The sequence below is a fragment of the Callionymus lyra genome, chromosome 1, assembly GCF_982586985.1.
Source record: "Callionymus lyra chromosome 1, fCalLyr1.hap1.1, whole genome shotgun sequence".
Lineage (NCBI taxonomy): Eukaryota > Metazoa > Chordata > Actinopteri > Syngnathiformes > Callionymidae > Callionymus > Callionymus lyra.
Genome location: NC_141818.1, coordinates 28,075,523 through 28,139,199, shown reverse-complemented (window position 1 = coordinate 28,139,199; position 63,677 = coordinate 28,075,523). Strand labels below are relative to the sequence as shown.

Sequence of the window (63,677 nt, the reverse complement as noted above, 5' to 3'; positions counted from 1 at the left end):
ACATGGTGATGGAGAAGCTCATAATGCACTCCACAAAGGTAGAGTAGAACTGCACTAGTATCGTCCATGGTAGTTGGAATATTCTCTCTTCAAAAAGAGCCCGACGTTCCTAAATGCTTTATTCAGTGGATAGGATCACCTGATGGAGTATCCCATCATGTCTCTGATGATGGTGATGTCCCATCATATCCTAGCCTGGGAGTTTGTTCACCTTGACCCAGAGACAATACAAGGGATACCACAAACACTTTTGTTTCCAGACTTCCAGGTCACCTTGAACCCGAGGTAAAACAAAGGTTAATTTCTCATTTTTGCTCACATGGCTAAACGAAAAAAAAAAATCCACATCGTTGATTTTCTTGGTTTGTTTTAACGTATTCTTTCTTGACGGCTGACATGAGCTTAAGTTGGTTCAGAATTTAATTTTAATAAAATCTACCTAACCTGCTGTCATGTTGATATTTTGATTGGCTATAGGTCCCGAAATATAGGTGCCCCTCTGCTGTGTACTGTGTACGGGTGAGAGCAATTACGGACATGCACATTCTAGCTGCCCTGTATTTTAACAGTCGCTGAAGGGCCGGGCTCTTTTCATGTCCGTTGAGAGCAAAGCCTTTGGAGAATTATCATAAATGATTATAACTAAATGTTCTTAGAAACATAATTTGAGCTTACAGTATTTTAAAAATCTAACTAAAATATGTATAGAATATTGGCAGGGATTCCAAGTCTCACGCGTGTGACAGTCGTATACTTTAAACATCTGCCACAAACAAGCGTAAAATAAAACCTTTTTTTCCTGGAACAATTCTTCTCATCTTCAATACGAGATGGACTGGCGTCTTTTGGAGGAAGATGAACCTGAACATCGAAATGGATATACATTTTTGCCTATAACTGAAAATAATCAAATCGCATACTTGTGTACTCAAGTTAGTATTTTAGTGCGTAAATGCGTCTCAATTCTTAGTATGCGAAATTTACTGCGCCATGCACACTAAATTGGCGTACTTAAAGGCCCACAAACTGACTTTGGTTCGATTGACACTATCTACCCTAAACGGCTGCCATCTTAGTGACGTTGTAAACGGAAGTTACCTCATATATATATTTATTCATTTACTTACAGGTGCATTTTCAGCCAACCGTAGGAGGATGACACATCTTCGGTGCTGATACCAGCGTAAATATCTCTTCTATTTCTTCTTCCAAACTAGCAAAACGTGCTGCCAGCATGTGTCAGAGATAGCGTTCCAACAGCTGGTTGCAACCATCGCTAAATAGTAGTAGAAGAAGAAGCTGGTGCGACATTTCCTGTTAGTGCATAGCGGCAGTGTTTGATTTGAGACATACTATCTGTTGAGAATTGTGTCCGTGTGTTTATTTCACTTTCCCCCTTTTGCACAATGTTGTGTGTGTGTGTTTTTCAATACTGCAGTAGAGATTTAAGCATGGTGACGTCGCAAATTGACTGATTACGTCACTAGGGTTCTCTCACAGAGATGAAACTCATTCAGCCTACGGTATCTTGGCTGCGCATGCGCGCGATTTGCTAGAAAGCGTTTTGAAACTCTTTACCGTGGAGAGTCAAAGTAATCCAACAATGATTTAAAACGAGTACGTGCTGTAATGAAGTAAACACGCGACGAAGATCCGACCTTTGTTTACTTATTAATAGTATATAATTCACATAACTGTTAATAAACGGATCATAGATAAATGTTTGAGCGGAGAATATTTGAATCTAAATATAAACTTTGACTAACTGTGCGATAAAAAGTAATTTGTTTGAAAATAATTGATCCAATAATTAGCTTCATTAGTATTCAGTTATTTCTAAAGTAGCATTTGATGATGTCCAAAATATTACGTTTTATCAACGCTCGTAGTTAATTCATTTTCATTTCATTTTTTTTATACAAATTACTACCATCTAGTGTCCTTTTAGTATACCTACATCGATTAGTCTAAATAAATTAAATTGTTGTAGATTGAATCATTTAGAATATTCCAACTTTAGTACAAAAGTAAAAACAGACATATTCAGTGTGTACAAGAACAAAATCACATTTATTTATATTAACACATCATAATAATAATAATAAAAAAAACTTCTGTAAATAAACAACTGTCTTGGTTCTAATGTTTTGCAACATTGGATACTCCAAGTTTTAATGGAAAGGAAGACGAGGGGTAGGTGTGGCGATGCTTAACAGAAGAGTGGATAATATGCATTTAATCAGTGACGTCGTCACCGCTCATGCGCAGCCGGGACACTTATAAAACCAACAATACATCGTATTTGAAAATACAAATTAAGTTAACAACGTTTTGATAATCATCAAGTGTTTACTTCATTGTCGAAATTGTACCCACATTGCATCAACTGCTGCCGCTGTAGGTACATTTTCTTTCCCCCACTTCCTACGTGATGACGTCACACGCTGCATATGCGAACGTCTTTTTAAAATATTCAAAGAAACGTCAATAGAACTTTGCATGATACTTTTTACCACGCATAAAACATTTATATTGACGAAAAAACGATCTTCTTCAGCCTAATCACTTTCCGTTCTTTCATTTTCTGTTTTACTAATAATGACGCACAACTGTACAATGTAATAATAATAATATTCCCCTTTCTATAACCCACTCTAGCTGTCTGTAGTTCGGATCATAAACACCTCAGTAATTATTTAGTTTTATTTTTTTTTTGTGATTTAAATTCATTATTTAATGTCTATGTGCCTACTTTATTCAACGACTCATTTTATTTTCATTTAATGAAAACTAAATAATTAATGAGGTGTTTATGATCCGAACCACAGGCAGGTAGAATGAGTTATGAAAAGAGGGATATTCTTAAAAAATATATATTTGAAAAGCCAATTATTTCGATTATAAACATTACGAAGAACATAAACTTGATTTATTTGCCGATGATATCCTTTTAATTCTTACTTCTCTTTCTAGACCAATATACGTAGCTCAGTTTCAGGATATAAGACTAATATGACAAAATCTGAAGTCATGACGATCAAGGGAGAATGGCCATCCCAACTTGATAGAATGGTTTCATTTAAATAGCCCGGAAATGGCTTCAAATATGTTGGAGTTAATCTTACGCAGAGATTTTCGCAACTATTCTCCTTTAATTTTGACACTTAAAAAAGGACATTAACAGATGGAACATCCTACCGTTTTTATTGTTCAAATAGAGACAATAAGAATTAATGTTCTCCCTCGATTCCTGTTTTTATTTCAATCCATCCCAATCATTGTACCAAGCACGTTTGATTTCATTAACAAACTCGTATCAGAGTTTATCTGGCAAAACAAAAGAAGACCAAGAATCAGAATAAAAATATTCAAATATTCATGTCACCAAAAGATAAAGGAGGACTTGGCCTACCGGATCTAAAAATCTACTATTGGGCAGCTCAGCTTAGAGACTTGGTGGCCTGGGTAATTAGAGACCCAGAAATAAACTGGGTGTTGATCGAGCAAAACTAAATACCTGAGGTATTTTATCAACTCTCCCATTTTTAAACCAACAGACCCAAAAGGAACTTAAAATAAACAATGTGTGGGTCAAATTAGGGCTAAACGATTAAACGCATTTCTGATTATATCACTATTATTAAAAATGCGATTATATATCGCGAGGTGTGATTTGTAATCGCGAAGGTGTGATTTGTAATTGGACTCGGAATTACAAATTGGAGCGGAGAGTGGGCGTGCATAAGTGAGAACAACAGACGGACGAAGGGTTAGGGTTAGGGTTAGGGTCAAAGGCTGCTGTTGGTAGCCCCCTTCTGGCCAGGGGGAACATGGTTTCTACTGCTGCGCAGGCTCTGCCGCAGCTTAGTATGTTGCCTCCCAGACAGGGTGGTTCTCCTGTCTAGCTAGAGGGCCAGATTTGGCATCCCAACACTCTTCGTCTGCAGCTATGGGTCTGGCCGAGTGTTCAGATGCTGTCTGCGATACCATACTAAATGCCAGGGCCTCTTCTACCCGGCTGCAGTATGCAAATAGGTGGCAACTGTTTACTGCATGGTGTTTGGACAGGGGTGAGGACCCTGTGCACTGTTCATCCCAAATATTCAGGAGCTTCTTCAGTCACTATTGGACAGGTGCCGGTCCCCTGCTACTCTGAGGGTATACGTGGCAGCCATTTCCTCTTGACATGCTCGGGTGGATAATGACACAGTGGGGTCCCACAGAGGGACACCAGTCTGACATCATTGACAGTGTGGCCCAGCATGGGATTTGCACTTGGTGCTCAACGCTTTCAGTATTTTTTAGGTGACCGATATGCATGTTCCCTCATCCCAACCTGGCAGGTTATTGAAGTGTTGGAGTCGGTCCAAAAGGCCTCCTCTCAGAGACTTCACAGATGCTATATCTGGAGAAGACCATTTGAGCAATTCTTACTTAAAACCAGTTGCTGGCTGAAGATCAAGAGGACACTGACTTGACAAGGTCAATTAAAACTAAAGTTCTCACCTATCTCAATGATAAGTACAATGACCCCAGCACCCAGGAGCTTTTTAATGTTGTGTCATTAATGGACCCAAGGTTCAAAAAACAGTTTATTACTGCAGATTCCTGTCATGCAGACAAGACTGAAGATGGAAATGCTGCAGTCTGCCAGGCGTGCATACAGCCGGGTTAGTAAAAATGATGCCTTTATTGTGATGATTGTTTACTTGTATACTAATTGCTCTGTTTATCATCTTTAAGGAGAAAAGGTCTCGTACTGAATGGTGCACAATGTACCGAGTCCTCAATGTACACAACCTTTGGCCAAAAATGTGAAGAAGACTCTTGGCAGCTACTTAAAGAGTCTGCCTGCTGCAGTCTCTGTCTACGTCTTCAACACAACTTGAAGATGTTGCTGAGGCCGAATTTAACAGTTACCCCACGACCCCTGCCACTAATGGAGGGTATGACCCCTTGAAGTTGTGGAAAGTGCACAGAATCAACTTTCCACTACTCTGCATCATGGCACGCAAAGTGCTCCCTCTGAGCATATTTTTAGTACAGAACGGAATATATTGACTCGAAAACCAGAAAAAGTTAACATGCTGCTTTTTCTTGCAAAAAACCTAATGTCTGCTGAACTGTACAGAAGAACGATTCTGCTTTGCAGTCCCATCCTCATTTTAACTGATGTGTGTGTCATGCTTATGTTCTTTTGTTTTATTTTGAAGGTGGTTTTCCGTTTTTATGTGTCCTGTGTTTTGAGTTGACATACGCTGGCAGGTGCGCGGCTGGGGATGATTGAGTGGCGGGTTCTTCCCATTGATAAGGAGCGTCTCTACCCGGAAGAACTCGCCAGAGTATTGCGTTTCCAGACCAGGTTGGCTATCCCTTCGATCTCGCTCCTCGCCTTTGAATCAGAGCTTTGATAATTCCTTGGATACTCCTGACGTTGTCAGCACTTTGATTTACTCACGTCCTTTTGTCTTTTTGTTTTAGTTGCTGTTGAGACCCCGATCTCCAGCCGTGCCCTGCCTTCGTCCCGAGTGCCTGTTTTGTTTTTGTTCCTGTTCATTCCTATTACGGGCCGCTCTGGATTTATTAAAGACTTTTCTTCTGAACTTTTCCTCCGTGGATTTTTGACTCTTCCGCATCTGGGTCTCCTGCCCTGATCGGATCGTGACAGAATACTCTGGCCTCCAAAATGTAGTAAAGGAGCTCCACCGAGCTCCCGGCTCTCAAGGAACCAAGACTATGTACCGTCGAGGAAGTGACACGGGACAGTCACTCAGCGCTCGTTAAACTGTCAGCTGCTGTGGATGAACTTACTCTTCTTACTTCGTTTGGCCCCTCCCGCACCTGTTGCAGCCGCCGCAGCCTCTGTGCGCGCGCCGACTGCCTCCGCTCATTCTCACACTTAAGGACAGCCTGCTCTACGTGAACCAGTTATACCTTCTACGGAGCATTATAATGGAGATGTGGGTGGATGTGCACGTTTCTTGCTCCAGTGCCAATTAGTTTTTAGCCAGCAGCCATCGTCGTTTTCCACTGGTTGCGCTAAGATCGCTTATTTAATGCTGACTGGGCAACTTCTCTGTGGGAGTCTAACTCTCCGGTTCTATCTAATTATGATTGTTTTACTGACGAAATGCGCTGTGTTTTCGACCTGCCACATCGCTCTCCCGCTGTGTCCGCTTGAAAATTACTTTGTTTAAGACATTTTCAATAAGCCACCGAGAGTGGATGGAATGAGCCTGCGCTAATAACTGCTTTTACCCAGGGGTTAAGTAACTCCGTCAAGGATCAGCTCGCCACTCGGGATGAACCGGAGGGTTTAGAGGAACTTATTAGCTTAGCTATTAAGATTGATAATAGGCTGAGGGAACGCGGCAGGGAACGTGGCAAGGATGTTTTCTCTCCTCTTCTTTCCTTCGTTAACCGACCAGCTCCTCAGATTACTCCTACGACTCCTACGCCGCCACGTGACAAGCCTATGCAACTTGGTTGAACGCGTTTGACTCCTGAACAGCGCTCACACAGGCTAACGAGGGGATTGTGTCTGTACTGGGGTGAGCCTGGTCACCAACTACGTTTCTGTCCAAGTCGTCCGAAGGTCAGTACTCAGGTGGGACACAACCTCTCTTCTCCTGACCCTACTCACCGGATCACTCTACCTGGACTTTTGACGTTTGACATGACTTTCACTGCTGAGGTTGTTCTGATCGATTCGTGCGCCGACGACAACTTCATTGACAGGGACTTCGCCCTTTCCCATAACATCCCCCTGGTTAGACTTGACATTCCCCGCCCAGTATGCGCCATAGATGGCAGACCTCTCATTGACGTGACTCACCAGACCACTCCCCTTTCCCTCACTATTTCGGGTAACCACTCTGAGGTCATTTGTTTTCTTATCATTTCATCTCCCTCTTCTCCTATAGTTCTTGGTCTCCCGTGGCTTCGTCTCCATAATCCTTACTTTGACTGGGTGAATTCTACTGTATTTGGTTGGAGTCCTCGTTGTCTTTCACAGTGTCTTCGTTCTGCGCCTGCTACCTCTCGTCCTCCGATTCCCATTTCTCCCCCTCGTGATCTTTCCTCCGTTCCTCCGGAGTATCACAATTGGGGTGAGGTTTTTAGAAAGGACAGGGCTCTATCTCTACCACCACACCGTTCTTATGACTGCGCCATCGACTTGCTTCCTGGTTCCCCACTTCCCTGTAGTCGACTATACAAGGTTTCTCGTCCGGAGCAACAGGCCCTCGACACCTATATCGGGGAGTCACTGGCGGCCGGTTTGATTCGCCCCTCTTCTTCGCCTCTTGGTGCAGGGTTCTTCTTCATTAGCAAGAATGACAAATCCCTAAGACCCTGCATAGACTATAGGGGGTTAAACAATATCACTATCAAGAATCGTTATCCTCTCCCACTCATAGACCCTTCTTTTGATCCACTGAACAAGGCCATGGTCTTCACCAAGCTTGACCTTCGAAGTGCTTATCACTTGGTGCGTATTAGAGAGGGTGATGAGTGGAAGATGGAATTTAAGACTCCCTTAGGACACTTCGAGTATCTGGTCATGCCATTCGGCCTGACCAGTGCTCCAGCGGTTTTTCAGAGACTCATTAATGAGGTTTTAAGGGATTTCCTGAATGACTTTGTTTATATCTATCTTGATGACATTTTGATTTTTTCCAGTTCCCGTGAAGACAGCCATGTCCGCCGTGTTCTCCAACGGCTTTTAGAGAACAGACTGTTTGTCAAGGCAGAGAAGTGTGAGTTTGGAGTTTCCACCGTGAGTTTTCTTGGTTTTATTTTAGGGCAGGGTCAGCTGAGGCCAGATCCTATGAAGGTGGAGGCAGTTTCTCAGTGGCCGGTGCCTGTTAGCCGCAAGCAGTTGCAACAGTTCTTGGGATTTGCTAATTTCTATCGTAGGTTTATCCGGGGTTATAGCCAGGTTGCCGCTCCACTAACTCAGCTTACCTCCACTAAGAGTCCTTTCCTCTGGTCCGCCAAGGCGGAAGACTCCTTCAACCAGCTGCGCTCGCTGTTCTCCTACGACACCCTGACCCAGCCCGTCAGTTTATCGTGGAGGTGGACGCCTCATACACTGGCATAGGAGCGGTGCTTTTTATTCCCGGAAACTGTCTCAAGCGGACTGAACTACGATATTGGCAACCGGGAGCTCCTGGCGGTGGTGGCTGCACTTCAGGAGTGGAGGCATTGGCTGGAGGGCTCAGAGATACTTGCTTTATTTACAGGAGGCCCGGCGCCTGAACTCCCGCCAGGCCCGTTTGGCCCTGTTTCTGGGGCGGTTTCACTTTTCACTGACTTATCGCCCAGGAGGTAAGAACATTAAGCCTGACGCCTTGTCCCGACAGTTTCCTCCTCCCCAGGAGGGTCTTGCGGATGAGACCATCCTCCCTCAAAGGTGCTTTGTTAGTGCGACCAAGTGCTTCAGTGGGGGCACAACCACAGGATAGCATGCCACCCCGGCGTTTCAAGGCCTCTTTATATTGTTTCATTTTTTTTATTTTTGGTTGTACATTTTTTTTTGCACTACTCTGGTTTGCACTATTTTTGTTATTGTGTGATTTTTTAAACTTTTGTACACCCTTTTGGAAGGAGTTTTTTATATATACTTTGCGGTGAATGTTAAAATGATCTATAATTAGAGTTACTCAATTTCATGCAAGCAAGCAAAATGTAGTTAATGTCTTATTTCTTGTGCTAAAGAACAAATGCATGAAAAAAAAGAAAATGGAAAAAAGAATCGCAAATGTTATCGCAATTGCAATATTGAGAAAAATAATCGCATTTTTTTTTTTTAGCTGTTCAGCTAAAAAACAGACATAATCTACCAAATTGTGACTTTTTCCGATACTTGCAGATAAAAGAGATTACAGTACAAAAAAATAAAGATCTGCAGAATATCATGAGGGAAACCACCAGTAATGAGAATTGTATTTTCTCTGCTATTTAAACATGTTTTACCACCAAAGAAACTTGTGTCTCAGATCTATAAAAAACTAATGATCGATACAACAGATAACACTCTTAAAATTTTAAAAGCAATGGGAACTCAAATGAAATTACATTTTAGAAAGATGATAAACGGTTTCAGGCTGCCATAAAGGAATCGGAAGCTAACTATGGAAAGAGTTTGACTGGATGATAAAAATGATGTTCTTTCGTCTTGTATACCAAAGAGCAACTTTATTTGCTTTGTATACTGTTGTTAACTGCAAGAAAAATGATCACAATACAATGGATGAATTTAAAAACCCCAACGTTGGATCAATGGAAACTGAAACAAAAACATGTTTACCAGAAGGATAAATGACTGCCCAAGTCCCTTTATTTAAAAAAAGATGTCATTCACAATTATGGCCAGGAACTGGTGGGCTGGTGAGTGATTGCTGTGTGCATTTAAATACAATTGTGATTTGCTTTTGTGGATTTGTTTTCCTTCTATTCTTTTCCTCCCATCCCTTTCTTTTGTTTTTTTTGTCAGTTCTAAATAGTTGAAATTAATCTGAGATGCATAATCTAAATGCAGATACTGAAAAACGGTTTGTTTATCTCTAGCTTAATTGGTCTCAAGGTATTGGTTATTTTTTAGTTTTGTCTCGCTTTGCCTTTGTTTGATTGTGATTTTTGTAAATTACCTGATGGGTGACTTGAATATGAATAAGTGTTGTATGTATATTAAAAATGATGGATATGCACGTATATCTCTATGTATGAGGTGTAATGACAATAAAAATAAGTTGAAAAACCCAAAACACAGTTAAAATAAATGCTTTAAAAGGCCAAGACAAGATCGAGACAAACACAGCAGCCCCAGGAAAATAAAAAAAAACTCTGACAAATAAAAAGGTCTTAAAATGCTTTTTAAAGGAGTCAAAGAGGCAGTGGAAGAACCATCAATGGATTAGTGTGGTGTACGAGGACCGGTGGACCCAAGTGCGGAAATAAAGATTGTGTTTAAAATTCAAGTTCTTTAATGAAGTCGATCAAAAAACACAAATACTTGACTTGACTGTCCAAAAGGGAAACAAAAGCAAGAACAAGAACAGAGGAAGAGTCCAGACTGCAGGCGATCTAAAAGAACAAAAAAAAGCAGGAAACAAAAAGCTCTGGCAATGCCAGGAAAATCCAATAAGTCCAAAGAGAGTATCCAAACTACAAAAGAGAACAAACGTACCAAGTTGTCGAGGAAGGACCTACTGGCGGTGCTTTCAAGGACCTTGGTACTTTTCAACACCACCTGTTGATAGCTCAATCTCTATTTTATTTACATTTCCTTTCGAAGGGAATCACTTACAGCAAAACTAATGAAGCAAAACATAGCCTTGAGGGACTATACACAACAGATCCGCTGATTCAGACCTTATTTGATTGGCTGAAACATTGAAACTGTGCCCAGGAAGGTATGACGAGAACCACTGTAACACTGACCCTGACAGTCCCACCTTATCCCTCAGTCTTCTCAGCAGAATCTGGTGATCAAGAGTGTCAAAGGCTAAGGAAAGATATAAGCCTGGAGTGCTCACACTTTTTCGGTTTGCGAGCTACTTTTATGTCCTGTCCTGTTAAATCTGATCCTCCACTGCAGACAAGTTCAGACTCATATGTACTAAGAATTGCATTGATTTCCCACTAAAATGGTCATTCATTCGAACCCAAATGGTGCACCAAAAATATTCATTTGTAAGAATCTGTGCTTGACACGAATTCAAGCCCTTTTCCTTTGTTCATCAAAATCAACAAAGAATTCAGAAGGGTTCATCCCTTTCCATGCCTCCATTTCAATATGTCGATCATATTTAAATGAAGCAAGAGACTTAAATTTCTCCTTTATGTGATCATGAAAAAACAAAAACAAATGAAAACATGAATTCAAACTAACAGTTTATTTTTGTTAATTGTTATTATTTTAAACATGTCTGATTTGAATCTCACTATTGTAAATGAGTTCAGATGTGCTCCAGTGTAAATGTTTATATTTTACACACACGGTTATTAACAAGAATACTGAATTTACAGAGGTGACCAGTGGATTATTTAAATTTTAAAACATCTTCAGATGAAGTTTAGCGAGAATAAAACTGTAAATCAGTAACTTCACATCATCATTGCTTTGTCTGATCGTCTCTGAGCCTCCTTTTTGTGGCTCACCTGCACAACTGCTTAATGTGTTTGGGTTTCAGCGTATTCTTATTATATCTGTGAGATAAAGGTAATTTACGAATAGTCATCATGTGACTGTGTATTAATACAAGTGTGTTTTAATGATGTATCCTCGATCACATGATCACATGAGGAAAACCAGCATTTGTTGCGCTTTCATTGGAACCTGCAGCTTAACTTTGATGGAAATGACGTCATGTATCTGTGACTCTCGTAGAGAAGACCCGAAGTGATCAAACGCGCATTATTTTTTTCGATATATTATTTAAAAAAAAACAAGCATATAATTCTATATCGTTTTTCTAAATTGCGTAAAATGAATGTCAGGAAGTCCGCACGTTTTGCTCTTTTTATTCGCGATTCATATGAACTATGCCGTGCGTACACTGGAAGCTTCGACATATTGCGCACCCCTGATCTAAGCAAACCAGAACAGTGTATTTGCCCGAATAAGCATCATGATGTCATCAGACACTTTCAGGAAGGCAGTCTCTGGAGAGGGATGTTTGCGGAAGCCAAACTGAAATCATGCGTACTCCCTTTTGAATTTATACGCAACTCCAGAGCGGAGTTGAAGGAGTTTGACGCTGTTGTGCAGCTCGCGCAACTTCAGCCTCACGTACAAGTCTCACAGCAGGGAGGATCGCCGACACCTTCCGAAGCTGGTTAGCTGGATAAGCTTATTAAAATTGAGTTAAAGCTAGTCTTACATGCCGTTTTTAGACAAAAAGTGATCTTCTCTTTACATGATGATCTAGGACACCAAGGCATTGAAAGAACAACAGGACTGTCGAGCATTATGTAAAAAAAATTGTGGACTGTGTGTGACTCGAAAGAATCCTTACAGGATATAAGCTCATCTAAATCAGATAGTAAGTAATGGACTAATGAAATTGTTTGCATAGATTTCCTTTCCCTAGAACCAGATTCACAGGGTCTTTGCAATGTTTGGGTAGTCAGAGACCATTTTACAAGGTATGCACAAGCGTTTCCCACTCGGAATCAAAAGGCGTACACTGTTGGGGTCTTGAGAAATATTTTGTTCATTACGGGTTACCTGCTAGAATCCATTCTGACCAAGGCAGAGATTTTAAGAGCTGTCTGATTAAAGAACTTTTGAAAATGGACGACACCCTATCATCCACAATGGGACCCTCAGCCTGAACATTTTAATCAAACCTTGCTGTCCATGTTGGACACTTTACCTCAGGGGAGAAAGAGGCAGTGGAATTGCCATGTCTGGCCAATGGTACACGCATACAATTGCTAGAATTGTGATGAAACTTTCTGAAAGGCCCAGAGAAAGGAGACTCGTAAGCAAGCAGAAGTAAAAGAAGACTCTGATCTGTCCTCAGAGTACAAGGAACCACAGAGAACTTATAAAGCTGTCCGTTATGATAAGATACCAACTAACAGACTTCATTCCGGTAGAAGATCAGAGGGTGAACTCTCTGACCAGGTAGATTCAAGTTCTGCTGAAGAGCCTATATCTGGTGATGCATGTCCTTTACATAGTGTCTCTGGTCATCAGACAGAAGATCAGGAGGCACTGAGTGACTTCTCAAGCTCTGGGGTTAAAGAGTCAAACCAACAACCGATTGTTTCGGGTTCTTCTAGTGGTCAGGAACCTGTTGTGCGATCACCTCCTTGTAGAGAGGTGAAGCTAGTTAGAAGATTAGGTTATGAGGTACTAGGTGAACTGTCAAGCCTTTGACTATTGTACACCAGGGTATAGTCATTCAGACAGGTCAGTAACTGTATATATTTATAGTTTCTTTGTTCATTTGGGTGATCTTTTGTAGACAACAAAATGTTTGGTTTATTTTACTATGTTGTGTTTATTTGTGATTGTCTGTTGAGGACAACAGTGTTTAAGAAGGGGGAGGATGTAACCCTCTGTTTACACCTTATAGTGTTATAATTGTGTTATGCATGATTTAAATGTATTATTATCAAATGACGAACACTTATTATCGAATATTTATTTTGTTGATGGAATGATTGACAGCTGTGCTCATCATGTTCCCACGATCGAGTGGCAGGGAATAGAAGGAGACGTGATAGCAGGGAGTTCGGATCGAGGACAACGCGATCAGAGTTTGTAAGCAACCGAAACAAGGAAACTGGTGATTGTGCTGTCAGCCCGACATACAAAGACCCAGCGTTTGATGCGCAACTCCAGAGCGGAGTTGAAAAAGTTTGACGGAGTTGTGCAGCTCAACACAACTTCAGCCTCATGTCCAAGTCTCAGAGCGGAGAGGATCGCCGACACCATCTGAAGCCGGTTAGCTGGATAAGCTTACCAACCACCTCCAAGTCCCCTCGACACAGAACCCGTTCATCGTTTTTGGTCTCAACGCACCCGAGCTACGATTCAGGCCTGCAACATTTATTTTCAATAATAATGGACAAACTCGTCACTATTTTGAGTTGGACTGCCTTATCGAGTGACATTTTTAGTTTAAATTGATTGTGGGGTATTGGTTGCCTTTTGTGGAACTTGTGTTATTTAATTATTTAACTGCAACTAAATTGGCGAATTCTGTGTCCTACATTCCATTAGGTAGAGCAGGATCGCTACACATGGATGTTGCTCTGATCCTGGAACAAAGACAGCTGCTCAGACACTACCTTCTCTAAGATCTTGGACAAGAGTGGGAGCTTAGAAATAGGCCTGAAATTACTGAGGTCAGTCGGGTCTAAGTCTGGCTTTTTGAGTAAATGCTCAAAGTCTACTGACTCCTTCAAGAAACATCTTAAGACATTCTTATTTGTGCAGGCTTTTCCCTGATTCTTTGGACTCCTGTGTTTGTCTTATGTGTCTTGATCTTTTATAGTATGTATTTCAACTGTATATTGTTAGGCTAGAGACAGGCTCAATGACAGCAGAGGTTCCACACAAAAGGGAAGAGATTTTCTCTTTGAGAACTTAATTTTGTCGGGAAAAAAATCTCAACAATGCATTGCTGTCAGCTTCACAGAACACAGAGGTGATTGGAGAAGCAGGACACATGAGAGAAAGGCAAGGGAAGACATGGAGAGTGTCTTAGATAATATTTTTCCTTCACTTATTTCCAAAAGCAGAAGAATATATTCAATCAGAGAACATTAACCCCAGATGTCTCATTATCATGGAATTGAAATTGTTACGTGTGGCAGTTTTATTTCACAAAATATGGAAGATGGGGAAACAAGAAACGGGGATACCTTAATTCAAAATAATAATGTGTGAAATAATTCATGGGCTAAGAGCAAAAAAATACAAGGTCAGTTCTTAAATATTATAGCACAGTGTAATTCATTTAAGTGTATTAAGCTATATTAAGTCTCTACTACTTTTCTATTAGTTGTATGCCATTTTGACTTTGGGCTACATCTTCCTGCAGAGCAAATGCTTTTTGCGCTTGGTTCGCTCCTCTAAAAAACTCTAACCATTAACATGAGGGATGGAAAAGATGAAATCTTGGCTTCTGTTGTTTCTTTTTATCCCTGTTATCTGTCTTTTCATTAAATCTTTAAGGCAGAAGGGGTTTTAAGGGTTGGTATTTGGCTGTAATTCACACTGATAATACAAGAAATTAATGCATCTTTTGAATTGACCTACTTCTAAATCCCTAAGAAACAAAAGTCTTTATATAAAGTGCTGTGGTGCAGAACCTGCTCATATCACATGGCCTAGTCAGAGATAATGTAGCAATCTCACTTTTGAATGTACAGCAGCCTTTCATTTCCTATAGCAAGTATGTGTTGCTTTTGAGGCACTAAACCTTTAAAAAAAATGTCGTGCATTATGTGGGATTTCGCATGTTTATAGAGAGCACCATAAAACTTTCTCATTGTGTTGAATAGTCTTGTGGACCAGAATCGAAAAGGATTAAGTAATGACAGAGATTGCTAACTCTTTAACTAATCTGCAGACTGACTTAAAAACTGGCGGATGAACTGTGGAGAAAAAGCAGCTCCAAATACCTTTAACCTAACAAACACAGCACATTTTCCCTATGTTGTGTTTACCAAGTAGAAAATAACATAAAAAGGGCTAGAGTTTAAAAATGATGACAACAAGAACATCACAGAGTTGTGTTTAACTTGGACATCTGAACTGGTCCTTTAACGTCCATATTTTTATGAAGCCTTCGAGGAATTGTCCCGAAATACCTTAAACTCTTCTTTTAGCTCCTGTCTGAAGTATTTCCTAATTTAAACGCATTGCACTAAAAAAAGCCTGAATCTCTAAATGTAGATTTGGAGCCAGGGCCTTCAGTTTTCAAGCCCCTCTGCTGTGAAACCCACACTTTTTATTTCTCTCCCGGAGTCCCAGGGCTCCACCTCCCGCTGCGAATCGAGGATCTCCACCGTGTCATAGGATCCAAAGTTCTCTCCAGCACCCAGCTTCCAAGATTCCTTTTAAACAGCAATAGCAATAGCTTTTCCAACCTCTGGGGTCCACTCGAGCGTTGCCTAGTCAGTACCTAGGATCCCACAGCTTTAATCATATATCTGAGAGTGTCTGTTCTCTCAGAAAAATGTTCAATATAGTTCCTGCGATAATTAATTTATTCATAGATACTTATTTTACTTTTATTTCTTAAAAATGTGCTGTTTTTGCCATTTTTAAAAGCATAAAAAGTCTGTCTTTATTATATTTTTAAATACAAATGTTGGTATTTGTTCTTCACTGAACATCTAACTTGTCTTCCTCTTTAGAATGATCTTTTCCACAATTTCTCTGAGTTTGTCTTTTTCAGGTATCGGCAAACCCCGATATTGGGCCCAGTATTGGACTCATTCGTGTAGCTTAGAACAACTTTTATGCAGCTGACACCTAGATCTATTAAATCCACCACAAATCTGGGTCAAGGCACAACTTTAGTTAGGCCTGGGCGTTTCAACTCAGACCCTGCTCACTTCCCAGTTCTTACACTTCAAACTGTGGTGGAATTATAATGCAGGGACTATCTTCAGATTATTTATTATACAATTCTAAGACAAAAAACAGAACCAGTGATGATTGAACAGGCTTTTTCCACCAATACGGAAAATTGGTAGTTCAGGTTGAAGAGCACAGATTTTAAAGTTGCACAACCTTTAACACTCTTGGTAACTCTTCCAAGTGTCCACCGGTTTCGGATCTCTAAGTCTGTCTCCTTTCTTGTTCCTAGACAGATAAGCATGTGTCTCTTAAAGTCGCATTGTTGAAATTGACTCTGAACTGATCTGAACTGAAGTGAGCTTGTCTTAACCCTGATATCTGTGTAGTGTGTGCCAAATTGAACATAAAAGCTAGCATTACATTTTAACCCAACAGCTGATTGTTCACCTGAATAGCAATTACTTATCAAATATATGAATAATTTAAATATATTGTGAAGAATTAGCATAAAATGTTTGTTTGACAGTAGTGAGGATACAGCACTGGCGTGGCGTACAGGATACAGTAAGAGGTTAGTATTAAGTAGGGCAGCAGAGTCCAGGGAGGGTCATGGAGATAAATCTGGGTCCTTTACATGCTTGTAGAAGAGATCCTGGATCGAGCAGCTCCGGGAGATAATAGCATCTCGTCTTTACACAATAGGAAGGTTTGTATTTAGTTCAATGCAAATGTTATTTTCCTACTATAATTAATAATTTATACTGCAATTAACTTTGAATCTTATTCATAATTTAACATGGAAAGAAAAACTGTTTCCCTGTTGAAAGGAAAAATAGAGCTGTTCGAGCTTCGTTCTATGTTGGCCATACATTACCACTCTAGTCAAATTTAGTTCTTGCTAACTGTTTATATAGTCTACTTCTGTTCATCTTTTTATCCTTTTAAGATCTTCTCGTTTTCTCTTTGATCTATTACGCTTTCTTTTCTCTTTGCACATTTTTTTGACAGCGTTTCAGCTCTGATTCCCAGTGAAAATAACAGCACCAATTATTGCTTGTTAGTTGTACTGCTTTTTATTCATGTATTAACATACAATGAATTACGCTTACTTAGAGGACAAGTCATTGGCAGAGTTTGTGCATTTGTTGGATGTATGGGACCTGTGATCTATGGTATAAGTTAGTAAGTAAGTCAATTATATGTGTAGAAAGGTGGGAGCTGAGAGATTGTCACATTCTTCTTGGTGCCGATTAATTAACCTACCAGGTGGTTATTGCTTTTTGTCTCTTCTCACTTGTCAGGTCATTCAACATTACATTCGCATCCATCAACATTTCCTCTTCATTTCTGTCTTTTATTTTAGTGCTTTGACTAATCCTATTCAGCCACCATGTACCATCTTTGAAATATCTGTCTGTCACCCTCTCCCTTTGCATCTTCTTCTTGCATGTATTTGATGGCTCTTTCAGCCTCTACTCCCACTGTCTCTTATTCCCTCCTCCAGTCCTTGTTTTGTATTCCTCCTCTTCACTGTCTCTCCTTCTCAGATGCTCAGAAATGTTCTCGCTCCATCCCCCCCTTCACCCTCCTTCCTCTCGCTCCTCAAATGCATCATCTACTGCTCCGATGGACTTCTCTCAGTGAGCCAGTATTGAACCACTTGTCTAATTAGCCTTCAAGAGCTTTTGAGGACCTTGAAATACGAATCTGTGTCTCAGTAAGCGAGCGTCTGGCTGGAGAAAGGTAGTCTGGCAGCGACAAACATTTTTTTTCCGCGCTCAGTTCTGAGGACATTCAGTAGCGAGCAGCGGAAGTGAGAGGTGGGTTTGCTTTGAGGAAAATAAGAACAGAAACCAACGCTCATAAGACAAAGAATGAGGAGCAAATATTGCTAAAACGGAATTCATCAACAAAAGACAAGGTAAGCCTATATCTCACTCTGTATGTGTGCTTGAAAACAATGTTAAATTGTGCGTTATGGATTCAGTTTGCATATTTATTGAATGATGCATGCTGTGACCCAAATGATTGAACCTGAGGTTCAGCACAGAGGGGGGACTGCTCCCGCCCAACCCCCCTCTCCATCTCTATCACCATTTCACTCACTGACTCTTTCAATCTGCCGTGAACTCTTTTTTTGCATGTTCTGTTATATGTATTAGATCATCCTTTGGGAGTCCCCACACCATTAGCTGTTCATTTTCTTTTATTATGATCACTGCCACTGGCTAACCAATAGCCATGAAATTGCCTAAAAAACATGTTGTGTTGCTCTTTCACGAGTAACTACAACCTAGCAGGCACAATGCAAGGACTATTCAGTAAAAAGGAAAACCGAATAACACTGTACCTGCGATCAGTAACACAATCTTTAACAAATTGAAAAAAAAAAGGCTTTCAACAAGCTAAATAGTGTAGGAAGTCGGATAAAGTAGGCATGATTTCTCACAACATTGCAAAAATGAAATAATTTCAAGCAAGACAGAATACTATCAAATTAAAATGCAGTTTTCATTCCAATAAAGTGTTATAAGTTACTAACAATGACCAGATTAATGGTTAATGTTGTGAGCATAAACAAAAACATTTTCAAAGAGAATACAAACAAGTGTTTACCTTTCTTATCATTTAGACACTACAAGCCAAACGTTTTCACAAACCTTCTGATGCTTATTAACAATAATTTACATAATAGATTCTCACAAATGCATCCAAACAATGAATGAAAACATGCAGAATTAAGTAATTAACAAAAAAGTGTGAAATAAATAAAAACTTGTCTGGTTCTAGTTTCTTTAAAGTAGCCACATTGTTTCTAATGACTGCTATGCACCTTTTGCCATTCTTTTGATGACCTCCAAAAGATGGTTACCTGAAATGTTTTTGAAGACAAGGTGTGTCTTTTCAGGGTAACTTTTCATTCTTTGCCCAGAGCCTTGAAAACTCAAGGGAGACAAGTGATGTGTCTCAAATCGCATACTTCTCTTGGTATACTAGAAGTTAGTATGGATCAGGATAGTGTACGTACTAACTTGTACGCAAGTTCTCAACAGATAACTGCCGCTACGTTCTAACAGGAAATGACGCAACAGCATCCTCTTCTAAGACTATTTAACAATGATTGCAACCAGCTGTTGAAATCACTGACACCTGCTGGCAGCACGTTTTGAAAGTTTGGATAGAAATAGAAATGACATATGACCAAACTTTTGTTTACAACGTCAACGTCACTAAGATGGTGCCGTTTAGGGTAGATTGTGTCCATCGAACTATACTCAGTTTTGTGGGTGTTTAAGTACACCAATTTAGTGTGCGTGGCGCTCTACATTTAGCATACTAAGAATTGAGACGCACTTACGCACTAAAAATACTTACTTTGAGCACGTACACTAGAATGACTATTTAAACACATGAGGGTAGAGGGGAACAGGTTGAAACAATATGTAATCTGGAAGGAGACTGGTGAGGGAGGGGCAAGTGATCTCACCACATTGTAACACAACTTTGTCTGCGAAAACAGGGGGCTCTTAGCCGTTTGAATGGTGAGAACCCCTGAGTTATCTTCATAATCTCAGGTTCTTCAAATTGGTGTGAAGCCCTCTAACCGCTTCGCTATTGGTTTATCCTCGAGGCCCCACCTTGTCTCTCAGAAAGCTTAATGAACTCGCCACCCAGCTGGGTGCAGTCCACTTTCTATAAAGGCGGGTAACACCCGCCGCACTTCCTCCAACTGAGAACTCAGCGAGAAAGGCGGCTGCTGGGCGACGAGGTTAGAGGGCGTCGCACCAATTCTTAGAACCTGAGATTATGAAGATAACTCAGGGGTTCTACTTCATATTGGTGCTCCGCCCTCTAACCGCTTCGCTATTGGTTTAAACTCAAGGCGAATCCCGACGGGATCAATGTACCCCCAACTAGACGCCGCTCCTGACAGCATCATCACTAGTGCCCGCTGGCCCAGGATCCAAATCCATTGGGGCCACGGGCCTCGGGGGAATGGAATCTCTCAAAAACAGTATGAGCTACTGATCCTGTCGCCATGTCGAGGAGATAGGCTCTAGCGAAGGCTGAGGTGGACGCCCAAGAGGCTCCCAAGACAACACCCCGCGAAAGAGCCACTGAAGCTGCCACACCATGGGTGAAATGTGCCCCTAATTTGCTAGGAGCAGATCCACCCGCTGCCTGGTAGGCCTAGATAATGGCCGATCTCACCCAATGAGAGACCTGTGGGAAGACCGGCTCACCAGGCTTACATCTACTGTGGCAAAAGAATAAGGCATCAGAGCAGTCGAATGAGGCCAGGTGCCGCAAAACAAAACCTGCACAGGACAACAGGTGAAGACGATCTTGACCCGGGTCCAACTTGGGAGGCGGTTCGAAGGCGCGCAGAGTGAGAGTTGTTGCCCGGAAGGACCTGAACCTTCGGACTACGGAACACTGGGATCGGACGCAATGACACTGATGACTCCTCGACTCAAGGAAGACAGTCAGGGCTAATGGGGAGAGCACAAGCTCACTCGTTCTCTTGGATGTCAGGTCCAGAAAAGACAAAATGTCACTCATTTGCCGCCTAGGCTGGAAGGCCTCACAGGAGGTCAGAGAAACGAAACCAGGAGGTCGGAGAAACCAGAGGGTTCGGTACGCACCGAAGCACCCGACGTGCCTTGTTGCTATGGCTGGTGCGAACACTCAGTGTCGCCACAGTCCGTCTGTTATCCAGCAATGCTCCAGGGAAAAAACAGGACAGCAGAGACCAATCAGGAGCTGTGGTCCAGGGACCTGTCTGCACACCAGTGAGAGAACATCCCTCATTTGGAGGCATAAGCCTACGTGTAGATGGGGGGCCCGGGCATTCTCCAGCGTGTGGAGAACGTCCGGGTCCAGAGTCCCGCTCAGCTCGTCCCATGCAAGAGCCACACTTTGAGAGGCAGACCCAGCACCAGGGGTGCCGTCAGAGTCCCCCCTGCGCAGGGAGTACGGCCTCACGAAACAAGGGGAGGAGTCGCCAGAGGAGGGAAGGCAAACAGTAGCCGGCCAGCCAACTTAAGTGGGCCAGAGCGTCCACGCCTAGTGGGGGGCAATCAGAGGCCCTGAGGGAGAACCAAAGAAGACATTTGAAGTTCTCCTTTTGGTGTCCGCCACTGTGTGACCGAACCAAGACCACATCTTGGCAGCCACGACTTGGACAGACCCCATTCGTCCAGGACAGCCCCCCTTGACATTCTGTCTGCTGCAACATTCATCGCACCCGGCACATGCTGAGCTCTAAGAGAGAGCAGGTGACGGTCTGCCCACACCAAAATCTTCTTTGCCACACTCAGAAGGGCTGGGGATATGACTCGACCCTGGCGATTCACTTAAGCCACCGGTGGAGCTGTCTGATAGCACTAGGACGTTGGACTGTGACAGTTGGGGAGAGAGAGGTGAAGCAGGACGTTGTGAATTTCAACACTAGCCAGTTGATGTACACCTGTCTGTTCCAGGCTTAGGTCTGACCCGAGGTGCCTCCCCAACCTATCAGGGGTGCGTCTGTGAACACGTGTGTAGTGTAATGAAGGATGCAACCTAATGGAACTCTCCTTCTGAGGTTGGTTAGAGAGTTCCAAAACACTTGATGTCCTGGAAAACCAAAGCGGGAGACTCACTTTTCAACATTGGTCCCGCTTAGGGTCTAGCTTGAGATGAAAAAAACAGTCAGTCGGAGAATGGGCTGGATACTCGTGTCCGGGAGGCACGCATATCCTTCCTCCCGGTTCAGCAGTACCCCCAGGTAAACTAACTGCTGGACTGGAGTCAGAGCGCTTTTGCTGAGGTTCACCATGAACCCCAGGTTGGCAATATGGCTCAACATCTTCTGTGTTTGAGCATGTCTTTTTGCCTCTGACCTGGCAAGGATCAACCAGTCGCCAAATAGGTCGGATCCTCACCCCATTTGCTCTAGTTGGTTTCAGTGCTGCCTCCACACACCAGGTGAATGTCCTGGGTGCCGGAGAGTAGCCGAACGGGAGTTGAGTGTATTGTCACACTCGATCCTTGAGGGCGAGACGCAAGTACTTCTGATGTCTCTCGACTATCAGAACGTGAAAGTACGAGTCGGTCAGGTCGATAGATGTTGTTCAATCTCCTGGAATTACATCTGTCAGCAGTCGTTTTACCGTCAACATACGAAACAGGCGGGTGGCTATAAACCTGTTCAAATAGCTGACCCACTCCCTGTTCAGCCACTCATGTCCAGAGAAAAACGCAGGGTTGACGGTCAACTGGAGCGCATAGCCCCGCCTGATTACTTCCCTCTGCAATCTGGAATGAAGTAAAACCAGGCGACTCCAAGCCGAATAATGTTCCTGTGGACATTTGCTTATACGTGAACCAGCTCGCTGGAGATCCTGATCTCGAACTGGTTCTTCAAACATGTCACCACATGTCCCGTCATTAGGGGTGGCAGCGCGCCCCCGCAGGTTCCCAGAATGGGGTCAAACCCTTGGTGCGTAATGGCTCCGGGACATACCGTTCCATGGCACTCCCGCCCAGAAACACCGGGACACCAAACCGGGAACCGGCTGCTCTCGACACTCTTGTAAGTGAGGGAAAACCCTCCGGGCAACGTCAGCATAATGATTTTCCGTATTCTTACCTCATCGGATGACGAAACCCGCCGGGCCGACATCTCAAAAGTCACGCGGAAGTGAAAGTAAACACAGCTGATCGAGCCGGTCTCGCGGACATCTGTATCTTAAAGGGCAATACAAGACAGTGATTGGGTCTGTCCCTCATCTGTGTGGACAGACCCGACTATGAAAGAATGGACTAAGGTGTTAGACAACACATTAAGTTATGTGGTGAGAGTAAAAACCTCGCCGGCTCTGAGCGGCGGAACATGATAGCTTAGCATTAGCAGCGAAGACGTCAAAACATGCGAGTAACTTCCTGTCACAGGCTTGAAGCTGCGCGCTCTACCAGTAACACTCTCATAATAAACCACATGTCCTTTATTGACATAAAGTGTATTTTATAGAAGGAGGAGATCGTCTCACCCACAGCTACTGCATGATCGGTGACTGTCCGGGCGTCTAAACACTGAGCTGAACTGATACCTGCTGAGTGACATCACTTCCGACGTCTGTGTCCAGGAGGTCCAGATCGATCATGGGAAAACTCCCACAACAGACCTCTGGGGATATTCCTGAAATCCTAGGAAAAATATGGACAAACTCAACACAGATGTCGAGATGTTTCAGCCGAGCAGATCCCAGAAACCTCCTCCAGGAGAGCATATGCATGCGTCATCCTGAGGAGGGCAGCTTCTGTGGTTCTCCTCTATCTCATCTGCAGTACACTGTAGATCTAAACGTTGCGCGTAAAAGCGCCATGTTGCGTCAGTTGCATGACGTTTTTCTGCTGCCATACGTGACGTCCTCCACGGTGCCATTGATTCGGCGCTTGTCGGGCACGTGCGCTTGTCGATGCGGAAGTAAACACAGCTGACTCAGCCAGTCTGGTGGACATCTGCTCGTCTGGAAACAAAACACACGTGGTTGGAGTCTGCCCCTCATTCGTGTGGACAGACTCCGTTATTACAGTCAGGCGAAAAGTTTCTAATGACACCTGTAAATACGTCACACTCACAGGAAAAACACATGCACACTACCAACATCTCTCTCAGGTGAACCCGTTGAGTGCACTGCAGGAGGGCCCTGTTGTCTGCAAGAGATACTTACCTGGATCACTCTCGCATACCTCATGGCCGACTCCATGCAGCGAGCCAGTCGTCCTCCTCATCGCGGTCAGTTCACGATAGAGGGACGACTCAGCTCGACTCATCAGGGCCCAACCACATTTTTCTTCTCATCACCTTGGAATGTGAGCTTGTCGAGTATACCGCACAGGACTGCCATGTTGTTTGTTTTTCTTAAACAACATTGCATTAACTTGTCTTGATCATAATCATGAACGCTGAGGCGGCGTGGGTCGACAAGCCTTGAATGCTTCCCGTCACTGTCAAAAGCCGTGGGAAGTGCTCGGCAGGCCACACAATCAGTCATCATGTGATTTGGGCCTAGACAAACGAAGCAAACGTGTGTATCTCCCCTCTTCAGGGAGGCTTAGCAATTCATGCACACACATTTGTTCACTTCATATTTCATTCGCCATCATTACATTCCTCTGTCAGGAGCTTTCTGCTGAGTTGTAAAGGAGGAAGTGTGGCAGGGGTTTCCCGCCTTTACAGGAAGTGGACTGCACCCAGCTGGGTGACGAGTTCATTAAGCTTTCTCAGAGACGAGGCAGGGCCTCGAGGATAATCCAATAGCAAAGCCGTTAAAGGGCGGAGCACCAATATGAAGTAGAACCCTGTGGCTAAGGTGGGCAAAGAATTATTAGGATACTCTACCCAGACCAGGCGTCTGCTCCATGTTGAGGGATTCTGTGAGACCAGGCACCGGAGGCCGGTTTCCAATTGTTGGTTGAGGCGTTCGGTCTGGCCGTAAGCCTACCGGTGATATCCAGAGGTCAGACTGGCCTTCGCTCCAATGAGTCTGCAGAACTCCCTCCAGAAGCGAGACACAAATTGGGGCTCCAGGTCTGAGACAATGTCTTTTGGAAAACCATGAACTCTGAAAACGTGGTTAGTCATGATTTCGGCCGTTTCTTTGGCTAACGGCAGCTTGGGCAGGGCTGTGAACCTGGCCATCTTGGAGAACCTGTCGACAACAGTGAGGACCGTGGTGTTTCCTTGCGAGACCGGGAGTCCAGTGACAAATTCCATTGAGATATCTGCCCACGGTCAGTAGGGGATAAGGAGCGGCTGAAGCGGGCCCAATGCGTGCCCTTGAGGATGTCTTGTTCTGGGTGCAGACCAAACAAGCCTTGACGTACTCCTGGACCTTCCGGCTCCATGGGCGGTCACCAGAACCTCAAGGAGATGGTGAACATGGTCCGCTGAACCCCGGATAACAGGAAAGCAACTGGGACAAACAATCGATTATCGGGGCACCCACTAGGTGGTGGGCCCTCACCATTTGCCTGCTTAACCTCATAATCTGCCAAGTTACTGCTTCAACCACACAGGTCCGTGGAAGGATAGGTTCTGGTTCCTTGGCAACAGGCTTGGGCTTACTACGAAATCACTCTTCATGAGGGAAAAAAAATCTTACTTGATTGGAAAAACCTGTGGCTGTGACAAGGTTGGGGTGAACGAACAAGACAAAACACTCTGGCACATGACAAGGGAGACAAAGACTATTGAAACACATGAGGGTAAAGGGAAACGTGTGAAAACAATAGGTAATCAGGGAGGAGACAGGTGAGGGAAGTGACCTCACCACGGTATGGCAATTTCACGGATCCCTCTTGATTAATACTTTTAAAATAAACTTAAATAAAATAAACTAATACCAAAAAGAGGAGCCAGGTCCGTTGTTTTGCAAATGCTGTCGCGCAAAGGTTGTAGCAATTTGCTTTGACGCTAAAACCACGCTTTAGAGTACCCTCCACATTCACAGCTCAATCTGCTAGAAGGAGACGTTCATTCATTTTGCTAAAGGGACTGCATATGAAATAAATTTAAAAAAACAAGCAGTGAGTCGAGATGACAAACGCGATCACATTCCACATCGCCAAGGATATGGTTCCCTTTAAATAGATGATAATGATGGTTAACTGCACTGATTATGTAAACTATGTTCAATGACTGCAACCGTTATCCCATCTCTAACTTAATTACTGCAACCATATTTGCAACCATACTTTGAAGGGGTCATGCTTTTACTTGTGTCTGGACATTGAAAATAAAACGTGATGCAGTCCTTATGACGGTAAAATGGGCTATTTAAAGCCAATCAACTGCAGAAATTATTTTATTATTAGAAGAAAATGTGTACGAGAACACTCTTGCATGAAAATATATATACAGTATATCGTCAAATACTTTGAAACCCATATGATTTAAAAAAACAACAACTGTGATTTAGAAAATTTTGTCATAAAGCCCAGCCCTACCATGAGCTAAACATAACAAACTATTATTTAAAAACTTTTCGTTGAAAATTAGGTTATTGTAGGGATTTCCTCTTAAATAAAATGAAAATGATTAGGCCAAATTCACTGTTGATAACTAAATCAAGTATTCAAAACTGAATGAATTGAATGACAAATCAAGTATTTAAAAGCTGTTGTAGTCTTTGGAGATGCACTTATATCACTGCATTAGACAAAGTAGCAGAAGGACAAGACAAATTGGGTCAAATTATTTTTGATTAAACATCCCAGAAAGAGAAACCAAACAACATTTACCAGTTTGAGACGGATTGTTGCACCAACTTGAGACATGTGGATTCACAAAGAGACAACTGAGACTTTCCAACTTAGTGATGTAATGACCATTAAGAGGTTATCGTTGTTTTTGTAAACCCAATTTATGTTAATTGCTTGTTATAGCCGCTGAAAGCATTTTCTTGCGTAAGGAAACACTTCATTCACTTCCAAGGGACTCGTTGTATAAACAAAGTGGGGCATGATTACGGCTGCCTGGAGGAGGAGTGAAGCCATTATTACATTATTATGGACTCCACTCTCATAACCACTCGTTCCCCAAAATGTCAGATTGGGGAGACCCTTTTAGCACCAACTTTAAAACAACGTCATGATGAGAGACTTACTGCATGTTGGAAAGGAATACAACATTACATGAACATGTAAGTATGTCAGGGGAGTTGGGTTTTCACATCAGGTCATTGGTAAAACTTATTTCAATTACAATTTCTACGATTTTATGAAAATGTAATGTGACGGTAAGATGGTTTAAAAAATATGATTTAATGAATGAATGAATACTTCTATATTGACTTGTTGTGTTAATTTTGTGGGATATTAGTCTGCATCCTCTAGATCTATGGATTTTGGATACTTGAAAAAAAAAAGTAATCTTTGTCAATGACATGAGTCATAGCTGAAATAATAAATCAAATTAAATAAATTATTAAAAATTCGTGGAAAATCAAAATCTTAACATGTTTTAGACAATCAATAAAGAAAATATGAATCAACTACTAAATAAGTAACTAAGTAATTAAACAAAAAGTATTTTAAACAGTATATGCACTTAATCTGAAAGCTGAACTTTTTTGTCCTTCTGAATGGCATTTGGGATTTAGCGAGAATTCTCCAGATTTAAGCGTTGCTCGTGAGTGGAGAAACCGGAGTGACTGTTGTATTAAAAGTTTAAATACAAAAGTTAAGATGACTCGCTCACATTTTGTTGTCTCTAACAATGTAAGTAGTGATGCTGTAATGAAAGATATACCCATAGACATATATAAATAGACACCGCATCGACTGTAGACGGATGTGTATAAAGCGCCACCATCTTGGTCCATTGTCATCAGAGGCAGCGGCGCATTAAGAACTGCAGGGTAAGAGGTATGTCTCAATATTAAAATAGAATTATTCGATGAATTCTGGACGGTTCAAACGGTTTGGTCTGTTCAAATCGTCATACATATAGCTATGATACAGGGTGTATTTAAAAAATGCTGGTTTTACTACTAATTTTGTCAGCAGGCGAGCACCTGTCAGAAGATGCCGGACTTCTGTGCCGCTTATGGATGATCTAATGAGCGGAATATACAAACTAGATCTCGTAGGATCACTTTGCACAGGTAAAAAGTAATTAAGAGATAACATAGTATGGGCAAGTTGTTATTAAATTATTGATTATTATTAATGTTTAGCTCTTTTGTTATAAACTGTTTTTGTAAATCTATTGTCCCAAGTCCAGTTGAATCAGAAGTAACTTCAGTCAAACTAGTTTAATTTCTAAGAGTGTTTTATTTAAAAAATCTATGACTGAGGTAGTATCAACAATCAACTGTCATTTGCACGCTTCAGTTCTTATAACATTGCAGTGATCCTAATCATAATTGTATACCACGTTTTCTCAATAGAATATTTCATTTAAAAAAAATGGTTGTATTGTGACATTATCCTAAGCATACCTTTCATATTTGTTTCATCTATCACTTATGGTCTAAGGTTTGAAAAACAAACTTGACAAAAAAGATTGACAAATGAGAGATTAATGACCAGTTTTATAGTGTAACCACATCATTCCTCTATAGACGTAATGCACTGTAGGAGCGAGTGGCACTGTACCAAGATGGCCGCCCTGTATACACATTCTATTGTATATTTCTTAGTTTTTTATACAATTGAAATGAAAACTGCTTGTGGTCTTGACATTTTTTTGTAGCCAAAGTCCATGCGTCTGTCCTTATCCACAAAAACCTGTGAGAAGACCATCTTATTTTCGGGTTGTTTTAACTCGCAATGGAGATGAGGTGTAGTTTGAAGCAAACCTTTTAGCTCCGGTTGGTATACTGTTGTTAATCATGTCCACTTTTGACTGAAAGTCTAGTTTTAAATCATTTTTTAAGCTTAGACATAAAATCATCTTCCATTTTGGCAGTCTGAGTTGCAAAATAAAATTAAAAAACGTTTCGCAGCAGTGCATTTGACTCACCTGGCGCCTCTACATAGAAGAACAGCAGCAACACAAGCCCTTTTTGGCTCTCGTACGCCGTTTTTCAGTGCTGCACGGTAATGTGTGTCGCAAACTTTGCCCTTTCACTTCTGTTTTAATTCTGATCAGCCAAAATAAATAGGACCCATACAAAGATGAAACTTTAATGGTTAAAGACATCAGCCAGACTGTGGAAAATTAAGGCAAATAAATGTATCTGCTAGTATTATATTGGCAACATTCAGAGGATACAGCAACCAGCACACGCCAATTGCATGTATCAGCCCAGTTTGTGATGGATTGCGCATTTAAAAGGTAAGGCTGTTCCCTGCCTGCCTCCCCTGACCACACGTCCCTGCTTTAAACTCATATAAAAGACTAGCTGCGATTGAAATACATTCATTTTGCTCTTTTTTATTATTTTTATTTATTTAAACAGTAGGTCAGAAAACAATTATTCACACAGTAAAGACTCACAACTTATCTTAATGAAGATTTTGATTACATTTAAAAAGGACATTTTAGTCTACATTGTATTGTTATTTTAGTCAACTGATCATCAAAGAGACCGTGTCTGGACCTGGATAAGAAAGAATTCCCACAGTTGAAGATGGATACATATTCTTTTAATATTTATCCCTCTGCTGGACTCAACATGAGCTTGTTATAGAAAGGGGGGCCTTTTATTAACCCTTGTGTTGTCTATTTTCAGGAGAACAGCTTTTTTCAAGATTAGTAGAATCATTGCCTTTGACATTCCTGCAGCCAACTATGCTAAAAACTCAAGTTGCTGAATCTGCTGGAACACATCAAACCCTCATTATCTCAGAACAGTCATAAAGTCTGCATCATGACTCTGTCTCACTCCGTTACCTCTTTCTGGAACACCTTTGTTTTGATCATCTCTCCTCTGCCTCAGCTCTTCCTCTCTTTTCAACTCCATCCTTCCACTGCTCATGCAACCTGAACCAATTATTTATTTTAGTATTTTAAAATAAGTCCCCTGGCCTAGAAACATGTAATATGAAAAATGTTTGATGATCTTTAGTTTGAAAACTAAAGTAAAACTCATAGTCATTGCCATCCACAACTGCATTACATTAAACGTTGTTAGATATAAATAAAATAATAAATATATTGACACGTAAAAACAGACTGATAATAAAACAAACCATTATATTTTTCTAAAATAACTAAACAGATGTGCATGGTGTAGCGGAGATGTCGGCAACTTTTACACTGAGGGAGCAATTCAGATCCGTTTCCGACAAGAAATAAAACACTGGGAGCCACAAAACCATTCTGACTTTTAAAAGTAAAAGTGTGTCTGGAAGGTTATATATAATTAGGACTGATATATCATAATAATTTTATCTTATGAAATTCACGTCTTGGGTTATTTTTACACAGTAGTTCACAATTCTCTAGGATGCTTAATATGACCAGCAATATTATCCAGTAGTGATGGTGAAGAAGTAACTTCGTCGGCACCAAAATAAACAAGTCTTTTTTCGAATCAAGTAGTAAATGTTCAAAACCCCAGGTTACATAACTGTGGTTCTACGAATTTGTGCTACGCCTTCTACAGGCTGTCGCTATGGGTTACTCTTTACACTCTTTCCACGCTATGGGTTACTCGTTCCAAAAGCGCTATATACATTTAAATTACTTACTTACTTACTTACTTATATAAGGCCTCACCTCACCTGGGCCACTCGTGTAGAGGCATCGCACACATTTTTGAACCATGGTTGTATAGATAACCTTGGGTTTCTACTTAATTTGTGCTCTGCCCTCTACATGCTGTCACTACGGGTTACACCATGCACAGCACTGTGGATAAATGTACGCCTTGAAGACGGACCATTTGACAAAACACAGCCGTTGGCGGCCTGTGTTTCGCAGGTTGACTAACGTGTGAAAAGGCAAAACGATAAGGTTGTCTTTGCATCTAGAGCTGCGAGGCAGGGACCTTGCTTTCACGTCTAGAAAGGTTTTGTAAAATCATTGTGGAGGACCAGGAGGCAGTACAAGATCTCCTCTGTTGAGACTCAACAAACTACAGAAGCCGTACCACCATGAGTTGCGAGACCCCGATCTGCTGGCCCTCAAGCAGACACCCCCCTGACTTGAGCCGCCATGAGAGTCGATGTGCAAGCAACAAAATCATCACGTGACCCGAATCGTGTACAGACCAGCAAACTGACTGCGAATCTTACATCCTTCCTCCTCGGGTCTACCTAAAGTCTATCCTCAGACATCAGGCGCCCGCATTGTAAAAGATACTGGCAACAGCGCCTTTACTGAAAGCATGAGGGGGTGCTGTAAAACCCCGGAAGGAGACAACTCAACTCGCATTGTTGGTCAAAAACACTGGACAGAAAGCAAAATCTTTACAGAGCATGAAGCTTTCACAACAACAACACAAGCAGAAGAATCAAATTGAAAATACTGTCTGCTCTAAAGATCAAAGACAGGATTGCGCGTCACAAAACAGTCTGGTGCCCCAGAGGACAAGATCTCACCGGCGGTCGGAGTTTCAACGCTTCAAGCAAAAAAAACTCTTAGCGGGAGGTTATGACATGAAAAGTGGCAAAACCACAAGCGGACGCTGATGCAGCTGCAGTAGACACCTGAAGAGGGGACGCCGAATATATTGCGTCCAGCAGAGTCTCAAGAAAAACTAGCTAACGTCAGATAAGGAGCCAGAATATTAAATTGACCAGGCGGACCAGTGTAAAGACATGCTCAATTCAAAGCAAACCAGCTGTTAGACAGTGCTTGTGTGCCTCCACGTTGGCGAACACAGAACTGTCAAATTGTGTGATCAGCCTGGATCTCGAATCGCGCTCGCTTGTTAATGTATAAATACATAACTAAATATATAAATAAATATACATACATTTATTTATATATACATGTATTTATATATAAATAAATGTTGAATGTTGTTTATTTTTATATTTAGTTTACATATTTAGACATTTCTCTGGTGTACGGTGATCCCTCGCTATATCGCGGTTCACCTATCGCGGTCTCGCTGTTTTGCATATTTTTTTCAAGTGTAAATTTCGCATGCTTTTTTTTTTTCACAGCGTACAGTATGAACGTGCATTGTGTTCTGCGTCCTGATTAGCTAAGTGTTACCAGCCTCCTTAACAAGGTAGTATTATAATAATAAACAATTATAAGGTAGGAGAAAATCTCTCCCCCTTTGTTGGGAACCCCTACTGTCTCTGAGCCCATCTCCTCCTCTTGGTCATCCTTCACTGCTGTATCTTTGGGTGATATTTCAGCACTAGTGAACAAGATGAAACCCTCCTCTTGCTCAGATGACGTCCTTCCTTGTAGGCTTTTTATCAAAGTATTTGATGTAATTGGCCCCTGGGTTACCAATATGGTGAACCTCTCCCTTTCCACAGGGGTTTTTCCCAATGCATTTAAACATGCCATTGTGGAGCCTCTGCTCAAAAAACCAGGCTTAGACCCAACTGACCTCAGTAATTTCAGGCCTATTTCTAAGCTCCCTTTCTTGTCCAAGATCTTGGAGAAGGTGGTGTCTGAGCAGCTGTCTTTGTTCTTGGATCAGAGCGACATCCATGAGAAGTTTCAGTCTGGCTTCCGTAAACATCACTCTACGGAGACAGCTTTATTGAAAGTGTCCAGTGACATCATGATGTCGGCTGACTCTGGTAAATTCACTGTTCTGGTTCTCTTGGATCTGTCGTCAGCCTTTGACACAGTTGATCACCAGATCCTGCTGAGAAGACTAAGGGATGAAGTGGGACTGTCTGGGTCTGTGTTAGAATGGTTCTCATCTTACCTTTCTGGGCGCAGTTTTAGTGTATCTGCCAATCAAATGAGGTCTGAATCGGCAGATCTGTTGTGTGGAGTCCCTCAAGGTTCTGTTCTGGGTCCTTTATTGTTTTTGCTGTACTTGATTCCCCTTGGTAAAATCATTCAGAGATTTCCAGATGTTTCTTATCACATTTTTGCTGATGACATCCAGCTCTACTGCTCTTTTGACCCAACTGAGCCCCAAAGGCTGAACAGCTTAGTCAATTGTTTGCTAGAAATCAAACAATGGCTGAGTGAAAACACTTTACAGCTTAATGTGGACAAAACTGAAACTCTGGTGATTGCTCCTGATGATACGATTCCAGGGTTGAGTCAGTACTTGGGTGACTTAGGTCAGTCTGTCAAACTGAGCCTGAGAAACCTGGGTGTTGTATTTGATAAAGACATGTCTCTTGTTCAACACTGCAGAAAACTGACCAGAAACTGTTTCCTTCAACTGAGAAAAATCTCTAAACTTAGGAAAATGTTGTCACAACATGATCTGGAGCTTGTAATCCATGCGTTTGTTTCTTCTCGTCTGGACTATTGTAACAGTTTGTTTTCATGTCTTAACAAGAAGGAGCTGTCTCGTCTGCAGTTGATTCAGAACTCTGCAGCGAGAATTCTGACCCGCTCTAGTAGAAGAACTCACATTTCTCCGGTCCTTAAAACTCTTCACTGGCTTCCAGTTTCTTTCAGGATCAACTTTAAAATTCTGGTTCTTACTTTCAGAGCTATTCATGGTCAGGCTCCTCCTTACATCACTGATCTGATCCAGCCTTACACCCCAGCTCGGTCTCTGAGGTCTGTGGATCAGAATCTACTGATGGTTCCACGCACACGGCTCAGGACCAGAGGAGAGAAATCTTTTCAGGCTGTTGCTCCTAAGCTTTGGAACAATCTTCCTCTCTCTTTGCGCTTGATGGAGTCTACTGACTCCTTTAAGAAACATCTTAAGACGTTTCTATTTGTGCAGGCTTTTCCTTGAATTTCTCGAACTCCTGTGTTGTTCTCGGTGTTGTCTTGATCTTTGAAGTATGTACTGTTTTGAGTATTGTTTTGATTGTTAAAGCGCTTTGTGACCCTGGTCTCGAAAAGCGCTATATAAATAAATATTACTTACTTACTTACTTACTTATGAGTTATGGATGTGGTTTACAGCCTTAAAACATGTATAATTGTAAAAAATAAAGCCGATTAATTTGCAAATTTCATCTATTTCGGGTTATTTTCAGAATGAATACCCAAGATAAACCAGGGACCAGTGTTTTTTTGTGTATTTATACATTTTATCTTTTTTGTATTCATGTATTTATACATTTTGTCTTCTATTTATTGAATTTTGCCCTTTGTGGAATCTCCGCCACCATCTTGTTGTTCCAATTCTCAGAATAGTGAGGCTGCTTTTCAATACTCGTTTGATTTGCCCCTGTTCACTTGCACTAAGCCCTTGCTATGACGTCACATGAAGGGCACTTGGAGAGTGGAGGGAAAGTGACTGAGGAGGCTTGAAATAGATACATGAAACTCACCTGCCCTCATTCACTTAAAGCCCAGAATACCATCGACCAGCGCTATATTCCAATATAAAAATTATATATCAAGCAAATAAACCACAGAAAATAAAAATACAAGATAGTCAATTTAGATATTACTAGCCATATGTGTTTTTTATTCATGCAATGAAACACTTACAGTATAAAGGATGACAGAATGTGAAACTAACGTGTGGATAGATTGTTCAGTTTGATGGACCATGGACTTTAGAAAGTTATTTTATAGTAATGTTTAGTTATTGTAGTAATTATTCTAATGTTGACACCGGAAGCCTGATTTGCATAATTAATACAGATTGCTGAGTGCTTCATCCTTTTAATCAATTTTCTTAAAAATAAAATAAATAGCAATTGAGATTTAATTTTTTTTTCTTCTTCTTCTCTGGTGGTAAACAGACCATGGTCCATTACTGCCACCACATGTATGTGTTCGTCATGCAACGAAGCAGTGCATTGTTGATTAGATACAGCTTTGAAGTGGACATTGATGTTCCCTCGATTCCTCCTTCCTCAAGTAGGGTGAGCAAGTGAACGAAGGCACATCATTTGAGTATTAAGTACTGAGTGAACTTCCAAAATTGCCCTCGAGGACGGATGGCTTGAGCTCCATGATACAGAGCTGTGTATCACCCACAATGCACTGTCTCGTTGCATGCAAAATACATCCATGTGGTGGCATTAATGGACCACAGTTGTCTGCCGTCTTCGTCCCAACAGAAGAAGAAAAATAGGTTTTATTTTTTTTATTAAATTATATTTTATTTTGAAGATATATCACGTAAAATAACCTCTCAAAAGACCATGTTTCTGTAGTGACATGTTATGCCTGGTTAATGTCATTAAACTAAACAATCTATCTACACTTTATAGTTTGTTATTTTGCGTCAACCTTTTTTTAATGGAATTTATTGCCACAATAGAAAAAAACGCAAATATTGCTATTTATATCTAAATAGAAATGTTATCTTTATTTGTTTTTTTTATTTGTTTTTGTATATGCTTTTATATCGCTTTTTATTTTAATCGTAGAATATAGTGCTACTTATTAATCGTTGCTTCGGACCAATGTTCGGCCTACTTAATTAATTTGCATTCTATCCCTTGTTTTATCTTATGTTAAAGGTTACCCGAAGGCCCAAATATAGTAATAGTTTTATGCTTTTACATATACAGTGGTACAGGTTGTTCATCTTGACCCAGAGACAAAACAACAGATATAAAAAAAATGACATTTGTTCTCAGGCCTTCCAGTATCATTGACCATGAGATAACATTTTAAGGGATTATTCAACAACAATTGACTTACTGCCCATTATGCCTTCTGGCATGTGATTGTGCTGCCAACCCTCGGTGGAATTTCCACCTGATCAGAATCACAAAACATCTATTGACGTGAACCTGTCTGTAAAAGTTACAGCCAATCAACGGTAGCATTATCAAGTCTTGATCATGTAATTAAGCTGCAGGCAACTTGGCCCTGAAAGAAGAGGTATGTTTTGGTACTACCAAAGCATTTAGTTAGTGCATACAAAGTTTATCTGTGCGCTTCAGGTCCACCAATTTCTATGCCAGCAACCAAATCCATCAGGTCCCCTCCTTCAGCCATGGTGTATAGTTTGAAATAGTTCCTGCTGCAAGCGAATAGCTTATCCAAGTGAGATACGTGAATTTCAGTTTACATAAGTTGCACTAGCTAGCCTACTGATTACAGACCCAAAGGCTGACTGGCTAGCACATTTATATGTTTCCATTCAATTAATGCATACGAAGGCTGGCAATCCTAATTCTTTTTCCCTCACATTTGATGTCTGTGACATGCTAGCTACCTGAAACATGATTAATTAAAAACAATCTACCGTCATATTTGACTCTAAAAACAGCACACAGCAAAGCTAAGTGGATACATTTACTTGAAAATACATTTATATGCACATGCTTGACCTGACAAACGCCACTCAGACACACATTCTATACTATACCACAGATCAAACTATCAATAAAGTGCTATGCTCTAAAAACTTTGAAAGTTTGGGAACAATTATCTCTGGGATAAAAGGATTAAGCAGAATTCGCAAATCATTGCAGCACGTCTGTGATCATGTCAGACTGTTGTTGAACGAATCAAAATCTAGTTAAATGCCATAGATATGTGGGACCAGGTTCAAGATGGGACAGGCAAGGGTTAAGGTTTACCTGGCGGTTGCATTCTAGAGGACTTGCTGGCAGCACAGAATGGGCAGTAGCCAAATCTTTAGGTAGTGGAAGAGACCAAAAGAGTTCCCTGGGATTTGAACCCAGGACCTTACGCACCAAAAGCCAGGATCTCTCTTCCCATGAGAGAAACATGCTTTTTTCCCTCCCATAGCTTTAAAGTGAGTTTAGAATCATGAGACTATGAGTTCTTCATAGGCTCCTTTTTGCCATAGTGCATCAGTGAATCTGTGATCGATCGCGGGGTCTAGTTGAGGAAGCCGTGTGTTGCATTTATCCAGGATTGCCTTTGCCTGGCTTGATGAATCCGTGTCTGCTCATCGTGGCTTGGCCTTTGTGCATCCAAGTAAGCCTGGACGTTCTTATTTTGGATTCATCGAACCCAGCTTACTTACTTAGCCTGGATGTCTCAATCCTACTTTTGTGTAATAGGCCTAAGGGAAAAGACACATACCAAAGAGATTTGTTAGATTAAAATTATTATATACGTATACACCATACTAATAAATTAATGCTAAAAGATAATCCAAATATAAAGTATAAATTACTCGCTTGATCTAAGAGCGGGAACGTTTGACTACACATTTACAATCAACATTTCACTCCAGACTGATAGCCACCTATGTAAACTGAACCGGGAAATTTGAATTAAATATAGCGATGTTTCTAAGGTCGGGACCTTTCTGCCCGGGCTATTGATCTGTAAAGTTGCCGGGAGAAGTGCGTCCGGTCGATCGTAATTGAAAGCTTGTATTTTCTTTGACTTGGAGCGGCGAATAAACGACCTGTTACACACAGCAAAAAAAACATATTGGCTTGTATGTACATTTTATGACTGTATTTTGCATTGAAAGAGAGCTTTAATTGTGTTTTGTAACAGTGGGGTTGGCAGTTGTGTTTTTGTTTAAGTTCAGGTCAGTTATGGCATTATTAGGACCTGATAGGGTGAGTTGGAGCAAGGGCGTTTTGGTTCCGGGGTTAAGGGTTAATAGAGATTGTTGTGGTGGACCAGTGTGACACAAGACAAGCGTGTTTGTTGTTTTGCATTGGTTGCGTCCTAAAGCAGCCTGTTGATCAACCTTCAAATAAAGTTTTTAAACACACTTTTATTCCCTGGCTTTTAACACAGCATGAGACTCTGAGCTGTTTTAAGTGCTTTTTATTTGTTTTATTTGATATTGTTTTTACCTTTGTGTGTTTTAACTGTGCTTTCTTTTATGTCACTGTACAGCACTTTGTAACGACTGCTTTATAAATAAAGTTGAGTTGAGTATTAAATTACACGCTGTCTTGTGAGACTGGAATGTTACAATATTTTCTTTCTTTAATAAGGGGGTTTTACAGAAACCCCTCACCTAAAAATGCATGGCTTTGCCATGGAGAAAATTAAATTACCTGAAAAAACACATCATAAGATTTAGTAAAACCATTTCCATGATTCATTTCTTTGTCAAATGTGACATCAAAGAGTCAATGATAAAATTTTGCACCCTACGTAAATATCAAAATCTTTACCCCTTATAGATGATAGACAGTCGGATTTCAGCACAGAGGAGTGAGTCGAGGAAGTTACCTCCTGGGGAGAGAGGACATCAAAAGACCAGCACCTACATTGTGCCCTGTTTTCTTCTTGTGGAGGTGAGTGATCAATCGAGTAACCTTGTTAAAATACCTTCTATCAAAATGTTGGTCCACCTTTAATACCCAAATGTAGAAACAAAACAATACATAAATAATCTAAACTTACTACTAATCTGTCTATATTATATCTTTCACTTCTTTCACTCTCTTCCGTTTGACCTACCTTAGCACTTGTGCAGCCTCTGAGTGATGGTGAACGACCTCCCTGGCTTCCAGAGATACATATGCAGTGGTGGAGGTCATTCACCTTGACCCTGAGACAACACAAGAGATACCTCAAACACTATTGTATTCGGCCACTGGGTCACCTTAACCTACTTTAGAAGGAACAGACTAGTTAAATTTGCAGATGTAGCTCAGTTGTAAGTCTGTAGGTCAGTTTTCTGGATATATTTATTAACCTGAATATTTGGAATTTGAGATTCTCATGCCACTGCACACACGTCTAATGACTGCTTGTCTTAGATATATCTGAAAACTTGAGAGTTTCCTTAATACAAGATAAAGTTCTTACTTGTGGAAAATATCTGAGAAAGTGAACAAATTGAACTAATAAATATCACATTTCTTCTGTTTTTCAACTGCTGTGTTATCGATTGTGCTCCCCATGACCAGTTTTCTAATCATCTAGAGATTAATCAAAATATCAAGTTAGTCTTTGTCATCTATCTCCTCCGCCTTCATACTGGACCTTGACAAACGCTGCTGTATCCTTTCAATTCCTCTCATGTCTTACATACTTGCACACAGTGGAAGGCGTATAAAGCATCATATATATGCTTGCTGGTTATTCTGTTAGCCAGACAACTGAAATTCTTTTTAAAAGATTCATATAAAAGTTTGTGGGTATGTTAGAGACTGGACAAGAATAGATGGACCAGAGTAGATGATGACTATTTTTGCCCCAACAAATAGATTCTTCACTTTGAAGTGCAGAAGGAGCTGAGAACACAAGCTCCCATCCTTGTTCACAACTACTGTGTGTTGAAAAAGAGAGTTCCAGAAAGCTACTGACATTTGGGCATGCCTTGTTGTCCCGGCTTGTTATTTCTGAGAAAATTCTCCAGTGAAAGATGAACCAGTTTACCCATGTTGTAATACCTGGCCAGTGGCAAAAAATCTATAAACTTGTGTGACACACCCATAAAACGCTTCGCTAGCTGCCAGTTTTTTTCGGGATCAATTTAAAAATTCTAGTTCTTACTTTCGGAGCTATTCATGGTCAGGCTGCTCCTTACATTACTGATCTGATCCAGCTTTACACTCCAGCTCTGGCAACCACGGCACTTGCCGTGACCGTCCTCCACACTTCCCGTAATGCCCTGAAAAATGTCTGTGACCGACCTTGGCTTTTAATTTGTTTATAAATACTGGTAGCGGAATTGTTTCGTCGAATAAACAAGACTTGACTGTTATTTAACATTTTAAACTGTTCAATATCTAACGATAAAAGGTAAACAACATGGGCGCAGCCATTTTTGAAGTTTGTGTCAAAGGTTAACTGACGACGGAAACAGCCTGAGCAGTTCCGAGTGATGAATGAATGAATGAATGAATGAATAGTTTATTTCGGGCATGACAATTTGGTTCACATTTTATCGTTTCATCATAGTTCACATATTACATGCATGTCCTGAAAGGAAAAACACCTGGAGAAGCTCGAAGCTTATCTAGTTAACTTCAAAATATTGATAGAAGTAGTATCATAGGTATAATCACATCCTAAATTGTAAAGAAATCACAGGAATAATCATATCTTAATTTGTATTGAAAATCACAGGTTTAATTTTATCCAACACACTCGTCTCGAACGATGTAAGGTGTCCGGTGAATTTTTGTCAGGCAGCGAACTTTAAAAATGCCGAACATGGAAAAGGTAAAAAAAAAGGAAAGACGAGGAATAACAGGCTGTTGAGAAAAAATGTAGCAAAAAACACAACTTTTTTAGGAAAGTTTATTTCATTGTATAAATGCAGTGCTTAAAGTATTTAGTGGTTCTACTGACATGAAATGTTATTATGATTTTTGTTCACAAAATTAACATAGTTTATATTCACTGATTAACCAAATCTCATACTTTTACATATATTCCAGATATTTATTACCATGTTCTTGCAATTCTATTACTTAAGCATGTACGCCAGATGCTTATTTATTCAAATCCTTTTATTTAAGTACGTGATATTTGTTATAATACATATTTGTTATAAATGAATAATTACTAGCAGTAGGAGCACAAGATGTTAATGCATAGCTGATATGCTAAAATGAAATTGTCAAACCCGAGGGCATTATTTAAAAATGTTATTGCATTATTTGTTGTAAGGCAAATAAATGACTGAAAATATATATTGAAGTTGTCATTTTAATTTTCTCGTTGTTTTCAATATAAATATATATATACAGTATATATAAATACATATATAGTACAGACCAAAAGTTTGGACACACCTTCTCATTCAAAGAGTTTTCTTTATTTTATGACTATGAAAATTGTAGCTTCACACTGAAGGCATCAAAACTATGAATTAACACATGTGGAATTATATACTTAACAAAAAAGTGTGAAAATATGTGTGGTATTCTAGTTTCTTCAAAGTAGCCACCTTTTGCTTTGATTACTGCTTCGCACACTCTTGGCATTCTCTTGATGAGCTTCAAGAGGTATTCACCTGAAATGGTCTTCCAACAGTCTTGAAGGAGTTCCCAGAGATGCTTAGCACTTGTTTGTTTTGCCTTCACTCTGCGGTCCAGCTCACCCCAAACCATCTCGATTGGGTTCAGGTCCGGTGATTGTGGAGGCTAGGTCATCTGGCGCAGCACCCCATCACTCTCCTTCTTGGTCAAATAGCCCTTACACTGCCTGGAGGTGTGTTTTGGGTCATTGACAGATCTCAAATTTGAAATCATCAGACCAAAGTACAGATTCCCACTGGTCTAATGTCCATTCCTTGTGTTCTTTAGCCCAAACAAGTCTCTTCTGCTTGTTGCCTGTTCTTAGCAGTGGTTTCCTAGCAGCTATTCTACCATGAAGGCCTGATTCACACAGTCTCCTCTTAACAGTTGTTCTAGAGATGTGTCTGCTGCTAGAACTCTGTGTGGCATTGACCTGGTCTCTAATCTGAGCTGCTGTTAACCTGCCATTTCTAAGGCTGGTTAAGCCTTTCCTGGGACGGTCCTCATGTGAGCCAGTTTCTTTGTAGCGCTTGATGGTTTTGGGGACTGCACTTAGGGACACTTTAAAAGTTTTCCCAATTTTTCGAACTGACTGACCTTAATTTCTTAAAGTAATGATGGCCACTCATTTTTCTTTACTTACCTGCTTTTTTCTTGCCATAATTCAAATTTTAACAGTCTATTCAATAGGGCTGTCAGCTGTGTATCCACCCGACTTCTGCACAACACAATTGATGGTCCCAATCCCATTTATAAGGCAAGAAATCACACTTATTAAACCTGACAGGGCACACCTGTGAAAACCATTTCAGGTGACTACCTCTTGAAGCTCATCAAGAGAATACAATGTGTGCAAAGCAGTAATCAGAGCAAAAAGTGGCTACTTTGAAGAACCTAGAATATAAGGCGTATTTTCAGTTGTTTTACACTTTTTTGTTAAGTACATATTTCCACATGTGTTAATTCATAGTTTTGATGCCTTCAGTGTGAAGCTACAATGTCAATAGTCATGAAAAGAAGGGAAACCCAGATGCTCTTGTTTGCCTTGGTGCCCTAAAATGTATGCTCTTCTTTAAGGCAATACTTTAACCTTAAAAAGTTTAAATTCGAAGTCTGACACTTCCGGACCAGAGGAGAGAAATCCTTCTAGGCTTTTGCTACCAAGCTTTGGAACGATCTTCCTCTCACTCTGTGTTTGATGGAGTCTACTGACTCCTTCAAGAAACATCTTAAGACATTTTTATTCGTGCATGCTTTTCCTTGATTTTATGTAACTCCAGTGTTATTCTCTGTTTTATCTTGACCTTTTAAGTATATATTTTATTGAATATTGTTTTGAATGTTTAAGCGCTTTGTGACCCTGGTCTGGAAAAGCGCTATATAAATACAAATTACTTACTTACTTACTTACTTACTTATGTGTCTTGACCCTTTAAAGTATATATTTTAACTGTGTATTGTTTTTGATTGTTAAAGCGCTTCATGACCCTAGTCTAGAAAGGCACTTTACAACATATGTGAAACATGGAAGAGACAACAAAGCAGTTAATGTGTTCCATAATAGATGCCTACAAAACAGAAACAATACATCTTTCAATCATAACTCTTATTACTTATTACAAACATATTTAATCCCTTATATTTACTACTTACCTCAAAAAGAAAGCCAGTAACAGAATTTGCTGTACCTGATTCATAAGCCATTTTCTCCTATAACAATTTTAACCCACTTAACTCAATCTGCGCTGAGCCCCCTTCAGCAGTGTTGTTCGAGAGAATCATGCTACAAGAATAACCAACAATGTAACATATTCCCCCCTTATTACCCAGCTCTTCCTATGAGGGAAAACAACCATCAAAGTAGCCCGCAGAAAGAGAACCATCCCTTTTTTACTAGGACATCTACCATCATTTTTCTTTGAAGTTTCAGGTGATCTGGTGAGAGACTTCACTTGTTTTGACTGTGTGAAATGTCGTAGTTGTAATAACCTTGAGGGACTTTCATACGTTAGGGCCTCAAAGAGAAATAAGTCAGAATCTGTTTTCTATTATTTTTTAAATGAATACCAATAAATCATAATGGAAGTAATTGAAACTATCTTGTTCTTTAAACAAATACAGGCGATAATTAGGCAATGGCGTGACAGAAGATCCATGACATGAAGTTGTAGTATTCTGACACTAGCAGGAGCATGAAACTCTATTTTAAATCTAAACTATTGCTTCATTTAAATTAAATATTTTGACAAGAAGTTAGACAAAATTAACCTGTATGTCTTTTTTATACACAAATATACATAAACCAAACAGAATGAATATGTCCTATTCAATTGTTTGTTAAATAAATGTTGTTACATGATGATTTGCTAACCATTTCAAATGTTACTTTGTAAGCTGTCTGTTTTTAATCTTACATTCGCTATGTAAAGTCAGATCAATAATGAACATTTAATCAGATTTTCGTTGAATCTTTAAGGAAATAAATTAATACTAACTTGGCCGTGAAAGTTTTAGCAGTAGAGACTAGGGTTTAAAAAGTATTGAAACTCAGCAAAGTATCAATACTAAAATGTTATATCCAGATATGATACTCATTTAAAAAGAATAATCAATACCACCACTAGGCCCTTATTTGTACATCATAAAAGGGACTTCCTGAGACCTGAAGTTTGTCATCATAGTTGCAGTTTGTCTTTGCACAACTCTTTGTATTGTAAATATTCAATGTGTGCTTCTGACTGTGGTCTTTTTATCATCTGAGTCTGAGAGCCTGTGTCAGCCTTTGCTGAGAAAACAGTTCAGAATCCAAACTTCTCCAGACCACAAGTCTATCAAGGGTCTCAGTACATCTTCTACCTGCAGGCACAGTTTTTTTTAAATCTGAAACACACACTCTACATCACTCAGAATTTCAATATCTTCCTCGCCTGTGTCAGAATGAGCGCTTTAGAGTAGTCAGATCAAGGGTAAAATGTCATTATATTTTTTTGCTCAAACATTTGAAAATAACAACACGTGCTGTCTGAAGGAGCAACATCTTCTTGCCTACTGTCACAAAGAAATGTGTCCGCACTGACATTTAATTTTTTTTTTTCTTTCGACTACCAGAACATGACTGTTCACTCAAGTGAAGATTTTGACCAGATGTCTGGCTAATTTTCTGTATATCATTGTTTTCAAAGTAGTGGACGGGGAACATTTTACTCTGAAGTAGCTTCACCTTTTTAGTATATATTTTATTGAGTATTGTTTTGATTGTTTAAGCGCTTTGTGACCCTGGTCTGGAAAAGCGCTCAATAAATATAAATTACTTACTTACTTACAGAAATGAAACATGTTGTAAATATCGCAAGAATCCCCTGAGCATAGCTGTGTCTGAAAAATGTGGTCACAACAGTAAACCTCTGTTTAAAGCAGCTCTAGGTAGTTTGGGTACCTTAATATTTTTTGTACTAAAATATTTTCATAAAACTTGTGATGACACATCAACTTAAAACTAGTTGAATGACTCATATACCGTGACTTGAGGTGTTTTGTGTGATTTTTGATTTTTACTGTAAAAGTTATTGGGGATGGTGTGAAAATGCTACATACAAAATATAAATATATATAAAGTGCTCATGGGAAATGTGGTCTCCCGTTAGGCTAAACACTACCACTTTAGTCCACTGGCGTCGCTCGACTTCAAATCGCCTAAAATCAATTTAATCGATTTGGACGAATAAGGTAACAGACACAAGAAGCATTTGAGCTCTCATAAGTTGCGATAACAAAATGTGACGCTTGAGGGCAGTGAAGACCATTGAAACATGTCTTTCATAAACATTGAAGTTGTTGATGTTGATTAATGCCTTGTGGTGGAATGTTAACGTGATTTGAGTGATCTGTCAGCTCAAATTGTAAAAACAAATGTTTCTGGATAATATTAATTGATTTAATTAAAAACAAATCGTCCTCTTCTTTACTATTTATATATCCAGATAAATACTATTAGTATAATATATAGTATAATAACGTCTGTGCAGTGATAACTAATTCAAGTCTTCTTAACATGCACAGTTGAAGGCAGTGGAGAGTAGGAGCCACAACTAAAATGACAAGTAGAAGCATATACAGAGACGCTTAAGAACTCTGGTGAGTCCATTTTCATGCTGCTCAGAGTTCACAACCTCAGCAGGGGCTACCAGTACAAGCCCCTTCTGTACAACCCATCAACAAGTCTTCCTTTTTAGTTAGACATTTCTGCCATCCGGCTTCTCTTCTGTTACGTTTCAATTCAAACCCTTTTTCCACATTCACTTTTGGGAAGTATTATGGACGTGACATTTTCTTTTCGAGCGTTACCGTACTACAGTACAGTATTTTCATCTTTGATAACAATAATACTAGTCGCATACTGAAACTGCAGTTTTACAGTACACATGACTACTACTCCGGTATTAGATTAAATTCAATTGATTTCAAGATGAGTTTTTCTTTGACAAAGCGAAAATTTAAGGGCAACAAATAACACATTTTTTTTTATTTAGTCTTGCCTATATTTTGTATTCTTTTTTCAACTATTTTGAAAAATAAAAATGCTAGTTTTATTGAAAAACACGAAATTGCATGGGTGAGGCACAAAACATGCATTAAGCATATAAGAATTGGTTTTAAGTCACAACAATTTTACTTATATATATTATTTGTCTACACTGTACCTTTACTCACAACTATATTTTCCTTGCTTTATATCTCCTTTTTCTCCCTAAATTATCTGACTTCAGTTATTTTATAGACCCTCGTGACAGATGTTTTATTTTTTCCCCTGTGTTTCTCCTCCCTCCCACTCTTCACACTCACACAACTAAAGAGATCTTGCTTGCTCAAGCACACGTTGCTTCTCTTTCATTCCTCGCACAGTCTGTCTTCTTGTTTTTCTCTCACCATCTCCATCCCTCATCTCTTTTCCTTCTGTCTTTCACATACAATTTCACATTTTTCTTGCTTTTTGCTATGTGACAATTGTTTGACTGACGGATTTTAAAACTGGAACCAACATGTTCTATTTCCAGCTGGTCATCATGGCAGGAACTGTTTTGTTGGCGTACTACTTTGAATACACGGACACCTTCCCTGTGCACATCCAGGGCTTTTTTTGCTTCGATAAAGCCTACTCTAAGCCATACCTGGGGCCAGAGGATTACAGCAAAGCACCACCAGTCCTGGTCTACTCCCTCGTCACCGCCATCCCAACTGTGACGGTGAGTTCCTGCTGCTTTAATGGACTGAATGTTGTCGTGTCAGAGAAGGAATTCCAGTTTAGAGAAATGTAAGTGCCGATCGTTTGCACGTGGTTCTGAGAGGAGAGTGTGTAGGAGTCTTCTCATGCTGTTCTGTTTCCGATTGTTCTTTTTATCACCATGGCAACGGCACTATAAATGTCCTATTATAGTCTTCTCTTGTTTGAACAAAAATGATTTAACCTATACATTTTCCCTTCATTTACGTGTTGCAAATCAAAAGAAATGTGGTGCTGTGATAAATGTGAGCATTAATAAACAACATGCTCACCTCATCAAAGCCACAACTGTCTGTCTAATTTTCTGATATCACTTTATCTGAATATCTACACATTTTGTTGAAGATATTAATTGTACATTTTAATTCCAATGGACATATAGAAGCACTCGGGTTCTTCCTGTAGTCAACAATGACTTGAGTGGGAGTAGAAATTTCTGTGAAAAAGGGAAAATTCACTAAACAGAAACACAAAACAATAAATGTTCAAATCAGAAAGAGAAAACTCCTAGCTAAATGAGGGGGGAACAAATATTAGAGGGAAAAGGACAGTCATACATGCACAGTCACCTTGTTATCCCACAGAACGGGCAAGATTCCAAGATTGCCCAGTTTGGTTCAGCCAGCTTGCCTTAGGCTGGCACAGTGACTGGCAGAACTGCATCGACAGATTCGGCAAGAGCGCATTATAAAAGAAAGGTTCGTCAAGCAGGCAAATGCCGGGTCTCTCCTCTGGAGTCCAAGCAGCATTGATGGCCTTCAGAACCGAACTGTAAAAACCTGTGTGGTCAACATACTCATGCTGTAGATGGAAAAGTTGTTTGTCATATCCCAGCCGTCCCGCTGTCCTCAGCAGCAGTCAGACCATTTTGAGCCAGGTCGGACCACATTCATAAAGGTGACCCAGAAGACCCCCCTAGCCTCCAGGGGATACATAAAAATAAAAATAAAAGAAATATTAGCAGCACATCTGCTTCTCTGGGGAATTTATTCTTAGGTTGCTGGTTTTTATAGATTGACGTTCAATCTATGTTTTCCAGTCAGACAATGTGAGCTATCAGTTGAAGTTGGAAACTTCACAATATGTTGACGTTGTTAAGAGTAATGAGAAGTTTCTGTGATAGATGAATAAAAAAGAACATAAGATTTACCTCATATTTACGTCACACAATTTGCATACGAACAGGTCTTCAAATACAAATAATATAAAAAAGAACAGGTTAAATAAACGTTTCCTTTGCTCAATCACTAATTAATTATATCAAACTAAGCACAGGAACTTAACTTTAACTGAGCAAGGAGCATTTAGTCGTGTCAGTAAACATGAGTTATATACTGTATGTAACTCCAGCAGGAGTGTACACAAGCTGAGAACAACAGATGTTCAAGATCTATTTTAGACACTAAAATAAACAGATTTGTTGCTCTTTAAAAGTAAACTACGAGCACCTTTCCCTCTTTCATATGCATGGACAGTCTAAAACGGCTCTCTTCTTCAATCTGGATGCCCTACATAAAAGCCTTCATCCTTTTCTCCAGCACTACTCCCACAGAGTGAACACTTTTCCCCATCACAGACACACATTTCCTGATCACCCTGTCCAGCCGGTTACTGTCTCTCAAGGCAATACTTCTTCCCCAACACACAACCCCAAAGAACACGGCACTAGCTACAATGTAATAATAGAAAAGGTGCAAGATTTGACTGCTCACATCAAAAGACCTCAGCCTCCTCAGGATGAAGAGTCTGCTCTTCCTGTACACTGCATTTGCCTGAGATGACCAGTCTAGGCTCTGATCCAGTTGGACTCCCATGTATTTGTACAACTGAACCACATCGATGACCTTCCATTCACTGGAGACCAGCTGATGAGAGGGACTCTGTTAAAAGTTAATGATAATTTCCTTGAGCATCCAGTCTCCTCTGGTCTGATCTCGCCGGTCACTTTTAATTGATTTTAAGCGTTTATAAACGGCTTATGACTGTCTTGTATGGAAACCACCTAACACTACACCAACCTTGTCCGAGTGATCGTCATTCAGGCACTTTTAATCCACCCTTCCTGGGTCGATGCTAACCGGCAGTCATGTCACCGGCTTTGCTCAGCCACCTCGACGATGGCACCACTCAATGATCACCCACCTGGACATTCCGGTCTGTCATGATCCTATGATAGGACACCGGCAGTACATCGCTGCTGAACGCAACTGGATTCGCTGGATGTCACCCGTCCTTCCACCTAATACGGAGCTCCTCCCTGACATTGCGCTTTTCATTGCACATCCACCGTGGGTCCCGCAGAAGCCATCCACTAGTCTCACCCCAACTAGCTGGATCAGGAAACCCTTGGTGATAACTTTTAGTGATGGAAATGACCAAAGTTTTGGTGCAAACATTTTTTGCTAACAGAGTGGGTGAGATCCAGAAGAGTGGCTCTGGAAATGGCTAAATATTGCAGACATATTAACAATAGGAGCATCACTTGAGAATATGCAGGAAAACATTGTGTGAGATGTTTTTCTGGCTGCCAAAATTGATGCTGTCTTCACTGTTACAACTCTAGAAAGACTTGTTGTGTACAAAAAAACTAATGGACTGCTAGTTTGTGGATGGAGAATCTAGTTCTACAGTGAAGAGCAAACTGCAGTACCAATTCTGCCATATAACTCTTGGACTTCGACACAAATAGTGCAAGAAGCTCACAGAGCCAATCATGAGGAAGTAGCTGGAACACGAATGAAGAAGAAGGCATGGGTCAACGACTGGCCCAGAAAGTGGTAGACAGTTGTGTCACCTGTAGGAAGATAAAGGCCAAGAGATGCCAACAAATAATGAGTGATCTTCCAGTAGAGTGCACAAATCCTGCCAGACCCTTTAAATTTACCACGCTTGATTTGTTTGGCCCATATCAGGTAAAGGACAAGGTCAAAAAGAGAGTAAAACTCAAAGTGTGGGGGATAGTTTTCTGTTGCATGGCATCAAGAGCTGTACACGCAGAAGTCGTCAGTGATCAGTCATCTGAAGGGTTCCTTTTGGCATATCATCGGTTCACTGCATTAAGAGTGCACCCCAGAATGCTTTTCAACTTCATTGGAGCTAAACCAGCACACAAAGAACTTCATCAGTTTATTGGTAACATTAAAAAAGTAAAACTTCAACATGAATCAACAATGGATGGAACTGAATGGTGTTGTAAAATTCAACCAGCTGACGCTCCCCATCGAAATGGTGCAGCAGAATCAGCAGTTTGTGTAGTAAAAAGAGCCCAGCATAACATCGGAGGATATGGATTTTTCACAGGTGGGGGGAATTCCAACTTGGTCAACGAAAGACAAATAGATGCTGGGCTGCATTGACTATTTCAGCCACAATTCTCTCCTACTAGGTCTTACTGATCAAACTGGAGACCCTGCAACGTTTGAGTTTGATGGATATCCTTAAAAAAGATTGCAGCGTATTGAGACCGAAGTAAAACGATTTTGGCTTAAGTGGAGCCTACTTGCTGGGCCGTATTTATTTATAAGAAGTAAATGGCACGCAACAAAAAGGAAAGTGGCTGTAGGAGACATTGTGTGGCTAGCGGATCAAAACGACTTAAAGGGACAGTACAGTATTGCTAAAATGATTGATTTCAAAACAGATGACAGAGGCATGGTCCGGGATGTGATTTTGCAAACATGTCCGAGCCATCGAGCCTCAGCCACAAAGCAGTGTTGATAAAATATCCGGAACAAAACCATCCAGCCCCAAGACAACCCTTCACAGAGACGTCAGACGTTTGGTGGTCCTTCTGCCTGTGGAGGAACAACGTTACTCAGAGACGAGCCGAGTTCCATCAGCTTGAGTCAGGTGACCGCCTTGGGTTCGAGAAGTCAGGTCAAGTGGGAGGGGTTGAGTCCAGGAAAGGCGAGTTGAACGAAAAGAAAAAGAAAAAAAATCAGAAAGTGACATCACAGCTCCGGTTCAAAGGTCAGCCCTCACCTAAAACAGGCATGGCCACTCAGCCAGCAAATGGAGCAAGAAGTGGAGCACAAAGTGAAGACCCCAAAAGGCACTTCAGTTTGTTCGTACCGAGGAGACCAGAAAACAACTTGACAGACACCCTACACTCCACCATCGACTATGTAAGTAAGTAAGTAAGTAAGTAAGTAATATTTATTTATATAGCGCTTTTCCAGACCAGGGTCACAAAGCGCTTTAACAATCAAAACAATACTCAAAAAAGTATATACTTTAAAGATCAAGATAATACTGAGAACAACACAGGAGTTCCAGAAAATCAAGGATGTCCCCATCCCTGACTCTCCTTCTAACCCCGATGAACTCGTCTCCATCTAAAGCTCCCACCTCAGGAACACCCTCTTCTCTCTCGCACCACTAAAAACTCACTCTCTTTTTCTTCTACTACCCCCTGGTTTACCCTCTTGGATCTGTCCTCAGCCTTTGACACAGTTGATCACCAGATCCTGCTGAGAAGACTGGAAAATGAAGTGGGACTGTCTGGGTCTGTGTTACAATGGTTTTCCTCATACTTTTCTTGGCTCAGTTTCAATGTTTAAGCCAATCAAATAAGGTCTGAATCAGTGGATCTGTTGTGTGGAGTCCATCGAGGTTTACCTTTATTATTTTTACTGTTTTTTCCCCTGGGTAAAATTATTCAGAGATTCCCTGATGTTTCTTATCACATTTTTGCTGATGACATCCAGCTCTACTGCTCATTTGATCCAACTGAGGTCCAGACGCTGAACAGCTTAGTCAATTGTTTTCTAGAGATCAAACAATAGCTGAGTGAAAACCCTTTGCAGCTAAATGTGGACTGAAACTCTGATTATTGCGCCTGATGACAAAAAACAGGGTTGAGTCAGTACTTGGGTGACTTAGGCCAGTCTGTCAAACTGTCCCTCAGAAACCTGGGTTTTATATTTGACAAAGACATGTCTCTAGTACAACATTGCAAAAAACTGACCAAAAAATGTTTCTGAAAAAAATCTAAGTTTTTTGTGACTGAGTCTGCTAGTCTATGACTAACGGCTACAAAAACGTTACATTAGAGACACTACAAGGAGGTGGAAACTGAGTTGTCTAAATTAAGTCTTTTTTGCTAAAGAACATTTTGAATTTCAATGTTGTACGATTTTAAATTTGCAAGAAAAAGAACAAAGAAAAAAACTTAAATTCTCAATTAGATGGCTAATTTAAATATCTAATAAATATCTAATATCATACTTCTGGCAATTCTCCCATGAAATAATTCACAGCATTATTCATACTTGTATTGTTAAAAGTAGAGTCAAAACCAAATCATTGTCATTTCATTCATTATAGAGGAAAAAAAAGAACATGGCGCAAACACCCACTTCGGAAGAATCCACCGGTTTTGCTAATGAAGCCAAGTGAAAGTTCAATCAGGAAGACTTCTGTGTTTCCTTCTCATGACTCTTTTACTCATTTGTTACTCAGGAATCTATCTATCCATTCATTCTCTTCATCACTCTAACTGCCAACAGGTGCTAAACCTCCCTCATCCAATCACATGATCCCCACCCCTTGCACCTCCAGTCTTCATGGTTCAAGCTCAAATCCACATCATTGCAGTCATCTTCATGCCACTCGACAGGCTCACCAGATTTAAGTTCTCTCTTCTAACTGTTTAAGCTGCTACTCTACTCCAACTGTTCTCAAAACTGTCTCCCTCTACTTGCTCTCCTTCTGTCCCAGCAGGTTGCAGTAGAAGGCCGTTCACAAAGAGTCTGGTTCTGTTTGAGGTTTCTGCCTTAGAGGCAGTTTTTCCTTGTCACTGTTGCTCTTGTGATTTGTTGGGACCTGTTTTCCTTAGATTAGTTGTTGTTTAAATAACTTAAGAAAAAAAAAAAAGAAAAGAAAAAAGCATTACCAATAAACTGCAAACGAACCATTACCAGTGTCAAGACCCCATAAGGGCGAATATAAAATTCTCAGATCTCTAACCCCCTATTACTCATCGTACTGGTTATGGGGTCTAACTGCCAAAGATATATTTTTTAAGGTTTTTAAAAAATCCTAATCTTGTCTCTCAAGGTGGAAATATTATTTAGAGTTGAGTTATTATGCATAATCTATACATGTGAAGGAAAAATGTCTCATTAATCATTAACCTACTTTCTCATAGAAGAAACAGAAGCAGGCACATTCAGGGCAGCCCTGGTGAGTGTGGGGGGATACAGGCCCAGTGGAGTCGTCATGGTTACCACTGCGCGTAGAGAGGGCAGCATTTGTGCGGCATTATAGCATCACTTTGTTGATGTGTCTTCCAATTATTATAGCATTCGGCTGGCAGTTTCAGCAGTTGTCAGATGTTATTCAAGACTTCATGTGTTAAAATAGATATGTTGTGCAATAACTGTCAATCAAAGATGCAGGAGTAGACATTGTATGCGAGCCAAAGCAGTAATAATTCCAAACTCATTTACAACAGATTTGAAATAATCTGTAATATTTAAATGTCATACACAGATTGTTACACCATCTAAATCCTCAAATGTTTTAGTTTGAGTATTGATTGTCCACTTATTTCCAGGTGCATCTTTATCCTTTTCTTCTGACCCTCCAATCCATTTTTCAACCTTATCCGAGATCTTCTCCTGCTTTTGATTTGTCATACTATAGTAACTGTGGTAAAATAAAATATGTTTTGAGATAATATATAAATAGAACAAACAAAATGATTAAAGAAATGATAAAGTGGTTGCAAATATCAATACAATATAATGAAGAAAAAAAACAATCACAATATATCTGTGCATCCATATTTGCTCACACCCCAATTATACACGTGACAAACACTAATTCCACCTAAAGCATGTTCATGTTAGAATAGTTTGAGGACATGATTGCATGTATTTTACTTGTAAAACATGAGAGGAAGTAATCATCAGAAAAAACAACTACGTTTATCACGCTTATATTATACCATGCAAACACAACACAACAGCGCTGACATCATACTGCTTTCAAGCTAGTCGACGTCAGTCTTTCTCCAGTCATGAGCTAAACTTTAATCTGGAGATTTCTGGCTAAACTTTACGGTAAATTCCACAAACGACATTCAGAAGGAGAAAGCAAACTTTTGGCTCTTAAATTTAGAGCCATGCTTAAGCACGTCAGAGCAAAGCTGTGTCTGCCTTCGTTATCACGGTCATACTCTGTACTGTTTAAAAGGCACCTTTGTTATCCAATGAATTTATTTTTTTTATTTAGTATTTTGTGCCATTTAACTTGAAGTTAAAACGTAACACATCATTTAAAATCATAAGATATGATAAATCAATACTATCCATGAGTTACAATCATTAAATGCCTTTTACCTCTTCTAGAAGATGTGGACTACTATCCCACAAAATATAGCACTTTAAAAAGGAATTTTAGAGAGATTGATAATTAAAACAATCATATAGATATATGGCATTGTCAGAAATAGCAGGTTTATGATGCTATCAATCAATAATTGTCCATAGTTATGATAAATGACTGGCTCAGATATCTCCTAGAAGATGTAGAATACAATCTCAAAAAATATCATGAGAATTTTTTATTTTTTTTTATTCTAACTTTTCAAGAAATGTATATTTATATAATCATTTTAACCATATTATTCATATGAAATTGTCAAAGATATGATATAAAGTAACATGGAGGTAAGAAAATCAGTCTTATGGATCGGACATAAAAAAGGGTAACTTCCTTTTGCGAAGTGCGTCATAAAAGTAAATTCTCAATCTTGTCATTTTCCTCTCACAACTGCAAAATTATGTCATGCTAACATCTTTATAGATGAATTTCTCTTTCACATCCCTTTTTGATGATCCAAACAACTGTTTAGATTACAATTATGTCATCGAAAATAGTTTATAGTCTTAAAAGTTAGATTTTATTCACTGACTGAGTAATTTTGCATGCCAGAACCCAGAATTCAGCAGCGCAAATGTCAGTTTGTCGAATAAGTCAAAAGGGCTCTAGGATAGTTGTGGTTTGCGCTGGCATGTTTATACATAGCTCTCCAACATTAACAACAACCCCTGTTGGACATGAAGAATATAGACTAATATCAGAGTCATGTTTTCTTTACATTTAAGTTATATTTCATAGCTTAGACTCTAATATAAGCCTATTTTGACTGCTGGGTATTAAGTGAAAAATCGTTTTTATCCAACTTCTTCCAGATTCTGATTGGAGAAGTGACCAGCTTCTTTGTGAAGACAGAGAGCGCTCAGGAAAAGACCATCATGACTGCTGACTGCTTTTTTTTCAACCCCCTCCTCAGAAGGATCGTACGTTTTCTTGGTCAGTCGTGGATGATTCTTGTATTGGCTACAAAGCTGATCCTTGGAGAGAATTATTAAAAGCCTTTCCTTTATCTTAACAGGCGTGTACTCCTTCGGCCTCTTCACAACCACCATCTTTGCCAATGCGGGTCAAGTGGTGACGGGGAACCAGACGCCTCATTTCCTAACCGCTTGCAAACCAAACTACACGGCACTAGGATGTCAGTCTCCATTGCAGTACATAGCTGAGCGTCGGGCCTGCACCGGAAACCCCTACCTTGTGGTTAATGCTCGCAAATCCTTTCCTTCCAAAGATGCTGCGCTCAGCTTTTACTCAGCCATCTACACCGTGGTAAGAATGTGTGTTGCTCACAGATCCTCACTCTGGTCTGAGGTCCTGCCTTTTCAAGCTGTTTCAGGTTCTAACAGCCTTGAGATGTTTTGATGATTAGTTAAAAGAATACTTAAAGTAAATTCAACCAGAGTAGTGGGCATTGCATATCCCTGTAGGAGCCACAATAAAGTATAGTTATTTTATAGTTATAGTCAATACTCAGGCAGGACACCCAAATGTAGAGGCAGGAAACGGTATTAATAAAATAACTACTTTAATCGAGCAATACACCTTCCAGTAAAATTTGACGTCACAGCAGAGACTGACAGACAAAGCGAGTAAGTAAAGGTTATTTGTAAAGCGCCTTTCCAGACCAGGGTCAAGGAGGCTTTAAAAAAACACAACAATCAAGAGGACACAAATCAGGACAATCACGTCAGGAGCACAAGAGGAAGTTGACAAGACAAACACACAGGGATCCGGACTTCACAGTGAAACCAAGAAGTGAGACAAGACGGCACAAACCAATTTCATTATATGTGCAGTAATAATAAAATCACTTTATAATGTTTTATCCAATTATTTTAAGATGAAAGAACTCACACAAAAAATAAATCAAAGGAGAAACAGAAAAGATAATGTCCTAGAACAAAGAACTAAATTGTAAAATTAAGAACTCATCTAAATAAGAAAAACAAGTTCAGTCTAACACTGGTACTATGACAGTCAAAGGGCAGCATGTGGGCCTTGTTTTTTAACTGGACTGACTTGATTTCATGCTCTGTGACAGATGTATGTCACCCTCATTTTCCGGACCAAGGGAACGCGTCTCATGAAGCCCAGCCTGTGTCTGGTGCTGCTGTCTTTGGCTTCGCTTGTGGGTGTGGTGAGGGTGACCGAACACAGGAACCACTGGAGCGACATCATGGCCGGGTTCATCACGGGTGGAGCCATCGCCGCTTTCCTGGTGAGAGAAGAAGAAGCTTAGGATCAATACCCAAACATTTGACGAGAAACTGCCAATCAGTAATATAAAGTATTGATGACGAGGTAAAGATTGTCTGATCGTCTCTGAGCTTCATTAGAATATGTGGCTCAACTGCGCAACACAGACACAAATTCATATTACATTTAAAGAATAAAAGTGTTTTGTTTACAAAAAGTCATCATATGAATTTTTATTTACAAAAGTGTGATTTTCCATGAGATGGCTCCGATCTCATGATCACATGAGGGAAACTGGCTTTAGGAGCGCTTTTTATTTCAACCTGTTATGCTTCATTCTGATATGACTGATATTACACTGATAGCAGGTGATGCCGTTTCACAGGAACGTCTGTGACTCTCGCAGAGAAGACTTGAAGCCCTCAGACGAGGATCCCTGTATTTGTTATAATATAAAAATAAGCCTATAATATCTGAATTGCGTGAAATAGCTGATAGAAATTCTGTACAAAACGATCATGTTGTCATAATAAATGAAGATCACTAGTTTGGTAAATGAGAAAAATATATTTACAAGTTTTCAAATACTTTAATATCCACATATATAACTCCAAACATGTGTGTGTTTGGTCATTTTTTATCAATATTGATCTTTAATGTGTCTCTGATATGTCAATATCAAATGTGAGTGTTGACATCGATCTGAGCGATAAATACTCAACCTCCAAACCTGTTGGGAAGTCAGCGCTTTTTCACGCTTTTTTCATTCTTGATACATATGAACTTTGCCGTGGAAAACTACATGCACAATCTTAGTATGTGAGGCCCCAGTTCTCTTTAAAATTATGACCTGGTGGCAATCTATCTATCTCAACATGAGAAAAAGACAAGCTCCGAGGAAAAAAATAAAGTGTTAATGTTTTCCGTGCAGACGTTTGTCAGAGCAGTGAGGAGACATAAGTTTGACCTAAGCACATGCAGATTGCAGGAGGCATTGACAGCTGAACATATATAGGGAGCGGATTAAACTCACTATTACTCAGAAATTATATAAACTGCTGATGATTGTGGCGGCTGCTACACATTCAAACAGCACTGAAACCATCCTCAAAAAAAGTCCATTGTGCTATTAACTTAAAGTGACAGGATAAAAGATGTGAAGTAATTAATAGCTATATTTTCACTATTTTACATCTATTGTTATTTAGCAATGACGTGCATAAACTTATGGACACAAGGGACACATAAGAAGCATGCTCTGCATTTAAATAAAACAATTAGCCACATTATTAACTTTTATGAGTCATTTAAAGGCTCACAGAGAAGTTTTTGATTATTTTTATGATAGACATGACATACATCCTCTTTTCATGATTGAGTTTGTTAGCCCTGATCTCATATTTTCAGGTGTCGTGTGTCATCAACAATTTCCAGCCCACAAAGAGGCCACTGTCCCCTCTCCCACCAATAAAGATTTCAGTGACGCCAGTCGGGATTCCTCTGCTCAGTTTACCTCGTATCGAGAGTCCACTCGAAAAGTTAAGTTGCCTGCAGGTAAGGTGGGGGGGAGGTTAAAGTGGAGAGCTCAGATGCAAGAACAGGGCTGCCAAGTTTCAGAAAATGACATGAGTGAGATTTTAGTGTCATATTTGTGGCTATTATCATGAAACAAATTAATATAGTAAATATAAGTGTCAGAAATGTCAAGTGTGGTGTGGGGTCAAATTACACGACTGTCATACTTAAAGTGTGGCACTTGGCAGCCCTACAATATAGAATCAGATAATTACATACATTTTTTTGATGCATACTTCTGCTATATGTTTGTTTGACCAATATTTAAACGGACTCTTCTGTCTTCTGTTAGGCTCCAGGGCTACCGTATTCTGAGATCACATGACCATCAGCTGACCCAGACCCCTCCCGATGTGCTTCTCCCCTCAAAACGTTGCCTCACCAGCTCAGTCTAGACCTGAATGATGAGGGCGCCATGAATTGTCCTTCCCACCCTGAAGGACCTCAACTTCTCCTGCGAGTTAAGTCCACCCAGGTCTGAGGACAGAACTTCAATCAGACAACACAACACATCTCCTGTCCTCCACGGGTTTGGGCACACAACGACAAACAGTTAAAGCAATACAGTTTCTTTGAATCCATTCTTTAGAAAAGAAAAGCCCTATAATCAATGTTTTTATAACTCAGGACATTCAACTCAGTTTAATCATGGGTATGTCTGACTTCAAATTCAGGTAAGCTCCATCGGTACAGAAGGAAGCAGCACAGAGAAGTGAGAACAGGAAATTTTGACAGAAAGTTGAATCTGATGTAAGAATGACATTCATAACTCATCCACACTTGTTACAAATGTACAACCATGTCACAGCGACAATAATAAATACGATCAGCTGTGAATCTGTTGCCAGGCCGGCTCTGGCAGCAGCTCAACTCTGAACCTCTGACCATGTCACTTGTAAGTTATTTAACTTAAACATGATTTTCTTAATCTCCTTTTTCCACCTGCAAGGCCGACAAAAGCAAGAAGAGAGTGTTTTGTACAGAAATATTGTTGATATTTGAATGGTGAATACACACTATGTCATCACAGGCTAAAACAAAGATTATCTTGAGGGTTATATACATTCATTTAAAACCTGTGTGTTTACAAGCAGATCTGAGGGAAGCATCATTGTTATTATTTAATACTTTTGTCTTCTGCTATCAAAGGTAGCTTCTGTGCTGCCAAACGTGTGTGTATGTTGGTGTTTGAAGGACCCTGCTAAGGAGTCTTCGCTATTCTTGTTTAGGGCAACTCGTTATTGTGGTTCTAAAAATAAAACAAAAATAACTTTTGTAAAACGCAGTCAGAGCTCTGTTATTTTCTTCTTGGGTGTCTGTTTTGTATTAAATTATTACAATAAAAAGAAGCTTTAAAAAAGGAGTTCCAGTCTGTTACTTCTCTTTTGGAATGGAAGAATTGAAAATGTGTTAAACAACGAGGTAAAAGTAGTCAAAGGAATTTGAAGTCTACAGAAAACTCTACAAGAACAATACTACAAGTTGGAGGACGAACAACAACATAAGGTGAGAGGAAAACAATGGCGGGAGAGACAATATAATGGTGCGTTACAGTCGTCCTTGGAACTCGGAATTTCCCGGTTATGACCACCAGAAATGCAACTCAATGTCGAAATACAAAGTTAGGACTCAGAGAGGCCTGCACAATCTCCAGTTTAAAAAAAAAGCTGCTCGCAGTGTCATTTGTCTGCTGTAATATTGTGTATATTTAACTTCCAAATATATATTTTATTACCACCACACTGGTTGAAGGCATAGTATTGGTCGACATTTGTGTACTGTACAACTCTTAGTCGACATGAGTGTAAGTAGAAAATTAAATTAGAATTTTGGGTATCACTAACTAACACTATATTCATAGTTTGTTTATATGTAGCATAAAGGCAAACAAAAAAAAAGTGTTTATAAGGGGAACGATATTTAATTTTAAAAATCAAATAGGGATTTGCGGCTCCCAGTCTTTTCATTCCTGCAGGAAACAGGTTCAAACAGCTCTTTGAGTGGTAAAGGTTGGTGACCCCTTAACTTGACGCTCGGCCCCTTGTTGAAGCTGGGAGAGGTCTGCACCGTGTCCACCCTGATGGAAGCTTCACAGGTTACAAATGTGGTACCCTTTGTGGTGGAATATCTGACATCATTTGATTAAGAAAGAGTTTACTGAATGCTATTGACTAAACTCTCCTGGGAGTCAAACAGGCTTCTGACGCTTAAGGCTGGTGGTCCAGCTGCATGATTTTGTGTCGATCATTTATATAATTGTGACTCTCAATGTGACGTAGCTGCTGATTGAATGCTGATTGTGGTTGGTCCTCCTTTTTTAGTGTTGTCTTTACTAATTTTCGCTGCAGGATGCGTGTATTGTTGCCATGGAAACCACACAGACTGGTAGACAAAGAGATATCTCTTTAGTGATGGGCTGATGTGTTGCTCATTTAATAATGCTCTTAACGTCTTATTGACCTATAACAGTGCACGGTCTGATCTACATCATTAGAAGATTCTAACCCGTTAATAAAATACTACGCATCACCAGTACAAAAAACAATATTCAAAATATACTGAATACTGTCACAGATGGAAACCATACCAAACTGAAAATGGGATGCTGACCTCTATGACCACCAACCCTGACTTCTGGAGTCAAATATGTAACAACATCTCCATTAAGAACAAAACGCAAACAGTAACAGCTTATAGAACACACTGTACTGATGATAGACTACACCAAATGGGCTTCACTGAATTAGACTAGCATAGCACTAGCTGCTCCCTCGACAAAATATATTTTTACTTCCACTCACATGTTTCCATGCTTTCCGAAGATTTGTATGTAGGGAAACAACTCTTAACTACAGAGAAAAACAAGGAAGTAATACTTCTGAACTGGAAGACAAATGAAAGCATCAACATCAAAACTGGGAAAAGGTTTATAATGAATGAAAAGTTGTAAGCTTCCCTTAACAAAATTGTATAACTTTAATCTAACCTGGACCTATGTCATCTCCCTTTTTACCACATCTACAGCCTGACAAGCTTACTTACTTACTGAAAATCACAAGCTTCTCTCTCTGTCCTAAGCCTTTACTTCATTGATATGTCTTCCCACTCACACCCACACATCTTACATCCTATCCTCTATCTTCTCCCTCAACTTGAGTCTTTTTACCTGTGCATTATATACATTTGCATTTGGCCTGATCAATTCAAGGTTTCTGCCTCCTAGAGGCAGTTTTTTCCTGCCACAGTGATGTTATCACTCACTCTTGGCAGGGTACTACCGGTGCACCTGTTGTATAGAGAAAGTTTCATCTAACAATGTAGATAGTAAACCATGAATTCACAGAATAAATATTTGTAAAATTATAAAAAGATTTCTCACTTAATCAAATAGTAGTCTGTGCAGCTCTGCGGATCGGGTCCAACATTTAATGTATTAATTAAGGTTAAGCTTTCTATTTATGAAAAATTGTTGTTGGACAATTGATACCTTACTACAGAATGAACACAATACTAGAATACCCTGTTGTAGCATGTATAGAATATTAGCTTACTCTTATTATTGGTTGTATCATGCTAGATGGATCAGAAGTCTAGTTCAGCTCAGGGAGGAAATGCAGGAATGGAAGACTGACAAATTTTGGTTTGAATAGTAATATATATTAAAGACAGACACATATGAAGACAAGGTTTCTCGAACTAAAGTTTAAGACAATATACAATTGTATATTGGATCAAAATAAATAATTCAACTACTCAAGTTGGAATAAAGAAAGAAAAGAAAAATAATCAAAATCAGTTCACTGTGAGACCAGGGTCCCACCCAAGAGTCCATTCATCCTTGTTGCCAGATCAGAGGTGCATGTGTCTGAAGGGAACCATAGGGGGGCATGTGGGGGTGTACAAGTATTCTTACAGAATCGAGGGAGCCTCCTGTCCAACCTGGTAGGAGCACCACACCACCAAGTTCAATAAGGTGTTGATGAGTTAACTGGTGAATCGGGTCCTCTTCTTCCCAGAGAAGATCATCATCATCAAGAGGGCTGTCATGTGGCTGACAAGAGTGCATCAGCGTCTGTGTTCTGGTTGGCGGAATGGTATTGCAACTTGAAGGAGAGCGTTGAAAAGTCAGCTAACAGTTGATGACTGATAGCTTCCAACTTGGCTGTTGTAAGAATGTACGTCAGGGGGTTATTATCTGTGACAACTGTGAACATGGCTCCGTACAAGTAGTAAGTAAGTAAGTCATTTTCATTTGTATAGCGCTTTTCTAGACCAGGGTCACAAAGCGCTTAAACAATCAAAACAATATTCAATAAAGTATATACTTTAAAGGGCAAGATAAAACTGATAACACAACAGGAGTTCTAGTAAATCAAGGAAAAGCCTGAACAAATAAAAACATCTTAAGATGTTTCTTGAAGGAGCCAGTAGACTCCATCAGGAACTTTTCTGTTACTGACCAATTTAGGGTAAAACACTCTAACTTGTGTGCTGGATACCTGGTTTCACACGTTGTCAGACCTTGGCTAGCGAAGTCTAGTTCCTGGTACAAAGCAGCTCCTAATCCTGTATTACTGGCTTTGTTATGGAGGATATAGGGCTGCTTTGGGTTGGCAAACCCCAGAACAGGAGCAGAATTGAGCTTCTCAATCAGAACCTCAAAAGCTTGCTGGCACTCTTGAGTCTATCACTCTCCAAACTGCATCTTGGGGTGAAAGATGTTTGCTCTGCTAGAGGAACAACTTTGGTGCATCTCGAGTGAGCTGGTTGAGAGGTTTGGCCAGGGCAGAGTAATCTCTGATGAAGCGTCTGTAGTATCCTGTGAAACCCAAAAAGATCTCAATTGTTTCATGTTAGTAGGAACTGGCCAGGATTTTAGAGCATTGACCTTTTCTGGATCCGTCTCCACTCCTTTCTCAGATACCAAATGACCTAAGTAACGTACCGACGTCTGGAAGAGTTTATACTTTTCTGGAGACAGTTTGAGACAAAACTCCTTTAGTCTGTGTAGAACTCTCAGGCTGTCTTGTGTTTGTCTGCTTCACTCAGTTAAATCTGATAGTATCCAGATTTTAAATCCAATACACTGAACCATTGAGAGCCTTTCAACGCTGAAAACGACTCGTCGACAAGTTGGGAAGTGTGTAAGCGTCGTTGATGGTCTGGAGATTCAGTATTCTATAATCAATACAAAGGCGAACATCACTATTCTTCTTCCGAACAACAACGATGTGTGAGGGAAATGGCGATTCTGACTCCCTAATCACTCCAGTGTCAAGGAGGTCTCGTAGATGATTTCGGACCGCTTCGTGGTCATGGAGGTGGAAAAGTCGGGCACGGTGTTTAAATGGTGTCTCGTTATGGAGTTTTAGGGAATGCCTCACCTTAACAGTGCATTCAAAGTCCAGGCTGTGATGTGAGAAAACATCTGAAAGTTTGTTGAGTTTGTGTGACACACGTATTTTCCATTCTTCTGAAATGGGGGAATCTCCAAACTCGTAGGTCAAGGTCGTTTTGAATAGTTCCAGGATGTGGGGGGTCGAGTTTCAGCATGGTGTGACAGGATACATAGAGTTGGTCCAATATCAGCAATGACACTACTGGGGGGACAAACACATCTTGCTCAGATGCATTATGCAGAACAACAGGAACAGGTCTCGGGGGCTGGTCTTGAGGTGTTATCAGGCAGTTCACAACCCAAAGGCCACCAGGAGAGGGGGTTGTGGGATGTTCAATGATTGCACTCTGGCCGACAATTGGTGTTGGGCTCTCAACTGTTCCATCCACAACAACAATTTGGCCAGCAGGGATCAGCACAGGGAGTTGACTGGCAATGCTAATAACACCTTTGTGGCCAGGCTGGTAACGAGTCTGCAACAGCTTTAAAACTGCTCGATACCCAGGTAAGGTAGGCATAAAGTTATTGGGCATGCTTAAATACTGCTTAAGCAACACTTTGAGGGTATTCATACCGATCAGCACAGGGGAGTGGAAGTCCGGTTGAACATCAGGAACTACGAGGGCAAGGGTGGAAATTGCATGCTCTGTGCCCAGTAAGCTTGATGGGAATATTATGGCTGTTTCGATGTAACCCAGGTATGGAACAGTTTGACCTGCAGCGCCTTCCACTTGGAGAAGGTCATGAAGTGGTTGGACTGGTTGACCTGAAAAGTGCAGATTGTAGCCTGTAACCTGAGATCCAGTGTCCAGAAGACATGGACACACTTGACCTGCATTGCTTGCAACAATACATTGTGAGCCCACTAGTCCTTCAGGTAGGTGCAACATGTCGGGAAAAAAGTTAAACTCTGCACACTCCACAATTTCCTTATTCATGGGACATTTTTGGTCCTCGGTGAACGTTAAGACGAACCACTGTTAGTTTAAATGTGGAATCGAATCAGGGGACTTTCACCATCTCAGCTGTCTTTCCGTAAACTCTTTTCTTTTCCTCATGACTAGGGCTGGGTTTTCGGTAAATTGTCACAGTGGGGTTTAATGTGACCATCTTCACCCCAATGGAAACAGTAGCCAGGCTTTGGTCCGGAAGGCTGACTGCAAGCGGATAGTGTTGCATTTGACTTACTAGGCCATGGTCCTCCACCTGATCTACCACTATTAATGGCTCTTGAAACAGCAGACTTGATGGACTTGCCTGGTTAGCAGTTAAGGTGGCAAGCTGTCGTTGGATGTCAGCTGCTTTGAGAGTTGTTGGGTGATGTTAGTAAGTGCGGCACACACACCTTTCTCTTCACTATC

General features: G+C 40.4%; 1 protein-coding gene across 3 annotated transcripts; it reads left to right on the top strand.

Annotated features, from left to right (window-relative positions):
* Positions 1-17,619: 17,619 nt before the first annotated feature.
* On the top strand, positions 17,620-58,278 carry LOC148088739 (phospholipid phosphatase-related protein type 5-like). Of its 3 annotated transcripts, none has more exons than XM_087799712.1 (8): positions 17,620-17,969; positions 37,691-37,804; positions 45,538-45,726; positions 53,963-54,083; positions 54,166-54,416; positions 55,189-55,365; positions 56,751-56,881; positions 57,211-58,278. In XM_087799712.1, the coding sequence occupies exons 2-8, from the start codon at positions 37,691-37,693 to the stop codon at positions 57,311-57,313; spliced, it is 1,086 nt and encodes a 361-aa protein (XP_087655838.1). In that variant the 5' UTR covers positions 17,620-17,969; the 3' UTR covers positions 57,314-58,278. The 3 variants fall into 3 exon arrangements, with proteins under 3 accessions (XP_087655838.1, XP_087655842.1, XP_087655851.1); XM_087799716.1 differs by having other exon boundaries at positions 56,751-56,897; XM_087799725.1 differs by lacking the exon at positions 37,691-37,804.
* Positions 58,279-63,677: the final 5,399 nt, after the last annotated feature.

Excerpts from the sequence above, each read along its gene's own strand:
- LOC148088739 (XM_087799712.1), top strand. The coding sequence starts at position 37,691 with ATGATAGACAGTCGGATTTCAGCACAGAGGAGTGAGTCGAGGAAGTTA. Across the intron at positions 37,805-45,537 it reads CCTGTTTTCTTCTTGTGGAG|CTGGTCATCATGGCAGGAAC; the intron begins GTGAGTGATCAA and ends TTCTATTTCCAG. Across the intron at positions 45,727-53,962 it reads CCGCCATCCCAACTGTGACG|ATTCTGATTGGAGAAGTGAC; the intron begins GTGAGTTCCTGC and ends AACTTCTTCCAG.